At 44.3% G+C, this 71,425-nt stretch overlaps 4 protein-coding genes and 2 pseudogenes across 7 annotated transcripts; 1 reads left to right on the top strand and 5 right to left on the bottom strand.

The window, feature by feature from the left end:
- Positions 1–14,383: 14,383 nt before the first annotated feature.
- On the bottom strand, positions 14,384–22,196 carry LOC117838896 (uncharacterized). 2 transcript variants are annotated; one of them, XM_034719092.2, is made up of 12 exons: positions 21,811–22,196; positions 21,619–21,720; positions 18,831–18,911; positions 18,283–18,392; positions 18,054–18,189; positions 17,886–17,984; positions 16,816–16,900; positions 16,370–16,668; positions 16,105–16,287; positions 15,829–16,023; positions 15,345–15,662; positions 14,384–14,756 (listed from the first exon to the last, which is right to left on the bottom strand). In XM_034719092.2, the coding sequence occupies exons 1-12, from the start codon at positions 22,171–22,173 to the stop codon at positions 14,664–14,666; spliced, it is 2,064 nt and encodes a 687-aa protein (XP_034574983.1). In that variant the 5' UTR covers positions 22,174–22,196; the 3' UTR covers positions 14,384–14,663. The 2 variants fall into 2 exon arrangements, with proteins under 2 accessions (XP_034574983.1, XP_034574982.1); XM_034719091.2 differs by having other exon boundaries at positions 16,795–16,900; positions 21,811–22,194.
- A 1,667-nt stretch (positions 22,197–23,863) lies between these two features.
- On the bottom strand, positions 23,864–28,858 carry LOC140221140 (uncharacterized; annotated as a pseudogene).
- Positions 28,859–34,974: 6,116 nt separating this feature from the next.
- On the bottom strand, positions 34,975–36,937 carry LOC117839157 (ATP-dependent RNA helicase eIF4A). The gene is made up of 7 exons (XM_034719425.2): positions 36,665–36,937; positions 36,513–36,567; positions 36,218–36,358; positions 35,665–35,901; positions 35,450–35,489; positions 35,279–35,376; positions 34,975–35,200 (listed from the first exon to the last, which is right to left on the bottom strand). The coding sequence occupies exons 1-7, from the start codon at positions 36,760–36,762 to the stop codon at positions 35,183–35,185; spliced, it is 687 nt and encodes a 228-aa protein (XP_034575316.1). The 5' UTR covers positions 36,763–36,937; the 3' UTR covers positions 34,975–35,182.
- Positions 36,938–38,136: 1,199 nt separating this feature from the next.
- On the bottom strand, positions 38,137–40,634 carry LOC117839158 (probable calcium-binding protein CML8). 3 transcript variants are annotated; one of them, XM_034719429.2, is made up of 8 exons: positions 40,494–40,634; positions 39,803–39,947; positions 39,673–39,709; positions 39,541–39,568; positions 39,279–39,431; positions 39,068–39,170; positions 38,893–38,979; positions 38,137–38,468 (listed from the first exon to the last, which is right to left on the bottom strand). In XM_034719429.2, the coding sequence occupies exons 1-7, from the start codon at positions 40,494–40,496 to the stop codon at positions 38,909–38,911; spliced, it is 540 nt and encodes a 179-aa protein (XP_034575320.1). In that variant the 5' UTR covers positions 40,497–40,634; the 3' UTR covers positions 38,137–38,468; positions 38,893–38,908. The 3 variants fall into 3 exon arrangements, with proteins under 3 accessions (XP_034575320.1, XP_034575318.1, XP_034575317.1); XM_034719427.2 differs by having other exon boundaries at positions 38,137–38,372; XM_034719426.2 differs by having other exon boundaries at positions 38,226–38,979.
- A 12,144-nt stretch (positions 40,635–52,778) lies between these two features.
- LOC140221139 (uncharacterized) lies at positions 52,779–53,123 on the top strand. Its single transcript, XM_072290465.1, has one exon. The coding sequence runs from the start codon at positions 52,779–52,781 to the stop codon at positions 53,121–53,123; it is 345 nt and encodes a 114-aa protein (XP_072146566.1).
- Positions 53,124–64,992: 11,869 nt separating this feature from the next.
- On the bottom strand, positions 64,993–66,324 carry LOC117835427 (red chlorophyll catabolite reductase-like; annotated as a pseudogene).
- Between the last annotated feature and the right edge of the window lie 5,101 nt (positions 66,325–71,425).

Here is a 71,425-nt window from a genome sequence, read left to right as displayed (position 1 = left end):
ACCAGCACAAATTGTATTGTATTGATGGGTGCTTATAAAGCCTAATAGCAAAGATATTTTTAGAAAAACAAAAAAAAGGCCATAGCCTCTAGTGCTCCTGCATATCCAGCAGTGCTACCGCTCGTGTTGCGTTGTGTCGCCATCCCGTAGCTCCACGAGCCGCACTGCTCACGTCGTCCTAGGAAGCCCTCGAGTACACCCCCACGCCATCGTCGACTCTAGTTGCATGTTGTCGTTGTCCTCCTCCAGCGCTAGGATGCCAGGACGTCTAGACGTCGCTCGTGCCACCGCCCTGTGCTGTCGCTCACGTCGACCTCTGCCCCTGCAGCATGATATAATTAAAGATGTCGCAGATGATGAGCTCCTCGTAGACCACGGATGCGTGATAGCGAAGAAGGATCATGCCACCCGCATGCAAGCTTCCACCACCGGGTGAGGCTGCCTCATTGGATCCTACCGCTACCAGACGAACCACTACTGGAAAACTGAGCATTCATCCTGAAGCTCAATACCGGTTGCATTTTGGTCCGATACTAATGTGAGCATTAGTACCGAGCCTAACAGATAGATCCCTGTGAGCCCCTTTAGTACCGGTTGGGGGTTCCACCTAGTACCAGAGGTCACCCATTAGTACCGGTTGAAGCCTCCACCCGGTACTAAAGGCCCTAAGGCACATTAGTACTGGGTGGAGCCAATGGGTAACTTTAGCACCGGGTGGAGCTCCCCCCCCCCTTCCCGCTTATCCATCCGTCCGCCCCTCCCATTCTCCTCTCCTTTATCTCCTCCTCATCCGGTCATCTATCTCTCATCCTCTAGCTCTCTCCCTATCTCTCCTCTATCTCCTCCTCTGCCTCCCCTCCCCTCCTCCCTCCGCTCGCCCCTTACTGGCAATGAGGAGCAGCGGTGGCGCGCGGTGAGGCAGCGGCCGCGGCGACGGGCGGGCCGGGAGCGGCGGCAGGTGGTCGGCGAGAGCCACGGCGGGCAAGCGGGCCGGGAGCGGTAGCGGGCGAGAGGCCAAGGGTGGCGGGGGCCAGCAGCAGGGAGGGGGCCAGGGCCGGCGGGTGGATTTTAATTTTTTTTATTTTTTAATACCCCTCAACCGGTACTAAAGGCCCCTCCTTTAGTACCAAACTACCAATACCGGTTGCGAAACCGGTACTAAAGGGGGTTCCCAACCGGTACTGATGGCGCATTCCCTAGTAGTGAACACTCCGCCGTCGACGGCCACGCCAGCCGTTGATCCCGCCGGCCGCCGTTGCCACAAACCGCACGCGTTGGCCCTTATGCGGCCACGCCCGCAGGCCGCTGCTTGCCCCCCTCCCCCAGTTGCGCCGACGCCCGTGGCTGCCCTGCGGCAGGGAGAGGGGATAGAGATAAAGGGAGGTGGGGCCGGCCGCCGCTCTCATCGGCCTCAGTTCCCGCCGCCCGGCTACACCGGCCGCCGCTCCCACTGGCCACCATTGCCGTGGCAGCACGTGCTGGCCCCGTGCCTGTAAGCTAACTGCCCAGACATGCTCGCCCCCACGAATCCTATAGATATAAGGGAGAGAGAGATGTCAGATGGGAGAGCAGTAGTGAAAGAGATAAGGACAGAGTAGAGGAAAGGAGATAAATGGAGAGGCCCTCCTCAAGCGCACCCTGCCTTTATGAATTTTTTGATCTTTTTGCTTGCAAGTGTTGTATATGTGCTGGCGGGTGATATCATCATCTGTTGGTACAAATCTATCTACATATTTTTTTTCTTTTAATGTTTTAATGCAAGTAAATTATTTCAAAAGTCATTGCAACTTCTGGAAAAGAATGAATAGACAATTTTATGAATGTAAAAATTATATTCAAATATATATGATAATATTTTTGCTAAATTAGTTTACAAGCTTAAAGTTTAAATGAGTTATATGAAATGTTGTTAATGAAGTATATATTTGTGAACAATGTATAGTCTAATATTTTTAAAATATATTGAAACTTTTATGTCAAGGTTGTGGACTCACAAAATGACTCCCTACCAATTTATATAATTTCCAGACCATATTTATATATTAATAGAAATTTTTTCCACCAAAAGTTGTAATAGAATTGATAAATATATTAACAAACTCGTGAAATTTCCGATGTACTTTCATGATTTGAGCTAAATGGGAACATTTTTCCTTATTGTCATTTTTTGTAACTTTAGTCTTATTTGTGGAAAATTTAGTTTGAATATCAATTAATTTCAATAAACATGGTTGGAATCATTTAAATCTTAGAAAATTGCAAATCACTTCTAAAATTTTTGAAACTCCTGTACAACTGCATATACATAGTCTAATACATGTTTAAAATATATTGGGATGCGTACGAATACTTTGGTCGGTTAGAAATGTTTAGCCCTCCTGATCAATATAAATTGAAATGCATTCGTGCTGACGAGTGAAATAAGCACCCAACACCACAAAATGCATTTGTGGATTTTAACGGGCTGGCCACTGTATCTTTTGTGCTTGCGGGTGGCAATCACGCCCATCAACACTCAAAGATCAAGGTGCCAGCCCAAATCGTTTCTGGCGTAGTGTAACTCGGACCCTAATTAGTTGACTAATGACTAATGACATTTCCCAGTATACAAGGACATAATCTTATATCGTAGACTAATAATGTTAAATTAGATCATATTTAAATTAAGCGCTTCGTGATCTTTACGTGGATATAATTGGGTCCAAAATGGGTTTTGCTAAACCTAAACCCTACCTTATTACGACTGAAACTAACATTTTCATACATTGGGCTCATCCCAATAATTATTGGGCCTAAACAGAGTTACAAGGACAATAAATATTTGGCTCAATCCAATAAGAATTGGTTCTAAATCAAGTTATGATGACAACATATATTGGGCTAGATCCAACAAGAATTGAGCCTAAACCAAATTATGATGACAACAAATATTGGACTCGGTCCAACAAGAATTGGACCTAAATCAAGTTACGACGAAACAGTTCGTCACAATTGTCACGCCACGTCGGACTATGGTCCAATATGGCTTGATATGCAGGAGCCAGTTTATGATGTTTCCAGTGACATTCCGTAATTGTCATAATCTTAGTGACATATAGAAATAAGGAATGTTACTAATCGCGGTTTATAATGCTTGATTACTGACCAACGGTGTTCATCACACAAGCATCATAAATCACGGTTTATGATAAAAAAATATGTTTATGACGCATATCGGTTCGTCATAGATCGGAAGATCCCTTGTAGTGCGTGTAAGGTAAATGAGGTAGATAATGCATACTCTCGTTTTCCCTTATCCTCGTTGGAGCCCTGCGCAAGGGAATGCCCTATGCAAGGGCTAAGCTCCCGGTCGGGTAACTCTGTGGATAGTCGATGGGCTTTCCCTGCGCACAAGTGGATCTCCGCCTTACTTCTTCCGGATGCTCTCCGTCGTCTTCACTAGGTAGAGCTTCTGCAAATCGCCAAGGGTCTCTCCTCCCTAGAAGCACCGGTGGCCACTTCACAAACACGGTTAGAGGATCTCGGATTTACAACTCTTGGTGCGTGCAAGCACTAATAATAAGTAGGTACGCAAACCTTGCCTAACTCGAGGCTAATTCCTAAAGTAATACCCTAATAGACTTAAATTAGCACAAAGAAGACCTAACCCTTATGCTAATTGCCTTAAACTTCTCTTGATTACTATGATGGATAAAGCAATTGTGTCCCTGGAAACTAAGCCTATAATTTCTCGGAGCTATATTAGTTCAAATGATTGGCTGATAGGGTATTTATAGCCCCTACACGAAGAACTAGTCATCCATAGCTGTTACTCATAAAGGTTGATTTTACTTTTGACACAAGATGATACGGTGATTTTACTGTTGACACAGCATATGCGACAGTGAAGAATCTTCATAATCTTGCTCTCTTATTGTTGACACAAGAAGATAAGGTGATTTTACTGTTGACATGACATCATATTACTCGATGTTCCTCCAATATTCAAGAAAGATAGGAGACATAACTCATCATAGGATCATGCAGTAAAGTGTTAACACATAACAATCCCGTAACCAATCGCAGGATGATATGGTGAATGGCATAATTGTGGCGGAACCGTCCAACTTAAACTGGTTTAAATGCGCCTAACGCAGCAATTATCCGAAGCGCACTTAAAATAGTATAAGTCCGGTCGTCCGTCGAGTGTCCTTAGGACTCCTCGAAAGATCCACGTCGTGTCTCATAGCCATACATCAGGATTGTATCCGTGATGGGATAGCATCAACAAATATTACATTTTTACATACATACAAGAGTTACGAGTTAATACAAGACATAGTTTGAAGCAAACTTAATAGTGCAGTGTTAGACAGAGTTCTAGGACTTAAAACATAAACAGTTCGGGTGGAGATGAGCATTATAAAACTTCTTCTAAGAGTTTTGTGAGACTCATAACAATACCCTAGAGTTTCGGGGCGTCCTCCTCGGTGGACTCCGGCGGTGCTTCTGAAAAGATAGCCACAAGGGATAACCTTGAGTACGGTGTACTCAGCAAGTCTTACCCGACTAACCAATATAATAGTTTTTCTTGGAAGTATATGATAGCTTTTTGGTGTACTTGGCTGATACATTTTTGTCGAAAAGCTTACTACAAGTGATGCCTTAGTTTTATCTTTTATTTGAGTTAAGTTGTTACCTAACCATTCTAGATGATGAGAAAAGATTAATTTCGAACAACAAGGTATTCAGTCATACATCAATCATTAACAGAAAGATATAACATTCATGAATTTATGCTACGATGCTCAACAGTGATCAAGTGCATTCATAACCGAGAATTGCGGCGATCCGGATCATATTACATCCTGCAGGAGAGTACCCTGATCACCAGTTATATACGACTGTCCAGGTCGTACGTAACGACTTTTCGATTAGCAAATTCAATGATTGGGAATAAGACTACTCGGACCCAGGGACGCACCCCCACATGGGACCCCACGTCTGGCCCGATCACCATGTGAGTTTCAGGCTACGCCCCTGCCAATCTCCAGCACGTCAAGCGCGGGTACGAAGTATTCCCGATCAGAGAGTTTACTAACCTACTGGGCTTTACTGGTCCCATACCCAGTAAGTGATCAGATGATTATCACTTGATCAAAGGTTAAGACAACGAATCGGGCCTTAACCAAATTAATCTAGCAGACAGAACAACATCCCTAGCTTCTTTCCGCTTCTCAATTTCCAAGTCATCTTTCCATAAATAACATGTATGACTCCAGAGTTTTCCTTAAGGTTGGTAAACTAAGCATTTAAGCGACTAAGCAATTCTAGACTTGGGTTATCTACTAAAGGTTTGAACAAGTGGCAAAGATGTCCTCTAAACAAGGGATGATCATGCACAAGAATGGGTTTCAAGCAACTCCTAGAATTAGTGCATACATATAGCAAATAGCTAATTACAGGACACATGAAATATTGACTTCAAAATAATAGGTGTAATGCACCGGGGCTTGCCTTGTTCGCTTAAAAAGTTAGCACTGTCTGAAGGGTTGGCCTCGCAGGGGACCAATTCAAAGATTTCCTCAAACTCCGAAGATCCTTCTGAATATTCCGAGTAATCTCCTTCTGGTGCTTCGGGGTCTATAGCACAACATATGCAGGGGTTAGGAATGCAAATTTTTGAATATAAGACTATACAACTTTCCTTCATGATAAAGTTGCAAGCCAACAAGGACTATACAATTTATCATGATAAATTTGCAAGCCAACACACAAAAACCCGAAAAGATTAGCCCACAATTTTTATTTCCTTAATTAACCTTACTTAAGGCCTTTCTTTTATTTTTAGAAAAGGTTACAATTATTTTCTAACTTGAAAACCTAATTTCCTATGAGTTAAGAATAATTTGTGATTATGAAAATGTTATCCCATATTTTATGCATTTTATAAAGATTAAGTATTTATTTAATTACCTTAAAAGAAAGACATTAAATAAATACCCAAATTTTTATTATTTTTCTAGGGTATAAAAATTTTAATGCATAAAGAAAAATAAAACAAGCCTAACAAAATTGGTTTCACTAATTTTGGACACTCCTAGGAATTTCTTTGATTTAAATGGTGAGATTCGGTTTTAAACTAATTATTCTATAAAGGAAATCAAAATTTTCCTGAAAAACTCCCCTGGCAACCTTTCTCACGCGACCTTACTCTACCCCCTCTCTCTTACGCTGGGCCCGCGGCGCGGACCCACTCCTTCTCCTATTCAATCTACCCGCCGGCCTATCTCTCCCCGGGCGGGCCTTACTGGGCCGATTCTTCTCCTCTCTTCTTTTCTTTTCACCGGTGACGGCCCAACAGCGCACTTTTCTTTTTTTCCTCCTTCCTCCGTAGCGCCGGCCTGCTGGATCTCTGGGCCTCGGGCCTTTCTTTTCCACCGGCTAACCGCGCGTGCTCCTGGGCCTTCAAGACCGCGGCCCAACTGGCCTCCGCGTCCGGCCGGCCTATTTCCTCTCCTCCCCCTTTCCACTGACGCACGGGCCCGCGGCTCCAGCGTCTTCTTCTTCCTCCCGCCAAAACTGGCGTGACAGGGGGCGGCGCGGCTCGCCGGCCGGCGCCCTACCGGCGGCGGGACTAGGTCGGGAAAGCATCTCCGTGCCCTCACACACCCGTGCGTGGCAACAGCTCCTCGGGAGATGGCCGGAGCCACTCCCTCCACGGCGGCGGGCGGCGGCACCTACGGCCGGTCGCGGCTACACGCGACAACGGCGCAACCTACCCCAACGACTACTACTACACCGTCCTAGCATCCCAAGGACCTACCCACAACTACCCAAGAAGGAAGAGAGCAAGCGCAAGGAGGTGCTCACCGTGAGCAGGAGGTGTGGCGACGGCGGACAGAAACGGCGGCGGGTTCTGGCACGCCGGCGGGGAAGCTGGGCAACAAGTGGCTAGGGGTGTTGGTGGGGTATGTGTGGAGATGTGGACGGAGGGAATCAATGAGAGCGGCGGTGTGGTGGGGGAATTTTTACCCGGCAGTGGCGGCTTGGACAGAGAAGCGGCGGCGGTGAAAAAAAAGTGGAGGTAAAACGGGCGGCGCGGGAGTGGTAGATATACAAATGTTTTACTGCACGCATGGGCGACACCGTGGTCTACTCGTAGGCTTGCGTGGTGAGGAGGTGGCGTAGCTGCCACGCTGGCGGGCGACCGAAGACGGCGGCGGCGACACGTTGAGCGTGACTCTGTCATCCTCCCCCCCCCCCCCCCCCCTTCTTCTGACGCCCGAAAATTCAGAGCTCCACCACGGTTGATTTTGAATCCGACGGTTCACAAGTCGCTTAAACAAAGTTGTAGATAAACTTGAATCCTTCAACTTTTATTTTAGCTCTGACCCGAGATAAACATCCCAATATAGTCAAATTTGGAATTCTTTCTTGCATTCGTTGAACTTCTCTGAAACTCGACATTCAGTTCGTCAGTCTTGAACAGAGTCACTTACCCGACTTTAGAAATGGTTTTAGTGATCTAAATCCCTTCCTCTCTGTCCAACTACTTCCCAATTGTGTTCTACAACCTTCAAAGTTTCCATTTTGCCCATAAACACTTGCACCTTTTGTTCTACATTTTTCTGAAATCGGCTCCAAACTTGGCCATTTAGTGCTGTTTCAGACTTAGTCAAATTCAGTGATGCAGTTTATAGTGACAAGAAGCTGACTTTAGGCCTTCATTTGAAATAGTTCCCTCTACTATTCCTGATCAACAACACTTGAAGATTCTTGTCCAAATTCCACACTTCAATATGGTGTAGTTGTTTCGATCCACTTATTTGAAAAATTCAACAGAAATCAATTTTGAAAATGGACTCTGCTGCTGTTTTTCTGAACTCCCTATTGTCGGACGGTGAACAGTAACTATGAGTTTCCATTTTCTTTCTTTGATTCTTTTGAGGTATTTCGGATCAAATCTTGTCCCAATTCTTGATCTCTAAGTTCTAATCACCCTTACACCTTCATTCCATATTTTTGCCGAATTTTTCTGAATTTCAAATTCAAAATTCAAATTTCGGTCAAATTTGGCCCGAATTTGATTTTTAGCCCATTTCTTCTTCTTTTCTTCACGAATTGCTTCCATTTCTTCAGAGTCACTTTGATGACTAAAATGGCAGGTATTACAATAATGATACGGTAATATGCCACTGTGAAGAATCTTCAATGTTTTGCTTTGTTTCTTCGTGTGTCTTTGTCCTGACTTCTCTTTTAAGATATCTTAGGTCTTGTTCTTGACCGTTATTTGATCACCAAAGTCTATTACCTTGCATCCATAAAACTAAATCCTTGTATACGGGGAAATGTCATTAGTCTCATAGGTTAGTGCTGCCATATAATCACCAAAATGATTGGTCGCCTGTCCTAGGTCCATTTTTCTTAAGATCATTGATCATCAAAACTCAATTGAGGGCTTAGATGCTCTTTCATTAGGCTCAACATAGCATTTTAATTTCATGACTCATCAAGAGTTGATATTCGAGTCTTCTTTCTTTCTTTTCACTACTAGAGAACTCGGTATTAGTACCGGTTCGTAGACTGCATATCTCCTGAAAATGCATCCGGGATTAATCCGTCGAGATAAAAGGGGGCTCTTTTATCACGGGTCCCTCAACCGGGATATAAAACCCTCCTTTAGTCCCGATTTGTAAAACCAACCGGGACTAATGGGGCTACCACTCCAGGCGGTGGACAGACCCCTTTAGTCCTGGTTGGTGTTACAAACCGGGACTAAAGGTCTCGCCTATAATTTCGTGCATATCTCACGTACCCCTTTAGTTAATCTTTAGTAGTTGAGAACTTTTTTATAATGAAATCAATCAAACTAGTATTTAAACGAATCAAATAATTATTTAAATAAATCAAACAAGTATTTATACAAATACTATACAATTCTTAGTGTAATATATATATATACAAATCTAATTAGCGTACATATATATACAAACTCAATCAAACTATATATATATATATATACACACACACACACACACGATGATCTTCCCGTCGAGGTGCTGGGAGCGTCTAATTTTCGTCCATCGTAATGAAAGTCTCCTTTTGGATTTACCACCTCGTCCACCAGAAATCCAATGAGACCTTCAAATATTGCCGCTACTTTTTCCTTCTTCAAGAGTCCCAATTGAATATTCCACATCTGTAATTTGGATACATATATGTGAATTTTACACGAACAATTGTAGAAAATAAATAACTATTAATAGTTTTATTTTACATACTTTAAATTTGTGCTCCGTGGCCTTGCTGGTCTTGGGTCCCAATAAATTGTGCATGTGCTCACAGACATAGTAGCCACTGTTGTGGGGAAAAACAATTAAGTTATTAAATATTCATGCTATAGAATGTACAAAATGTGCACACTTCATACGTACCGGGAAGTCTGTTCTCCATGTAAGTTTTTCTTTAAATTGACCTGATCTGTCTGCCCTCATGAATTCTCTCCATGCTCTGCGGATTAAAATAATGAATGATATAGTGTTAGGTGAAAATTTAGGAAACAAAATTTTGTATAGAGATAGAGGTCCAGAATTATTACATGTCTAGCGTGTGTTGAACGTCTTGGTACTCCTTCGGATCTCTCCTTAACGAATCGAAGATAGTGACGTGACTTCGATCAATGTTAATAATAATGAGGATCCAATGGGAGCTGTGTAAGTAAATGTTCATATATATTAGAGGTAACTAACATTAATCAGGTAAGGAAAAAGAAAACGAATATAGACGGTATACACACACTTACTTGAAGTTGTATGGAAGTAGTATGTGATCCTTTAATTTTTGTCTGTCTAAAGAATTATATACTGCCAGCAACATTTTGTCTGGAAAATCTCGTATCTGGGCTTGGTTCATTATGGATGGATCCATGAAGCCAATATGGAGGTACGCTTCATGTCGGCACGTTCGAATTAGCATCCTACATAAAATGGAAGACGAAGTTAATTAGTACGGCGATGCATGCACAAAAAAATGATATGAGCTAATATTTACATGTACATATAAACGGACACTTACAGAGTCTAGGCGCTCATCAGAGAGACATCTAGGAGACCATGATGGTACACTTCGTATATATCCTTGAATCGTAGCCATAGGACTGCCTCGCCTTCGCCGTGAAAATCTATCGGTTTTATCTTAAGGCCCAACATCTCCCTCTCGTCGGCAGACAACTTCATGTACCATTGATGGAATTCATACATCTTTGTTGATAGCTTCTTTAGACAGGGATAACCATAGGCTTGCCTAGCTCAAAGGTCCATTTCGGTTCACTTTGGCGGTGCAGCTGGCAGCTCAACTTTTTTCCTTTTTTTCTTCTCATCAACCTTTACTAATGCCCCTTCATAATTCGATAGTAGTGGTTGAATCTTCTTGGCTTGTTCTTGCGTCTTGATGAATTTATATAATTCTCTTCGATCTACTGGCAGTGGCTCCATCTCCCTTGCTTTTCTTAATTCCCTTTGTTCCCTCAGCCACTCACTAGCTTGCACTTGGATTTTGGTCCAGTGTTCCTCATGAGTCATTGCCTCCCAGCATTCCTCAGGAGTCACCTCAGGCTCCTTTGTTTTCTTCTTACACTGTCTTGTCTTGGGAGGCAGTAGTTGCGACTTCTTAAATGGTGCTCTTAGTCCCGACGAAGGTGATCGTTGAGGGGTGTTGTTGTCGTCGTCGTCGCTACAACCACCAGGATGTGGTGGAGATGGAGACCTTGATCGTGGAGCAGGATGGAGATGATGGTCTGGATGTTTGAGGAGATGGTCACTGCTGTGGATTTGCGGAGAGTGGTCTTGAGCCCTGAGGAGGTGCCTCCACGCCGGGAATGATGATGTAGCATTTGCGCCATAGAATGACCCTGTGAACCACTTCTCCTAGTCTTGTTGACCCGTCGCCTGCTGGGAAGTCGAGCTCTAGACCTTCAAATTGGCTATCAGGGATTCTCTCTATGCCAACACTGGCATAGCCAGGTGGAAGCTCCATGCCATGGCATGTATGATTTGGCAAGATTGGCAATGCACTCCCGTACGCCACCTGGATATATAAAAGAAATGAAGTTCTTAAACTTCAAATTGCCAAAGCACTCCCGAGGCTCCGGTGCATAAATATTATGTTTATATACGTACCTTAATGCTGAGGTTGCCGATCGGTACATGCAGCTCACATGTGGTGCGTTGCGTGATGGCATCCACAGGGAATAGTTGCTCTTCCACGGGTAATCCTGGCGTATGTGGCTCAGGGAGCCCTAAGGACGCACAGCTGCTCCCGAGGTGTTGAGAAGAGCTGCGAACTGCGTCGGCCATTCGTCTACTGCCTTCGGTAGACAAGTTGAGAAACATGTCTACCTGGCTACCCTCTTCATTGGTGTACGCTATGGGAAGGTTGGAACTACTATCACCAGCAATAATCCGCTCAATTAGATACCTTTTGGCCTCGTCGTCTGCCATCGATCTCAACTACTTTGTACATGAAATCATATATAGAACAACCATGAAAAAAAATTCATTTCAACAAATTTTTTTGAAATATACAAAATGTAATATACAAAATGTACTATGCAAAATGTAATATAAAAAATGTAACATACAAAATGTAATATACAAAATGTAATATACAAAATGTACTATGCAAAATGTAATATAAAAAATGTAACATACAAAATGTAATATACAAATTGTACTAAATTTCAACTAAATTTGTAAATATGTGTACCAAAGTTCAATTAATTTCTAAGCATTAATTAGCAATATACAACTATATTCCACAAACAATTAGAAGTAATCTACTAAATTTCTAAAATTGATTCGGGCCGGGGGGACGGCCGGACTTGGAGGTGGGCGCGTCGGTGATGAGGACGCGCGGCGACGATAGGGGAGGCGGCCGGCCGGCTGGTGACGGGGACGGCGGTCGCGGTGACGGGGACAACTACGACAACGGGGAGGAGGTGGCGCCGGTGCGCGATGAGGGGCTCGCACGGAGGTCGCGGCGATGGGGATGGACGCACCGGCAGCGGCGACGAGGACGGAGGAGGAGGCCGGCGATGATTGCGGGCGAAGATGATGGCGGCGGTGACGGAGACGGAGGAGGCCGACGAATAGGATGGGCCGCTGGTGGCGACGGGGAGCGGCGACGACGGAGGCAGGCGACGAGCGGGATGAGGACGATGAGTGAAAATTTCGCTAAGTGTTGGGCGGGGGGAGTGTAGAAGACGCTGTAACTTTTATACAGGACCCCCCCTTTTTATCCTGATTTGTAACTGCAACCGGGATTAAAGGACATTTAACCCCGGTTCCTAATACAAACCGAGATAAAAGAGGGGGCCTTTCATCTCGATTTATGATCACCCGCGATAAAAGCCCCCCCTTTATCTCGGTTTATGATCAACCGGGATAAATGGGTACTTACAAGCGGGAATCGAAAAGTCTCTTTTATCCCGGTTCTACTTTACAACCGGGATAAATGGGGACCTTCTCCTGTTTTTCATCTGGTTTTTGGAAATTTATTCGATTTATGTTTTCACTGGATTTCGGGATGCAAAAAATAATAAATTTACACATTTCAGACATGCAAAAATATATTAAATTAGCAAGTTTGTTTACAATAAGTTTTAACTCGTCATAAATTCTATACTATTTCTTTTTGCTTATATATGGAAATTTATTCGATTTATATTTTCACTGGATTTCAGGAAGCGAAAAAAAAGAAATTTACATATTTCAGATATGCAAAAATATATTAATTAGCAAGTTTGTTTACAATAAGTTTTAACTAGTCATAAATTCTATACTATTTCTTTTTGCTTCTATTTGGAAATTTATTCGATTTATGTTTTCCCTGGATTTCAGCAAGCGAAAAATAAGAAATTTACATATTTCAAACATGCAAAAATATATTAAATTAGCAAGTTTGTTTACAATAAGTTTTAACTAGTCATAAATTCTATACTATTTATTTTTGCTTCTATTTGGAAATTTATTCTCGCCGGTTGGAACTTGTAGGCATCGGATCTCGCCGAGTTTTGCTGGATTTCATGAAGCAAAAATTAAAATAAAACTATCCATCACATTGTTAAAATTTTAGATAGAAATACACAAATTAAAATTTCAGAAGCAAACAACATGATACACTATGACAAACTCAAATATTGCTGAAAGTTTACATAGAAATACACAAATTTAAACTTGAGAGCAACAACAACGTGATACACTACGACAAACCATTCACTAAGTACTATCTAGAAGGACTTCAAGCATCCTTGAGAAGCGAAGACGAAGGTTCCACTGATGCAGCCTCATCATGTGGTTTATTTATACCTCCCGCAATGGTAGTACTTATAAGTGGACCTCCTCCCGGTTGGTAACTCCTCCCGGTTGGTGGCTCCAACCGGGGGTAAAGGGTGGCGCCGTCGGTGCCCAGAAATTAGCTGTTTTAACCGAGACTAAAGGGTGGCCTGTAGTACTGGTTGCAAAAAAGGAACCGAGAGTAAAGGTGCGCCCCATTCCAGCCTACCGTGGCGCACCCCCTTTTCTCCCGGACCGAAATTAAACCGAGACTAAAGGGAGTGGTATCTAAAGTCAGTTCTCTAGTAGTGTTTTCTTAAATGTGGGGAATCTTAGGCGGCTAGCTAGTTGAATGTCCAGTAATGTTTCCGTTTACATGCTCTATATTATTGGTATATCAGCATTTAATTAATAGATTGTTGACATCTACATGAGCACGTACCATAAAGTGGGGTTAGACCTTTTCCTATGGCATCTCTCAGATTATGGCAGTATTTGCAGTGCCACATAAATAATTCTCCCTAACTAAAATCCTGGATGCAGCTATATATATGTGACGCTCCATTGACACATACAGTACATGCTTAATTACATAGCCTCAGCCCTCAGTTCGATATGGATCCTGTCGACTACATGACTGAATTTAGTTCTTAAATTTCCGGGTACGTTGATCGTCCATTATTGCAAGGAAAATGTGTACCCCAGGTTGCAGTAGTCCCAAGCGTCGCAATAAAAAGATATGCATCGGTGTCGCTGGTTTTATTCTGCGAGGTAGACGTGCGCACCGTCCTTTGTATACTACGCCATCGTTCTCCACGTCGACGATGGTGTTTTTCAACATACAAATATAAGTGGCGCTTTCCTGACTTCGGTTAAGAATTGTAATATGACTAGTTTTTGGCTTTTTGCTAGTACTGAAGGCAGACAAGACGAGGGGGTCGACGATACATCAAACAGTCAATCGTCGCAACATTTCATCGTGGCAAGTCGCTGGTTTACAACTGAGACCGCGAATAAATAAATTAGCTAAAAATCATTATGATATCACACGACGACACAATGAAGCAATATACGTCACAAGTCCCAACTTATAATTGTGTCACCGTCACAAAATTCAAAAAATTCAAGAACGTAACCATTATTCCTTGGTGACTTGCTTGAAAACTGTTATTTGGGTTCCTCTTTTGCTATGCTTTGGTGTTACATGGACGAAGTGACAAGCAGAATATACAGGAGAAGGGAACGTAGCCTAGTTCTATCAGAACCTCCTGTACAAAGACAAGAAAGGTATTGACAAAGAATTCTGTTTTAAAGCAAGCAAAACGTATGTGGCATTTTGTACAATAAACACTATTGAAATATATGTTGGATAACTGTCTCTGCATTTCCATTGTACTGCATGAGGAGTTGGATGGCATCAGCCCTCGGCAAGGCAAGGAATTCCTAAAAAACAATATGAAGAATCATGGATCATATGCAAAATATTGAGATGATAAATTCATGACTAAATTGTTGTTACTATAGTCATTAATGAAACTTTCCAATAACTTTCCACTCCAAGTTTTGAAGGAATTGAAATGAAAATCCCAGTTTGCCTCTTAGGGAAACTTTTAAAGACACCACGGCAGATGAGAAACACTGAGCTAGAAGCTGATTTTTTTTTCTTCAATCCTGACCTTATGATAAAACCTGAGTAGTGGCTAAAAAGAAATTCTTCATACATATGAAACAGTTTGCCAGACTATACTGCAAACCCCATGAGTTCGAGATGCAGGAAATGGCACAAATGGAGGAACACTGTAATAAGTTTTTTTTTTCTAATCTAGTGTTTATAGCAACACAGAAAATCTCGTTAAGACGGTGTGTTTGCTATTTTCCCTTCAAGAGGGGGCATGGAAAGCTACACTAGTGGAGGTGAGGCAACCCCACAAACGAAAGAAAATCCTTGTCACATAGCAGAAAACTAAGGCTAGGCATGAAAATCAAACTTGCATCCTCACCATGCTACACAAGAGAACCAACATTACTTACCATAACCTTCAGTATAGCACTTTCATCGCAGGCAACTTCTGATGAGACCTGAGGGCTACTACCTTCATCTGGCACCTTGCCACTTGAACATGTTGTGATTTGAGATGATCCATTGCCACATTCATCAGTATGGTCCTTGGGCATACTGCAACTTCCCACTGGTGGATCAACCTCTTTCAGAGAATCAATCTTCAAAAAATGCTCAAAACGGTCCTTGCACATCTGAAGCTTAAACCATTCAGTGTGTGTATGGATTGCTGCTCTGACTATCTTCATTAGCTGGGGTTCTTCAATACCAAGCCTCCTGCTCATTGCAACCTGCAAAAGAAATCATGTCCTGATACCATCCAACTTTACTCTAAACAAACTCAAGCCTCATCTTCTCTAACTTATATTGAAGAAACAAAAATCTATAAAAATTTATTTTAATGTTAATTCTAGTCTATCACAGAAGTAACATGTAATATACAAACACTGGACAAACCTGGAGAGAACTTGCAAGAACCGGCAAAGATACTGCATTCAGTACATCTCCATTGGGTTTAATCAGTGTTACCAAAGTTTCCTTCAAGGGCTTCAGCAAAGCTTGGTTGGTGGCAGCAAGAGGTCCCAGATGAGTGGATGCTACCTTGAGAGCAGCAACATGTTCACCAGCAGCTACTAGCTTAAGAAATTCAACCTGAAATGGACAAAAAAATTGAGTACGTAAGAGTTCCTATCAGAGCCCCAGACAACTGCCGATTCTCATATAGGGCCTCACCTGTTTCAACTGAAACAGAAGAACAGGGTTTTGTTGAAAGAAATCAGGATCTATGCTGCTTATTTCCTCGACAACTTTGGAAGCCATTCCTTTTCGTGTGAGGTCCTGCATCTCCAGGACAACTTCATATTTCTGATCTTCCATGTTTTTAGTATCAGATGTATTAGAATTTGCCACCAAGTCCTATAGAAGGGTGTATAATCATCAATAATTTTCTATTAATAATCTAGTTTTCAGGCAGGGAAAAATGAATTATAAAGTTCACCTGTTGTTCTACCACAGTATCTTCGTCCATGTCAAGGGCAGGAGACAAGCTATCATGCTTATTTACATCCAATAAAGCTTCACAAGCATAATCTAGATCATCTACCCGTCCTCTCCATCTCTTTCGTCTTCGCTGCCCAGATGTACTACTTCTAACCCTACGTAACCTCCTGGACCAAGAATCATCACGGGTGATATCACTGGTGCTACAATCTCCATTCTGATTGTTAGTCATTTCACATTCAAGCTGTGTTTCATTATTAACATAATTGTTTTGACTACATTTCAAGTCAGCAGTTCCTACAAAAGTTAAAAACAATTTTCATTAGTGCTACAAAGAAGCAGAAAGCTAATTCTAACAGAAAATTGTTAAATTGTAGCAATCAAGATTTTCATGTAGGCTATAGTATATGCCCAGCAATTTACCAGGAAGAACATGGGAACCACCTTCAACTATGCCCCTGTATATGCAATACTCGTGTACAAGTTTATCCAGAAGTGTCACGTCCAGCTTCATTCGGCACAACTCGTTCTGCCATGTTCACAGAGAAACTTACATTAATGGGCATTAAGCCAAGGAAGCAACAATGGAACACTAGTAAAACATAAATTTAAACAAACAGAAGGTTCATACTGTATCAAATAACAAGCTAACAAATGATAATCATATTGAGAGACATACAATTTTTTTGTTTAATCAATGGTGAAGGTGTAATCTACAATCTGTCCATCAAATTAACTGTTGGTTACTTGCTGTACCTTACTACCTTTATTCAATGAAACACAGAGGAAGCATGTAATGTAATACTTTAGCCCCTCAACCGTAGGTTTCGGAGATACATAACCTTTAGATGTAAATTTCTCTTTATACTCACGAGAAGTCTAAAATTGACAAGACAACTTCAAACAGAAGAAAGGGACTCCGACCTATTCATTCTGCTGAAACACTGTTAAATCAGCATCTTAGCCCTCCCCAATTTCATAATGACCATCTTACATCAATCTAGCAGGCATGCATACATGCAGGTGTACCACAGAGTGGTCGCAAAGGGCATAAAGTGCAGTGTGCTACAATTACAAAGGCATGTGTGTAACAGAAAGAACCAACTTGAGGAAAACAAGAAGTAGAACTCATAAAGTCAATACAAATGCTAGACAATTCTCAGAAAGGTATGATTTGCATAGGTACGCAAACCTCCTCTTAAGACCACTGAAGAGCAAAAGATTTCATACTGCCGCAGTCTTCATGGATAGGAATTAAGTTCTAGAAGGGAAAATATGGATTCACGGCATAGGAAGTTTCAAGAATTATGAAAACAGATTAAATAAATATGTATGTCCTATCATTTATAACGATGCTTAAAAATTAATAACCCATTAACAAGATCAACAGTGTTGCTTAAGTTACATGAGAGCTAAATGTTGCAAGTATAATAGAAATTAAGACAAATGGCAACAAAAATTGCATTTTCATAAATGAATAATTTCATATTTACATTTTGAAATAGTAATACAACCTGAAATGCTTGATATAAATCCCCTTTTGCAAACTTCAAGCTATCAACAGCACCCTGTCTTGTCAACTCCACAGCATGCGCTAGGGCTTGAACGTCAACCTAATATCCAAATATCAAAAGCTGGTGCAAAGAGCATAGTGTACTTAATAATTAATGAGAAGCGCTTGCCTCATCAAATGGCGGTGCTTCTAGTGAGCATTCCTGAGGAACCACAGGTGGATCACGATCCTCAAAGAGCAGTCGCTCAGTAAGATCAGATAAAGGTGATGAAATTCCTTGGTGTGTGCAATATACCTTGTGAATGCTATTCAAGTGTTCCAAGATTGTCAGAGTAGCATAAGAAGGTAGGCTAACCAATCATGTTTGTAAAGACAGGAGAATGTACTGTACAAGGTACCTTATTAAGTATCTTAAGGTCATCGACAAAATAGGATCATAAGCTTGTAACTGAGCCCTTAGTATGGATGACAGCAAACCAGCAAGTTCAAACCTCCTCTTTATAGACCACTGTAGAGCAAAAGATTTCAGAAGGAAGAAATGATTCATATGAGAAACTGAAAGAACTTCCCTACAACGTGACAAGAACTGACACCCTCTCAAAAGTTGAGAAACAGATGCTCCAAGAAGCAATAAGCATAATAAGAAGCAAAAAGCCATAGTATTTCAATAGCAAGGAATTCATGTCCTAGTGCCAAGAAATATACTATCAATTAACAGAATGACAATCAAAGCTACTCAAATGCTGAAGAAGTCATGTAGTTAAGATTCCTATATTACCACGAAATATTACAAGCTTTCAGCTTAACTCTAGTAATTGGTGTAAATTAATACACTACTGTAGTAATGCTATTAAACATAAAAGCTAAAAATAACTAATATATCAATCCATGCCAATATTCTCAGCTAAAACACCAGCATAATATGGACATAACAGGCCCTGCATACCTCATTGACAACTGGGGAGAATTGATCATCTTTGTCATATATCAAGACAAGCATTATATGCTTGAACTCCTCATAAGCTTCCTTCAGAGCATATCAACATATCAATATTCAGTACACAAGATTCAAACAAGCACAAAGAAACTTCAAGGAAAATGCTAGAATAAATGCATTCAGGTATCCTAAGTTTTCCTCTGAATAGATAGGAACTGAAACAATCAGATTTAGCTGTTTGTTAGGTGCTGCATGCAGCTCCTTTGGTATTTATGCTCAATTTATGGCTGTCCAATACATTTGAAATTTGTTCTCCCAAGGTTTGAACAGGAAATAACAGGGCAGTAGAGAAATCCCTAGCAGTATATCCATTTATTGGGAATTAAATTGAAGGAAAAATAGCTCTTTCCACTTATTGTTCCAGTATCTCAGTTACTAATTTCCCGTAAAAGCATAGTTGCTCTCAATAACGAGCGCAAGCTGGAGTGACCTAGTTATCTTACATGGAAGAGTGTTCAGTAGCAGATAGATACATCTCAACTGTCCTTAAATTACAGCCTTACAGGGTCAGTTTAATGAAGATCCACTAGCAATATGAATACCTAATATTTTAGAGAAAATTCCCTATTTGACATTGATAAAATGAGCAGTTCCTTTCTTGGCCCTAGGAATTTTGAACTTCCCTATCTGACACCAGATTTACCTTTCATCCTCTTTTTGACACTTCTGTCAAGTCTGTTATCTATTTCCATTAAGTTCTCCTGTGGGCTTATCAGATTTTGAGGGATTGGACCAAATTACCCTCAAGTTGGGCAACAGATCCAGCGCACGCATTCTTTGGCCCCTCTAGCTCTCTGTATCCGATCCCGCCTCTCCACAAACCAAGCCAAGCTCCGGCAGCACGCATGGGCACTTCGGCTGTTGCAGGCAGCGCGGTCACTTTTTTAAATTCTCCCTTCTGATTGTATTTCAATGTAGTGCAGGTATAGGCAATTCCGATTACCAGTCTGCTTGCCCAGAGGCTAGATATACGACCATGAAAGTTCAAAGTTCAGATATTCTCATTTGTAATTTTATATTGTAAAAACGTCCAGTCATGTTCTTTAATTTGTATCTAGAGAATTCATAGTTATTCTAATATGAATTTCAGTAATTCATGTGATTCATGCCTTTCCCATCTTGTCATACTCTCATGTATGTGTGAACCTTTTATGCATCTGTTAGCCTTATGTATGCATGTCTCATCTTCTCTACAATACAGTATTTCACTGTATTCTCTCAAATGATGCTAGCTGTAAAAAAATTGGTCATGTACCATATGAGGGGCTAAATCATCTTTTCAGATGTCAAAAGAGCAACTCCAATAGAGTTGCTATATGACTCTCCAAGCAAAAATTTGGCAAGTCCGTAAGAAAATCGTGGTCCAACAGAGTTGCTATCTGGCTCTCCATCCCATCCGACTTGCCAAACTTCCCCTCACACTTGCCAAACTTGGCAAGCCAACTTGCCTTGCCAAAGTGTGGGTCCCACGCGTAGTAGTTGCCAGAATGGAAAGTGCAAAATGGAGAGGCTATTGTAGTACAAAGTAGAGAGGCTGTTGGAGCGGATGGAGAGTGCGGATTTTTAGAGTGGGAAATGGATAGTCTGTTGGAATAAACAACTCAATATAGAGAGGAATCTTTTTGCCAACTTGGATAGAGTCAAATAGAGAGCCAAAATAGATAGTCTGTTGGAGATGCTAGCACTCAAAATAGACAGAAGTGTCGAATAGGGAATGAAAGATAAACCCAGTGTCAAATGGGGAAGTTCGAAATTTCCAGGGCCAAGGAGGGAACCACTCATTTTATGGGTGTCAAATAGGGAATTTTCTCAATATTTTACCAGTATAATTGTATTCTTAAAAGGGCATGTTAACTTTCTATAGTCACCCTTTGTACCAAATAAACCAAATGAAAACGCAAAAAAGTAATTGTGTGGGTTTAAATCTTTAAGCCTAAAGAAAGAGCAAGTAAGTGGAACCTGGGATTCCATGGCTGTAACCCATTAAAAAACTAACCTTTCATGATGTAGTTATCTAGATGAAAAAACTAAACAAAAACGTATGGCAGTAAAAGAAGAGCGCTATTCAAAAACAGTGTCACTGAATTATCTCCAGCTTTCCATAAACAGTCAATCATTTTTGTAAACAAATCCCTTATATGTTTCTGTAACTTGTTTGGTATGGTTTAACTGTGATCAGACCCAATGATCAATTGCAGTAGGGCCAAAACAAGCCCTCTTCAAAATTGGATTTTAGTGAAGATTAAACATGTTCGGGCCAATTTAACCACTGCTACTCTACCAGTAGCAAGCACTGTTCTAAATAGAAGCTGCTAACATAAGGGGATAGCCCAACCCAAGTCAGATACAGGTTATCCTAGTCAGATTCTGACTCCCAACATTATCTCATGTCCTTTTTTTTGTAGAACCGGACACCCAAAACTGCATGCCGTTTGAAACAATGGTGAAACAAGGAATCATGATTATCCCCCAATCTATTATCACTATATATATACCCACAATTGCAGGTTCAAACCATTCAGGTCAAACAACAGCAAGCCTGACAATTCCCACAAATTTTCAACACTACTCATGATTCAGTAGCATATGCATGCAGAGCTTTTTTACTCAATTTTACACTTTTTCAGCATGCCATTGGTCACCGGGGAAGATTAAGTATATAGCCCCAACATCAATTTGACGCCCAAACACCAGCCTCCGCTGACAGGAGGAGAGTAGCAGCAGCAGCAGCACTCACCGGGTAGGCGTCGAGCGCACAGGGCGCGAGGGCCGTGCGGAGGCAATCGAGTGCGGCGTCCCTGTCCGCCTCCGTGCCCCTCCTCACCAGCTCGACGAATCTCTGCATCGCCCACACAAACTCAATCATGTCTGAAGTCCCAACCACAAGCTTGCAGAGGTAGATGCAGACCAAGGAGGGAAGGGCACGTACTTGCTTGTGGAGGTGGAATAGGAGGCGATGGTCAGCGAGCGCGGCGGGGGCGTGGACGCGGAGGAGCGCGAGGGCTGCATCGACGTCGCCCGCCTCGAGTGCGCGGCGGGCGCGGAGGATGAGGAGGCGTGAGCGGTAGGTAGAGGATGACGAGGAGGAAGAGGAGGGGGCGGAGGAGGTGGCGGTAGTGGTGGAGGAGGAGGGGGAGGACGGCGGCGAGGGGCAGGCGGCGTCGGCGGGGGCAGCGGGAGGAGGGACGACGAGGCGGTCGGATCTGGCGAAGTCGAGGACGAGGGCATCCAGCGCGTCCCAATTCACTGGCGGCAGAGAATTCAGCGGGGGCAGGGCCGGCGGCGAGTCCATCGCCGCCGTGGCGTGAAGAAGGCGGTGGCCGCCGGATGGGGGGGGGGGGGGGGGGGGGGGGGGGGACCGGTTGTCCGGTTGGGTACCGGTGGTCGCTGAGACGATGAAGTCGGTGGAGGGCGGCGTGCGTACGTGTAACGAACTCAGGTGAGGTGTGATAAGTTTATACGCATCTACCAGTAGTTGGAATAGAACGGTCCTCAAACTTGCTGTCATTCCCATCCCCAAACTATCAAAATGCGCAAACCGATCCCCAAACTATCAAAACGCGCAAACCGATCCCCAAACTATCAAAACGTGCAAACTCCTCCCTAAGCACTATTCGGATCTCATTAGCCACCAAAACGAGTCTGCACCCGTGATTCAGTGAGGACGTGGCAGGTTGACGTGGCCGAGGGCGGGGAGGATCAACAAAACGCCGGCGCGTGTTGTTGACTCAATCCCTAGCGCCTAAAATTCTCTATCCACTTCATGTCGCCGTCGCCGCCACCGCCGCAAGCGCTTCGAGAGGCTCTAGATTGTCGTCGTCGGGTCGTCGTGGTCGTCCCATGGCTTTGAGCTTATCGGATACACATAATAGGCGACTAGGCCGCATCTGCCATTGCTTATCTGCATAGAGTGCGAGCGATAGAAGATTCTTGAGTTGGAGGTTAAGAAAGAAGGCACTGGAAATCGTGGTTGCATCTTTTACAAGGGTCCTGCTCATAAAGTTATTTTGGGTTTTAAACCAGTTCAATTTGGTTATGATTTGCTTGAAAGCGGTTTGAACTCAGTGCTCTGTTGTGGTTGCAGAGTGATGGCAGTGAATGCCCATTCTGGTATTGGGAAGAAGAGTATGTTGACGTGCTCAACAAAATTGCAGAGAAGAGACACGAGCAGAGTAATGTTGAGGGAGTGCCTGTGAAGGAAAAGAAGCTGTTTAAGAAGATAGAGGAAGAAGAATTGGTGGCTGCCATTAGAGCTAGTATGCATTGGAAAAGAATTTGTAGGCCTTTTGAAGTGTTTTTTGTTTGTATTTGTCTGTGGGTTATTGCTGGCTGGATATGTTACTATGAATTGGTTAAACTGAATAAAATGTATTGTTCTTCCAGAATGTAATGGTGATTTATGAAATGAAATGACAGTTACATCTCTTTGCTTTACTGTATTGCCTTACAGAACAAAAGATCCATAGTAGAAATCATACTGAGACTTTTTTGATAAAGATCCATAACTGGCACAATCTATCCATCCAGGAGGTAGTAGCCATGATCACAAAAACATGTTGTTCATCACATAAAAGTCATCTTGGCATCACAGTAAATTCACCTAGACATCTCTCAAAAGTTCTAATTTCATCACACAAAAGTCATAACATGTTCAGTTCTTATGCTGCACCTCTCCCTTTTTGCTGGTTGTTCTGCTCTTCTTTTGCTCTGGACCCTTGCTGCTCGATGCCTTCCTCTTCTGCACTTGTCCCTTGTTTCTAGGTTCCTTCCTCTTCCTTGATGATGCTGCCCTTCCTACTTTGGTGCTTGTTGTCAAGGTGGCAGGTCTTACAACTGGTTGGTTGGACATGATGAATCCACTATCTGGCAATGGCCCATAAATCTGAGATTGCATTGTAGATTGGGTTTCCTACAAAATGAAGTGTTAGTCAGTCACATAGTGCTTTGGTTGTATTCAGTTTTTGAAGTGCTAGAAAAGGTACCTAAGAAAGCATCTCACTCAGCATGGTGGATGTGGCTTGTGTCATTGAAGGCAATGCATCATCATTTGTGAATTCCTGGTTCACTGGCTCATTGTTAGGCTCATCATTGGTGGCCTCATTTGTTTGGACTGCAGCTACAGCAACAGCAACTTGTTCAGCCTCAAGTTGTAACCGAACTTGTGTTTGTGCAACTAATTTTCTAGCTTCAGCTGAACTGAATCCCATCTTCTTAAGTTTGCAACCACCAATGTTGTGGCCAGCTTCTTTGCAGTGACTGTAGTGCATTACAACTCCATACTTAGTTAATTTGGATCCATTTGTTCCTTGAATTTCTTGTGGCTACTTCTTCCTAGATTTTGGTGGCCTGCCTAGTTTCTTCTCATACTTTGGTGGGAGAACTTTTGGTCCTGTAATCCTTTCCCATATGCTTTTATCCTTGCAAGGCCATATGTTGTATCCATATGCTTTTTTGAATGTCTCCACTGAATAGCAACTTGGAAGCACACTCTCAGGCTTAATTCTCTCATGCCTCAATCAAGCAATTGCATGGCAGCATGGCACACCTATCAGTTGTTACCTTCTGCGATCACAAGTCTTGGCATTGATGTCCACTATGTACTGGTAATCCCTAATTTGCACCTAGAACACACCTTGATCAAAAGGCAAAGCATAGCACAATTTTGCATACTCTGCATTCTTAGCCACCTTCTTCCTGATTTTTTGGCAGAAGCTTCCTTCCATCTGGGTTGCCAATTCTTGTTGCTTGTTGTAATGCCTTGTCATTAGCTGAGTCTTGATCCTCTCAAACATGCTAAGGATTGGAAGCTCTCTTGCCTCTAGAATGTATTTGTTGAACACTTCACAGTTGTTGTTCAGCAATATGTCACACTCGGGGAACTCTGAGAAAAAAGCTCTCACCCAAGTGTTGGGAACCATTTTCTCTAACCAGTTGTATGCATCTGCATTCAAAGCCTTCATCTTCTCCATATTTTTGTTCCATTGCTCCACTGATGATGATCTTGCATAAGCCCACAACTGATCTTTGAGAATCTCACCTTTGAACTTTTCTTGGAAATTGGAATACATGTGCCTGACACAGAACCTGTGTTCTAATTCAGGAAAAATCTGTTGAACTGCTGGGATAAGACTCTGAAACAGTAAAATGTGGCATTAGTCAAAGATGCAAGGTAAACAAATTAGTCAACAATTGGTAGAATTAATCAAAGGTGGCTACATACCTTTTGCTTGTCAGTCATGATGGTCCAGGGGTAGGTGTTATCAATCCCAAGGTCATCTTTCAGAGTTTGTAAAAACCACTTCCAAGAAGCCAAGGACTCAACCTCAACAGCAACAATTGCAATAGGAAAATGCAGTCATTTGGGTCCATTCCTACTGCTGTCAAAAGTTGTCCTCCAAACTTTGTTTTGATGTGACACCCATCAAGGCAGATGATTGGCCTGCATCCAGCCCTGAAACCCCTTTTGCAAGCATCTATTGACATATAACATGTACTGAACCTACTATCAGCAAGGTTGAGGTAAAATGTGCTCCTAGGATTGCTTCTCATCTCCTGTTCATAGTCCCATAAAGAGTTGTATTGCTACTCCTCATCTACATTAATAGATGATATGATGAGCCTTCTTGCTCTGGCAAGCTTGCTCCTTGACAGTGTTAAGTTCCAATATTTCTGAACAATCCTCCCAATGCTGGTTCTACCCATCTTGTCATTTGCTCTAAAGGCATCAATGTACTTATCTGCTAACCACCTTGATATGCATCTCTTCAATACCCACTCCTTTTTTGCAGTTATGAACACCATAGAATGTCTTCACAACAACTGAGTTAACCCTACTGTCCATTGAAGCATATATGTTCCATAGACACCCCTTTGCACAGTGACCTCTAAGCCTCTTTGAGTCATTCCTGGGGAGCTTGATTTTTACTCTGTTCCTTGCAGAATACTCTATAATTGATTGCCTCAACTTCTTAACTTAAGGGAACACCTATCCAACAAAGAATGATGGACTGGTCACGTTCTCTTCCCTCCAAGATCTAAACTTGCCCCTCCCTTCTCCTTCCTTATTTGAATCTGGGAGTTCTAGTGTCTCATCATCAGTGTCATCTTCATCAGCAACAACTGTTGGGCGACTTGTCTGAAAGGTCTTCAACATGCTTCCTCTAGCCTTCTTGTTGTCTTTGGCAACACTGACATCCATATCAACATTATCCTCAAACAAATCATCACCTTCTATCTCATAATCACTGTCCACATACATATCTTCTCCAGCACTACTTCTCTCACTGACAACTTCTGAATTACCTTCAGAACTAGGACCTTGCTCAACTCTCCCTTTCTTCAAATCAGTATAGAATATAGCAGATTTTCACCTGGTTTGCTATTGACATACTCAAACTTCCTTAGGCTTAACACCTTAGGCAAATCAGCCACTGGATTGGCAACTACATCATCCCAATTATCATGTGCAAATTTGTCATCATGATCAACATAGACTACCAAAGTACTAAACTTTTCAACAATTTTGGCCATAACATTAGTGTTATGATCTGAAGTGATAATTCTTAGGTCATCAGCAAGAGTCTTCCCTCATAACAACCAACAAAACTTGATGTTTGGATTAGGCATGGCATATCCTAACTGCTGCATAAAATCATCAAACCATAAAGGCGACCATGTATCACAATCAATCAAATCAAACCAATCAATTTTCTCATCCATATATGACCTCAAATGGCCTAATCCAACAAAAAAACCACCATGGTGAACTTCAAGACTAAATTCCTCTCTACCAGTACCTGCATTACGCGCGCATACAACAATAAGATGAAAACCCAAAACCCAAAGTTTGACCCCTAATCCACAATCTTTCATCACAATTTCATTTGTTCGAAGTCAAGAAACACACACGACTGTGATTGACATACCCATTATCCTATCAAAGCAACGACAGTGGAAATGATCAACTCACCATATTGAGGCATCGGTTCCCCTTTGCGTCACAATCCCGCTACCATCCTTCCACGTTGAGCTGGTGGAAACCTCCACCTTCGCTTCCTTCCTCCTGCTCTCCCTTTATCCTTCCGCCTCTTCTGCCGATTCTCCCTCGATCGCCACCTCCACGCGCAACCTTGTTGTCCTCGTCGCCCCCACCGCCTCCCTCGATTCTTTCTTTGATGGGGGGATAACTGAGAGAGAAACAAAACGGAGGGTCTTTTGTGCAAAATATCAACGCCCTTAACTCTCTCGAGCCACGTAGGGGATACAGTGACAGTTCCACGTCAGCTAATCACCCACGTTGGCACCCGTTTGGTGGCTAATGAGACTTGAACAGTGTTTAGGGAGGAGTTTGCGTGTTTTGATAGTTTGGGGACCGGGATGACAGACCCCAACAAGTTTGAGGACTAGTGGTGGACTTAACTTAATAGAAAATAACAAAAAAATGAGCAGCTTGTTTTTTTTTTGGGGGGGGGGGTTCAGCGAAATATGACAATTTCCTCTAAGGAAAAGGCCCAATGGTTTTTGTAGTTTGACATACCAACCTTTTTTAGTGCCTGTAACATAATTTGCATTGAAAAATCCAAATTTATTAATTTAAAGAAGGTGTTATAATACAAGTGCAAATTTTCCCTTCTTCGGTGATCAATAAACATCATCCAATTGTCATTCAACGGTCCAAATAACATAATCACTGCTGGGGAAAGTGCCTTCAGTACTGGGTCCAAACCCTCCTTTAGTACCGGTTGTGCAACCGGTATTGCTAACTCAGTAGTAAAGGGGGGGTCCTTTAGTACCAGTTCCTTTAGTACCGAATAGGAAGACCAACTGGTACTTAATTCGCTGCCATGGCGCGCATGGCCGAGGCTAATTTAGTATCGGTTGGTCTCCCCAGGGTGCTTTGGGATGTGATCCTCCCCTCGAAGTTGAGCTGCGGTGAGATTTGTATCTTCGGCAAATAGAAGCAGGTTCTTATCAAACTTCAAAAGCACCTGGAGCAACGCAATCGATTGGTTGGATTGGGTTCCAAGCTGTGGAATACTTGACCCACTTTTCTTTTTCTTCTGAAAAGTCTTTGTTATTGTGCGATCGTAGTTAGATAGCAGTGGTTTCTTTAGCTTCTTCTTTTTCTCCAACTCCATGCCTCTAATGAAAGCCCGAATTTAACCTTATCAAGTAGTGGATCATTCTTCATGGGAGGCTTTGGTGCGAAGTGAGCTTTAACCTCAGCATCCACTACTGCGTCAATTTCCGTATCAGTCTTCTCGTAAGCTTTCTTGGGCTCTGGTTGCTTCTCCGTTGGCTTCTTTTGATTCTTCTTTGTAGGCGGAACTGAGGGTGTCTTTCATCGTGTAGCCTTGCTCATAACAGGGGGAAGTGGACTCATGCTAGGATCCCTGTCAGCTAGTGGACTCATGCTAGGATCCCTGTTAGCTAGTGAAGAGGGTGCCCTGGCAGATGGTAGGTGATCATGCCCTTGAGCCCTGAAGAGATGATCCAAAGGTCAGGGGATTTGGTTGTGGAATCCTTATGTAGCGCTTGGGCCATAGAATCCAACCATGGATAGCTTCTCCTAGATTCTTTTCCCCGTCACCTCCAGGTACCTTTAGTTCGAGGTCATCCCAACCATCGACCTCTCGGTCCACCCCAACTTTAGCGAAACCGCGAGCTGGAATCTCCACGCCATGAATTGTTTGACCTTGTGTCAGTTGTTCAGCCACACCATATGCCACCACGATGAGCTTGTTTTTCACAGGAATAACAAGCTCACAAGGGACCCTCCCAATGATGTCGTCCATGGGGTGGTGTTGGTTGTCCTCAACCATGTCAGAAGATCCTCTAGCTGGGGCTTCCATGGAAGCGGCGCTGCTTTGATGCTAAAAGGGGCTTACGTTGACATTAGCCCCTGATGATGCAGCTGCTTGTTCATTGGCTTGTTTCCTAGGAGCTAGAGCCACACGTTGGTCTTTTGCTTCCTCCATTCTTGCCTCTGTCAAAGCTAGTTGTTCTTGCAACTCTCGCAGCTGTCGTGCGTATTAGGCCTTACTTCTTTGGCGACTTATGTAGGAATCAATGTGCTCACGAAAGGCAAACTTCCATGGAATTACTCCTTTGCCTAGGCAACGTCCAGGGTGTTCTGGATTACCTAGTGCCATAGTCAGCTCGTCCTTCTCTTGATCAGGCATGAAAGATCCTTCGGCCGTAGTCTTTATTAACTCAACAAGCCTCATAGCCGTTTCTCTTAATTCTTGACTGAACACAAATGATCCATTTTCAGGATTGAGCGTGCCGTCATGAACATACTACCAATGCTTTGCTCACTCCGTCCATTCGAGAGTCGCTAGTACTATTCCTTAGCAATTATGTCATCTTCCATCCTCTGCCATTTGATGATCCCTTTCTTGTAACCTAGTGACCTAAGATGATGAAAGTATTTCTTCTGACGAGCATTGTCTGTGTTGGTTTAGTTGCCTTAGTGCTCTTTTGCGACTGCTTGAACTGCACTAATGAATCCTAGTGATCTATTAACTTTGGGTGCTTCGTGAAATATGGTGCAAGGCCCTTCTTTATGTAGTCTTTGTTCAGGTTCTTCTTGTACGTTTGAAAAGCAATTGCACCCTTCCGAAAGCCCCAATCTTTCACTTTTTCTTCATTTACACCTTTGAACGTGAAGTTTTCTTTTATTTGCTCCCATTTCATTTCCTTCTCTCACTCAGGGACCATGCTTGTGGAGACCACATTCTCATCGATTTCAGAGCTTTTCCAATTTTGAAAGCTTATTGGGATGTTATCCCTAAGAAGAAACCCAATTCGATTCACCAATTTGGTATTAGCATTGTCTGGAGCAGTTGGTTCATCCTCTTCATTAAGTTCCGTGATGATGCTATAACCCTCTAACCTCTTCTTCGGGCCTCGTTTCCGTTTAGACCTACTCGATCCAAATGGCTGAAAAATGAAAGAACTATTAATTCCCAATAATCTTGATACATAGAGAATTCAAATCATGTAATAATTATTATACCTCGCCTTGTTGCCCATCATTGCCTCCCTCGGCAATTGGTTGCTCCTCATTGCCATTATCAGACATGTTGAGGTAGATGTCAGTTTGGCTGTGATCGACCTCTTTGTTTGACGGATCGTTCGTGCGACCTTGAGCAATCAAGTCCATTAGGTATTCCTCGTCCAATCGAGCCTGTCCTCTGATCGTACCATTGTAATTAATATAATATAAAAAGAATTATTCTAAGAATGACTATAGCTTATACAATTTTCAAACAGTAAATGACTACAATAATATTTACAATTATATAAAAGAATGAAACACTTATACAATTTGTTACAATAAATAACTACAATAATATTTACAGTGAATTGCTAGTAAATGATAAAAAAAAGAATTAAACACTTATACAATTTGTTACAATAAATGACTACAACAATTATTATTTACTGTGAATTGCTAGTAAATGACAAAAAAAGAATGACTAAATAAACCTTATACATTTTGCAACAACACTTGACTAAGGAATCAATAATTGACTACAAAAGTATCAAAGTAATTTTCTGGGTTTGCAATTTACAATTAATAGGATTTCTAGCTAATTCAAGAATTTTTCTATAGTTTCTAGCTAATTCAACATTTTTTCTAAATTTTCTAGCTAATTCAACATTTCTAGAAATAAAAAATAAAAAATAATGATATCAGCCGGCCGCGGGCTTACGTCATCGGAGCAGACAGAGCCCGCTGTTGGTCGGTTACGCTTCGTGGAGGACGGGTCGGGGGCGGCACCGGCGGTGTCGGGGCGGCGGAGTGGGGGAGGCGCCAACGGCCAAGTCGGGGCGGCGCCAGTGTTGGGGATGTCGGCCGGTGGCGTGTCGACGGGAAGGAGGGCGGCGTGGAGTGGAGGAGGTGGCACCAGTACGGTGGAGGAGGTGGCGCCAGTACGGTGGAGGAGGGGTGGCGGAGTGGGGGAGGAGGCGGCGCCGACATGATGGAGGAGGCCGGGGCGGCGGCGCTACAGGAGGGGCGGCGGTGGTCGAGGAGGGGGTGGCGCCGGTCGAGGAGGGGCGGCGCCGGCATGGAGGATGGGCAGCACCGGCGTGGAGGTTGGGCGCCGACGACGGGAAGCGATGGAGGCGCGTGCGATGGGGGCGACGGCGGCGACGGGGGCTCGCGGCTTCGGAGAAGGCACCGGGGGCGTGACACGACAGCGGCGCGCGGCGTGGAGGAGGGGTGGCGGACGACTATCGCGGCTAAGTGTTGGGGGGGAGTGGATGGGGTTTTTCCCCTTTAGTACCGGGCCTCACCCCCCTACTAATGCCCTTTAGTACCTGGTGGTGGTTACCACCAGTACTAAAGGCCACCCCCGGGTCTAACTACCACCCGGTACTAAAGTAGTTGTAGCCCACTGAAATAGTTCCGCTCAAGATAAATGTTTTATTTTCTTTCTTTTAAAATTAATATTATATTTATTTATTGTGTAGTAAATCAAATAGCGTTCATAAAATTGCAAAAAAAAAGTTTGTTATCTTGATGTTGATTAGATCTACCCAATAAAAATATTAGATGCAGTTAAATATCAAATATATTAAAATTAGTAATATTAAGTTACTAATAGGTTACGAATGGTCATAGTACTTATGTTAACTTAAAAATTAGAAAAAATAAATATTTTGAACATGCAAAAATCTATAAAAATAGTAGCTGTAGTGTTATTAACATGTTTACCATGACTTAGTCATGTACTTATTTAATTGTATCTAAATTTATTGTTTAATATTTAATGGTGCTAAAACAATCAAAATAATTAATATTTTAACCATGCAAAAATTAGTTCTTGTTTAATAACTCCATAGAACGTTATTACATTACTTTGTCACTTGATCACAAAACACAGCATAATGGTTCTAATACATTACACATCATCATCTAATGGAACGTTAATAACCTTTCTCTTGACGAACGTCCTTTAGTTGTGATCGCGGCGTAAATATGGAGCGTCCTCTTTGGCTAGCAGGAAGCTTGGGTCAACCTCGACTGAAAATGGAGGAAGATCATCGAACTTATCATAATCTTCTGAAATGTCAGTTTTGTCCTGAACTCCAATGATTTTTCTTTTCCTTGGAAGAACTATGTGGCGCTTTGGTTGGTCATCTGACTTATTAGCACTCTTTTATTTTGGTTTCACATAGAAAACTTGAGTCACATCATTGGCTAGGAGGAATGGTTTGTCTCTATATCCAATCTTGTTGAGGTCCACTATTGTCATCCCATAGTTGTCTATCATTCACCTCCTCCTGTAAGTTTTACCCATTGGCACCGAAACAGAGGGATTTTCAAAGGTCCATAGTCGAGTTCCCATATCTCCTCAATGGCACCACAGTATCTGTCTTGTTTTCCATTGTTGTCTATTACATCTATACGTACACCACTATTTTGGTTTGTGCTCTTTTGGTGTTGGGCTATCGTGTAAAATGTGTACCTATTTATCTCGTATCCTTGGAATGTCGATGCTGAGATAGATGGACCCCTAGCCAACCATGCTAGTTGCTCTTCAATCGTGTCATCACCCATCAGTCGTCACCGCAACCAAGAGGCGGAAGCGTCAATGTGATGATGTGTAATCTAGGCCTCAATCTTCCCCTGGTTTGAGGACCATACAATGGTCTTGTGCTACTCCAAGTATGGAGCCACAAGGGATTATTGTTGCAGGGTCGTGAAGTGTGCTTTACGAAATGTACTCCCATCTATGTCCATCCGAGCTTTCCTCCCTAGTGTGCCCTTTTCCTTGAGTTTCCCCTCATGGTGTGATATAGGGACTCCAATCGAACTTAGGTCGTCAATAAAGTCAACACAAAACTCATTGACCTCCTTTGTTCCATATCCTTTTGTGATACTTCCTTATGGATGGGTACGATTACGAACATACTTCTTCAGAACTGCCGTAAACCTCTCAAAAGGGAACATATTGTGTAAAAAAATAGGACCGAAAATAAAAATCTCTTCAACAAGGTAGACTAGAAGGTGGGTCATGATATTAAAGAAGGAAGATGGAAAGACCATCTCAAAGCTAACAAGGCATTGCACCACATCATTCTGCAGCTTTAGTAGATTGTTTGGATGGATTGTCTTCTGAGAAATTATGTTGAGAAATGCACATAGCTTCACGTTATCAATTAGATGTAATGGTGTTTGTGTACTAAAATATGAAGTGATTGCACCTACATAAGTGTATTACAAATATTTTCTTCTTTTATTGACAAAATGCTACAAAATATTGCAATAATATTTAAATAAATGTAAGGGACAGTCATGTAGTAATATTTTTGCTAGTGGTAATTGAGTCAGTTCTGTTTCTGGTTTTGGACGAGCGATCTAGATTACACATGATCTAAATGGATACAATAACATAATATTTACGAATGGAAATACTAAATCTAATGCCAGTGATATCCATATTATAGAAATTTAACGAGATAGCCAGAAAAAAGAAAGGCAACACTGCAGTCAACTAACACACACACAAGCTATACCTGTCGTTGTTCAAAGCTTTGGTTTAACTAACATCCTATCACACCCTTCAAGAACAAATACATGTCAACAATACACAATATTATTCCAGTCCTTTTGACAATGAACATGGATAGACATACAAACTGGTTCATGCAATTTTTATGCTTCAGGTAAAATCAATATATTTTGCAACATTTTAAAATGTGACAAAACTAACTGATTTGTACAAGGCTTTTCATCATAAAAGTTGATCAGGTACCAGCAGCTTCAATATGTTGCCGCAATTCTACCATACTAACATTGTTGATGCACATGCACATTTCTGGTATAATGACCACTATGGGAAACAACGGAACTCAGCTTAACAATTACTCGTGTTGCCATGCTGGAAGTGCAATTTGTTCAAGACTCTAGACAGCAACCAAAGCTTTTTAGAATATTTGCTCGACTCTCCAAATAATCCATTATCAAGGAACTCCTTTGATCGCAGGTGCACTTACAACCCAATATTTGTTTTCACCTCCATGGTTCTAAAAGAAAAGGCAATAGGCTGATAAACCTTATCGGAGCTTTGACTTAGAAATATTAAAATATTGTGCAATGCGTCGTTTATAAGATAAACAGCTGACCCATGAAGCACTCTCATACTTCCAGAAGAGCTCACAAATATTTACTTAACAAAGATACAGACTGATTACAAAAGGTCAAAGTAGCACTTTTTAATTCTTCTCCTATTTTTGCACTCTGAGTTTCTATTGCTTTAGTTCAAAACATGGACTTAGTGTCTGTGTGTGTTTTATTCTAAAACCCCTCTTCTTAATGCAATGATACACAACTCTCCTGCGTATTTAAGAAAAACAAACATGGACTTGACATGTCAAGTTAAATGTTGTGTTTTTCCGTTGACTTTAGGGTTCTTATTTTAAATAATTTCCTAATGGAGAATAATGCACAATGAGCATTTCAGATGACACTAGATAATAGGAGCACAGGCAATCCCATTTGTATAGCAAAGCTGTTAGCATAATTGCATTGTTATTCTTTCTCTAGGTGCAAGATATTGGCAGTAGAGATTGTGCAGTACACAAAAGGTGGACATTTCTTTATATTTGTATGGCAAGATGTTGCTGACCTCATGTGAACCTCACTATCACTTTCTGTATTTTTCAAATATAACTAGCATGTAATTTCTTTATTCCTTTTTTGCATAACTTTTTCATGCAATTGTTTTTAATGCAAAGTGGAAGTTGGGTACTGCACAGAGCCCAGAGTAATACTAGACAACTAGTCAAAACACTAGTTTACCAGTTTGTCATACAACCTACTCTAATTTGAAATTGAAGTGTAAGCTAGAGCATTCCATAGTAACATCACTTTGGCAACTGGCTGTCTCATTGCAACTCTGCTGTTGATCTGTTCAAAACTATAAATCAAGAATAATGGATTTATGTCAGTGAAAATATTTTCTATTGCCCACAAAAAGGATCCCATGCTTGTCTTTGTCTGAAAATTCTTGCGCTCTTAGCACTTAAACTTGTATGCATCAACATAGAAATGATGCGCGGAGTAAACTAATCATGTCACTGGATGTTCAACCACGACTACAATTCTTTCATTTCTCAGGAAAAAAAGAAGCAGTAAAGATTATTCTAATTCCTCAGGGATCTAATCTTAGGAACAAGCTGTATCATGAAAATGAATTAAAAAAAAATCTAATTAACAGAAGTAAAACCCCAAGTAGTTAGTGTGGAAATAAAATAGTAACATCTGAAAAGTTATAGAGTTGAGACTGTCATAATATCTCTGAAACCTGCAAAGGAAATATTTTAAGTTTAGACCACAAGAGAATATTAGATGAAACTAAAATGGATAATGGTGTATATCTTACATGTATTGGCATCTCAGCAATGAGCAGACCACTGGTTTCTTCTAAAGCCTTGAGTGTAGCCACCTCACCACCAACAACCATGTTAATTACAATTCCATCTGCACCATCAAAGCCCATCAGCTACATTGAGGAGAATAAGAGATGGATCAATTCAATACTATCTTAATATACCTGCTGCCAAGCATGTTGACATGCGTCTTAAGTAAGCTTCCTGCAAAACTCAAATTTAATATTCAGGTCAGGCAAGACATTAGAAAGGTATAACTAGAAGAGCCAACAAAACTGTGTAATAGTGAATGCCAGAAAAAAAAAAGGAAAAGAACAAACACAGTTTCATAGTTTGTGAACAAAATGTACTAGAAACAACAAATATGGGTAAAGCTGACCTTCTTTGTGGGAAGCTCATAGTTCATCAGCACACGAGCCATAAGGGGTGCCTCTGCCATCGCTGCTAGTGGCAAGCAAGCATCTGTCGCAACTATAATGCTTAGTTTTGTGCCAATACTTTCAGGCTTAGAACTTTCAGTAATATCAGTAGCTTTAGTAGTCTGATTCCACTGAATTGTTTCTTGACGAAACTTCTCAAGAATCGATGCACGCTCTGCTTCAGCCTGATCACTATACTGTTCATAAAAAGATCCATTAGTAATATGCTGATTTTGATGTGAAGCGAAGCATCTTATTAGCAAGGATCATAGACCTATCAGAATTTGAGTGACAATTTCCATGCTAGAGGTGAAAGAGAAGCAAGAAAACTTGGGACATTTGAGCACATAACAATATTTATGATGGCAAACGTCATATATTTTTGGAGCAAATATGCTAGATGCAGGCATATTTACTTCGAAGCCACCACGACTTTTTGGAGGAAATGGAACAACAAATGGAAATACATCGAGCAAGTTACAACTAAGTTGGGGACTGGTGGTTGTGAATTACCAGCGGTGACATTGACACAAAGGGGAGGTTGGCGACCGCAGCACAGACAGCATCGAGCTCATCCCGGGAGGAAACACATATCGCAATCGGCAGCCCGCCACGGCGATCAGCAACAACCCCCAGGAGCTCCAAGAGTGTCCTCTGCACTCAAACACAACCATAAATCATCAAGAATCGAGACAAATCAGCCAGCGGTATCGCAAAACTGGGCACAACCAGTCAATAAGCATCCGAGAAAATGGAATCCAAGTGCAGGGCCGGGAAGCGGAGGGGGCAGGGAGAAAGAGGCACGCACCATCTTGAACTGGATGCGGTCGACGGCGAGGTAGTAGTGGCGCCCGGGGCCGGGGCTGGGGACGATGAGGATCCCAAGAAGGTCAGTTACATATATATAAAACGGGGGAGCGCTCGAGTGAATCGAGGAAGCGACGGGTGCTGGTCCCTCACCTGGGATGGGATGATGCCGACGCAGGGGAGGTCGGGGAGGGCAGAGCGTCGGGAAAATCTGCGCCGGAGCCAGCGGCAGCGGCGGCCGGAGACCTCATCGCGGTTCGCCGGAGGGGAACCGAAGCAGGGGATGTCCTCAAAAAAAAGAAGCAGCAGGGAAAGTGGAATATTCCCCAACGAGACAAATGCTCTCTCTGAGGTCTTCTTCTTCTTCTTCTTCTTCTTCTTCTTCTTTTTTTTTGTTTTGTGAGATCTCTCTGAGGTCTTCTGAACCTGTTACGAGGAACAAAGTTCGGGCCCGACGCTATTTGGAGCCCATGGGCCGAATACTTTGAAGCAAAACGACTTGATTCTATTTCCTCTCTCGAAAATCAACGTTTTGTTATGCTACCATTAAATTGATTTTGTTTGGTGAGAAATTATATGTTGATAGATTATTTGTTTTTCTATTGAGTTCATCTATGTCTATAGTTTACAATGCTGTGCCAAATAGTTGATTTAAAAATTTGCAAAACATATTTTATTTATTGCATTAATTCTAAACACATCGGCTATCTAGGTCAGCTCTTGTTACGAGGTGGCATAGCTACTTATTATCTGTGCCTATGAGCTGTATATTGGAGTTTGAATTTTAACATATTTATAAAATTATTAAGTTTTCATATGAACTCAATGAACACATTTTTTATATAAAAATATTATGTTCCAACATGATATATAATTTTTTAATTGAATTATTTTTTGTCTAAATTACTTAGATAATCAAAGTTTTAGACAATAAGAGTAAAAAGAAATAGAACTCTCAGTTGTATTAGCAACAAGTGTTAGTGGGGTGGTAGTAACAAGGGATCACATGTGGATGGAGTTTGTGGATTTTTGTGTGAAAAATACATGACTTGTCATGTGCGACCGTATGAAAACCTCGACGGTGGTCTCTGGGTCTACGGAGGTTTTCTTTGGTATTTATTTTGTTATTTTTTGTTCCAAGGATCCACCATGCCGGCTCACATATGCCTGCTCTTTATGTGAGCGGGACGCGAATAATTAGCACCACATCCGTTGTATACGGTGCCACCTGCCGCGACCCACTTGAGAAAAACGCAACCCAATCCGACCCAGTCAATACGTTGGGTGAGCTGGAGCTGATATTTATGACCCCATCTAAAACACGATCTAGACACATGGTCCAAAAAAATTAGCGTAAAATCTGACCAAACCCGAAGCTAACACAAAAAATATAAGTTTAGCCTGACCCAACCCGAACACGACCCGACCGTGTCGGGTGTAGGCAAAAAAAAAAAATGTAACCCGATGGTTGGCTTGGGCCGGGCACGGGTAAAAAATACAAAATGATCAGGTACTAGTATTACATAGGCCATCTGTTCTGCAATAGTCATCATCAACTCCGCCAACAACAAAAGTTAAGTGGCCCAAGATCGGCTTCGAGTGCCATGGGCCGTTTGGCCCAGTAGTTTTCCCCTGCATTTTCGTTGTTTTTATTCGTGCTTTATTTGCTCGTTATAGAATCGATATTTGAGCCTTCTTCACTAGTCAACACATATGGCTTAATACATATATATACATAAATACTCCTATAAGACAAGGTACATGCACCGTATATATACGTGCAACTACACTACGCTATGGTCACATAAGTATGTCTTGCAGCTTCCATCTAGGTACCGTGTTCACTGAGGAAAGGTAGGAACTGCACAGGATTTATACCGAAGAAACGTTTCAGATCCAAATTCTCTGTTTCTCTGTGAAATAGAATCACTTCCATGGTACCTAGCTGATTCGGTTTCTAAAATAGACATAAATATACATTATTTTTCTTTTAAAAAAATATAAAAATAGATAGGCTTCACAAAAATACTAGATTTTTTTAATTTTAAATTATTGCACTTAAAAAGACAAAGTTTACTTACCACATACTACACATAGTAGAGCATAATCACGTGAAACCAGCTAGTACAAAAAAACTAGAATCGCTAGAAACGTTTCTATCTAGAATCACTAGCTGTGGTGACCGTTTGGCAAGCAATAGACTAATTCTAGCAGGAATCTGGAACGATGCTCTTAGCCAAACGAACCCTAAATTTCTACTCCCTTCGTTCCAAATTGTAAGTGTATAATAATATCTATAAATCTAGAAAAGTTAAAACGATATACAATTTGGAACGGAGGGAGTAATGTGCTGCAACCGTATGCACTGGGCAATTGCTCACCAATCCAATGATGGGATTAAAACCCAGACACGAGGTTCGTCCGCTTCATCATCTTCATGAACTCCTCCAGGTCGATCTCGCCGTCACCTGCACTCGTGACGATCCGTAGTGCAAACATGCATTTCAGTCCATCACCGACCAGGCAAAGGCAAGCATGGGCAGGCTGGAGACTCACCGTTCTCGTCGGCGGCCTCTATCATCTCCCTGACCTCGTCGATGGTGAAGTGCTCGCCGGTCTCGATGGCCAGCCGCTGGATGTCGATGTCGGAGATCTTGCCCTGCGGCAGCAGCAGAAGACGACGCATATCATCATCGATTGATCGAAGGATCATTCGCATCTCTATCGGAAGAGAACAAGTGTCAGCCATGGAGCTGCGAGGGCGTACGTTGCGGTCCTGGTCGATGATGCGGAAGGCCTTGAAGAGCTCGTCCCGGGCGTCCCGCTCGCCCATCTTGTCCGTCATCATGTGCACGAACTCGTCGAAGTCGATGGTGCCGCTGCCGTCCTTGTCCACCTCCGCGATCATCTGGTTGATTTGCTGCCATCACCACCGCGTCCCATGTTCGTCAGTTAACAACTCCCCCGCTCTAGAACCTGTCCTGATTTCTGAAGAAGAACAGAGGGAATAATGTTCAGACTGGAAGTACCTCCGGTGTCATCTCGAATCCCAGGGCTCTGCAAAGACAACAGCATGCTCATCAAGCCATCACATGCAGATGATAACAAGGTCCCCGGCAACTAGAGCTAGATGATTCAAAATTCAGCACATATGCACGTACCTCATCGCAACGTTGAGCTCCCTCGCATCGATGGTGCCTGGATGCAGGTGATAGTCAGACAAAAATTAAGCCACACCGCCATGGGCGAGCCCAGCAACAAGTGATCTTATAAATACGTACTACAGTATACCTGAGCCGTCGATGTCGAAGAGGTCGAACGCCTCTTTGATCTCCTTCCTCTTCTGCGCCGTCAGCTTCTTGCGGCGGACTTTGTCTTTCCGGTAGCCGGAGGAGTTGGAAGCAGGAGGCTCATCGGCTGCTTTGTACGTGCTCGCCTGCACCCCGAAAGTTCGGATTTCATCGAGCCTTTTCATGAGAAAAACAAACCGGTTCTTCGAAATATATACAGTAATAACGTCCCCAACCAAGCGCAAGAACCGCAGCGTGTCTCGTACTCTACCTCTGTTTCTAGTATATTTACAAAAATAATTTTTAGACCCTTTAAGAATAAACTATTTTTAACCATGCGAAATTATTTGGAAGAACTCCAGTATCATGTCCTATCCATGTCCAGAATAACTGGCCTTTGCCACGATTAGGATTCCACCATGAAGTCCCAGTATGCTAGCTGAGCTTCAGGGAGCTCGAGACGAGCCAAGTGGCAAAAGGCAACCAAAGAATTCGCAGCATCCAACAACTCTTAAATTGAGGAATTTAACCAAAGAACAATTCAATCGTTTACATGGAACAACCAACCAAAAGATTGATCCGACAATCGATCGGATACAAATAATCATAAGCTGAACTAGAGCAGAACAGAGTTTAAGAGTTGAGTAAACACAGGGGATACTTCGTCAGGCCGTAAGCAGAGAGTCGCGTACCATCTCGGGGGACGATCGGCTGGCGTTGATCCTTCAGGGCGCGCGATGAAGCTGGCCGCGGTATTTCTGCTGCTCCTGCCCTCTGAATTTTTGGGTCTCTTGTGGCTGAAGCTCTCTTGGTGCAGTGGGGTTTTCCTGAAGCAAGTGGAGGAGAAAGGCGAATGGAAGAATGCGCTTCCGCCTTTTGACACTGACGACTGAAACAGCGACGTAATGGTGGAGAAGGGACAGGAGAGACAGCGACGCGAAAGGGTGCGCTGTGGGCTATTATGCTGCAAGGAAGCGCACCGAAGCACGTCACTGATCACCAAGTCCTAGCAGGATCATGTACCATCTGGCCAAAGAGAAATAGCTCTGGACCCTTACCGTGCAATTTGGACACTAAGGTCGTATTCTGTGCGCTATTATGCAAAAGTATGAAGACTATGAGTTGTTCTTCATAGGAATATTCCCCCACAAGACATAAATAAGTGACATTGCCAACAACGCTGTCCACTCGACCATATAATTCTCATCGTAACACTTACACAAAAACTACAAAAATAATCTCCTGGTATCATCTTCATATGCCATACAAAGAATTCATAGAGATATCGCCAGCGAAATATTAAGAACAGTAGATTTACATTTTATTCACCAAGTAGGATAGGATCAATAGCTTATTTTTTTTGTTACTTTCACATGGTATTTATATTTTATAGATAGACTGGTTAAGCTGTTTTAACATGTAAATACTGCATTTACATTTTATTGAATAGTTAAGCTATTTTAACTTTGACAGTATCGTATTTACGAGTATCTGAACGGATTATGCCAAAATAATTCTAGGAACTTCTCTCTCAAATAAAAACATTAATGATGGTGCAACTCTTAATCTTAAAGATATTAAAAATACATGAAATTAGTGACCGATCAACCAAAAGTTATGTCATGTGATCAGAAAAACGGCATTTTTTTTTGGAGCAGAGGAAGCAGAACAGAGTACAGGATGCAAAGCCGAGGGCACCACGAACGCGACACTCTGCTCTTGTTTTCTTGCTGAAGAAAACGTTGGCGCTGTCTTTCTATTAAACTCGCTTGCTTGGTTGCAGCTTTGACAAGGAACGTGACGATACCGCCAAGGATTTGGATAGGAAGAGTGCAGAAGACCCATGAATTTACGGATGTACCCTTTAGTGGATTAAAAAATAAATTAGTAAAGATACAAGTCCCACCTTTTTAATAATGGACCCACCTAGTTGGTACCTTCCGGTAGTTTTGTCTTGGTACCTCTTATTTTTCAACCATGGGATTCCCTCTATGAACGGCTTTCATTTTCTTTTTTCAAACCCCTATACAATTTCTCATTAAATAAACCAAAGTATGTTGACCATCTACAGATTTCATCCAAATTTGACTATAGCAAAAGTCTCGCAAAATCTTACAAGAAAGGATGCATTGTTTATAAGGCCCAGTTCCAAGCTGGGCTTTGTTTTAGGCCCAACTAGTCAATGTTAAGTTGGAGTACTACTTTCCCTTGAAACTTTGGATATCAAGGAAGGGGTTTAAAGCATTCATTATCCACCCGTCGTTTAGTAACGTTGATTTGACCACTATTTTTTAATACCAAAATGATAACAATTTCCTTTGTCTAGGCCCAGTCCCATGCTGGCCTTTGTTTTAGGCCCAATCCAAGCCTTCGATCCACATTTACTTGTACCAGCATTTTACACAAAAATTGGCGCCCAAGTAACTGCCATCATCTCTCAGAAACGATCGATTTACTTGTACCAGCATTTTACACAAAAATTGGCGCCCAAGTAACTGCCATCATCTCTCAGAAACGATCGATTTACTTGTACCAGCATTTTACACAAAAATTGGCGCCCAAGTAACTGCCAAAAGACTGTTACAAATTTTCAATCCACAGCACTCAGCGAGCTGAGCACAGAAGCCAGGCCAACCCACCACGTGCTGCTTGGTTTCGGGAGCAGCAGCCTTGGCCGCGACGAAACCTTGCAACGCCAGGGCCTCTTGGCGTGCACGCAGGCTGTCCGTTCAGCACAAACGAAATCAGAGCCGTCCGTTCCAACGGTAGGGTACCCTGCTGTGCTCATCACTATTTATATGTAGCTCCTAACTCGGCTCCCTCCTCCATTATTGTTTATTTTCTAGTTTAGTCCTCAATACACCAAAGCAAAGGCTCTGTCATGTTTATGCTTTAGCCCTCTCGTGCCCTCTTCCGCTCTTTGAATTCTCCGTGGTTGCATTCTTGCTCTGCCATGTTTTTCTTCAAGCTCCTTTTCTGAACGTCCTAGCTGATGATCCAGGACATAAATGTTTGGTTTTCCTTTGATTTACCTTGTATTTGGTTGAATTTTGCAAGGAAGCAAGCTAGCTGAGAGCTGTGTTTTGAAGCAGGTTTGGTGAACTTCTATGTACTTTTTTCCTTCGCGAACTTATCTTCAGTTTTTTTCATGCGCCCATGAATCAGTACTTGCTCCTTATAAATTTCTGCAATACCGTATTATTTTTTTCATGAAGTTTCCATGCGCCGATGATGAACGAAAAATACTAGGTTGAATAATGATGGGCTGATCCGGTGCCTGTGTGGTGCCACACCATATATCGTCCACTTGATTACCTATGTTCCTCTCGACTGAGGCATGATGAAAACTCAACCTCTCTTTGATTTTTTATCAACATTTTCTGATCTTTTTGAACTACTTTTTTGTTAATGCAAATGAGAACTGATTGGTTTCTCTCTGGCTTGCCTAAATTCGATTCTTTTCTTTTTATTTGTTATCTATGTTTATACGAACACTTTATGTTGCAAAAGTTCTACCAAATTCTATTTATATGTGCTTTTATCGGCATTTTAATTACCTTTTTAATTTAACTAAACTAACCAGTTAAGAATTTGAGTGGGTTTCCTTTATTTTTCTGATAATTTTTAACTCAAACTTGTTTTGCAGCATTTCAGAGGAAGTGCTCATGCAGAAGGAAGCAGATCATGTCAATGAGATGCATACTTCATTCACCATTTCAAGTATGGTAAAACTTTATGTTTTATATGTGCGCAGAATTAGAAGTGATCACTGCACATGTGTAAAATGTTGTCTTCTAGTAACTCTTCTCCTTTTTACAATGTCGTGCCATTTTTTACATGCAAATCTGTTTACCAGATAAGTGCTGATCGATTATGGATATTATTATGCAAACTTCACTAATGCCACAGTATGAGTCGCTTGATATGATTCTGCCCTTCTTCTTAATGAAATGCCACACAGCTCTCCTGCATTGTTTGAGGAAAAGATATGATTCCTCCTTGTCAAGTTTCACATGCCTATTATGTTCTGTTGTTGCATGTGCGCCCATATGTTTTAGATAATTGAGAAATTAGGGTATATTTGACATTGTTCCAACTCTAAGATTTAGGTATGGATCTATATTTATATTTTGTCCAAACCATAAACAAAATTGTTTCTTGGAGCTACAAAATACCCAGCTCTAAGAAACCTTAGATCTGGATCCCAACCAAATACTCCATTGGGCAAGTTCAATAAGCTTGGTTATAAGTCGAGACTAGCATTATAGACAATCATACAACAATTGGACTCTTAACACATTCCAACATTTCCATCCCCTCCCTATGCTGCTGCCATCATCCTGATCAAGCTCGGCACCCTGCTTCTCACAGGCCACTATCCCCCTCCCATGTCACCACCGTTACGGGCATGGCACCCTAGCATGATGATCCGTGCTAAAGCCACCTTCTTTCAAGCTTGCCACTCAGCCCCCATGGATGCCACCTTCTTAGGCTTGACACACCGCAGTACCGCACCACCCTTTTTGGGATGGAATCATCCTACTTTGGTTGTTTTGTTGGTTGGATAGAATCATTCCCGTTTTTTGTTTGTTTGGTAGAAGGGATCATATGGAGGATTGGGATGGACAACGTTTGTTTGAACGTCAGCCATGTGTTGTGGGCAATGACTCTCAACCAACAAGCTTCTCTTATTCCCTGTGTAAACACCGATCGAGCTAAGCCTCCACCAGCCTTGCTCCATCGTTCCCATGGCCTTGTCCTGCCGCTCGCCCAACTGTCCTATGGCCTTGCTCCCCCCCCCCACTTGGCCCGCCGGCCCACCGCTCTTTTGCACGGACACACACCCACTACAAGGTTTTGTGCCTAATGCCACGGTTTTGTGTAGCAACAGTTGATTTTCGTTGCAATACATAGTGGTTATTGCAACGTTAGTCGATTTGGTTGCGATAGGGTGACATGTTGCCACCAATTGTGTGGTGTTGCGATATAAATTTTGTTGGTTGCAATAAGGTGGATATATCGCAACGAATATATTTGCGTTGTAATTATAGCGACATTATTGCAACACTAGATGTAATGGTTGCAAATAGATGTCCATGTCGCAACGAATATATAGCGTTGCTATTAGTACTATTGTGTGTTGCAAAAGAGTCTATGTTATAGCGATGCAAAATGAGTTGTTGCGAATAGAGTCTTAGATATAGCAACGCAAAACTATATTGTTGCAAATGAGTCTTCGATATTGCAACGAGTATTAGATATAGCAACAAACACCAACATCGTTGCTATACATAGGGTGGTATTACAAAAAATTTCTAGGTGTGGCAATAGATGAGTTTCTAGGTGGGCCTCACCCAAGTTGGACTCAACACATATGTAATTTGGCCCATGCGGCAAGCCTTTCTTTCGCGAGGGATCGGACCTAAACCTGATCGATCCAGCCCCTGGCCCTCACGCAGTGTTGCCACCTCTTCTTATTCGCGCGACGTTCGCCTCCTCCATCACAAATGTCGAGCGTGCGCCGCGCCTGCCGTCTCTCCCATCCTGCGCCCTTTCACCCTGGTTGTTTGCAGGAGCGCGAGGAGCCACTTCGCATGAGAACATTTAGCACGATCGATCAGCCTATGGTACTTCCTTTCAATATGTTTTGTTTCCTAATGCGTTACAAGAAATCAGCCTAAGATATCATCGATCATGTGCACGAAACTTGAGTTCTTTCAATATATTTTGTTTCCTAATACGTTATAAATATTGGTTATTTTAAATCCTGAATGAGCACCCTTTTCCCATGGTTTAGGAATTGTGAATTTGGTGTTCTAAGTCATGCTGTATCTGGGACTTTTCCAATGGCACATGATGAACATAGTTGGATGCTATTGCCTCAGTCAGATGAAGCGTGGCAACTCAGATTTGACAAATTCATTGGGAATACCTTTGAAGGCACCTATCCAGGAGAGACTGCACCCTGTCCATGTACGGTGTCGTCGCATGGCGTACAAAAGGAAAGTTGAGGTTCAACAACATTTGCTTGAAATAGGGTTTGATAAGGATTTCACAAAACAGAAATGTCGTGCTGCTAAAGCAATGTTTGTGGATGGTGATTGGGATTTGAGTGAAGGACCAGCTGCTGATCATGATGATTGCGGCTCCGCCAATAATCTGCTTTCCTCGCTAATTAGTGATGCTATGTATGGAGAAATTGCAGGTGGTAATATTGAGGAGCCAAATGAGTCATCAAAGAAAATTTTCAAATTACTGGAAGAAGCGTGGAAAGATTTGTACCTAGGTTGCAAGGAGACCACCAAAGTATCCTTCATTGTTAGGCTATTTTAGATTAAGTGCATGTTCGGTGCTACCAACAATGCAATGGAGCAAATACTTCACCTATTCTATCTTTTTCTACCCAAAGGACATTGTGTCCCAGATAACCTGGATAAAGTTCGAAAGGTGGTTTGAGACCTTGGCTTAGACTACCAAAAGATTCATGCTTGTGTCAATGACTGTGTGTTATTCCATGGAGAGTACGAAAAGATGGACACCTGTCCAACATGTGGGGAGAGTAGGTGGAAGAATTTAGATTCAGAGGGGCTTGTTGGTGAGTGTGGTGCCACTAGTGGAGTAAAGAAGAAGCTATTTCCTCGTAAAATACTAAATTATTTTCCACTTATTCCTCGACTACAAAGGTTATATGTGAACGAGACCACATCAAAGTATATGCGTTGGCACAAAGAAGAATTGGTTCAAGATGGGAAAGTAAGGCACCCAACTAAGTCAAAGGCATGGAAGCACGTAGATGAGAAGTATAAGGATGAATTTGCCTTGGATCCATGTAATGTCAGGCTAGGACTTGCATTAGATGGCTTCAATCTGTTCGGGATGTTGAATGTGAATTACACTACATGGCCGGTGATCCTAATTTGATATAACCTGCCTCCTTGGTTGTGCTTGAAACAATCTTATTGGATGATGTCAATGCTAATTCCTGGGCCTAAATCTTCAGGAATTAACGTTGATGTATATTTGCAGCATCTGATTGAGGGATATGGGTACCCTATTGGTCCCCACCGATTAGGATACTAGCCGGTCTTGACAAGTGAGCCCGCCTGACCAGAACATACATGCCAAGGACGTGAAGATACTTGGAGCACAAGTCAAGAAGACCGGGCAATTCAAATCAGTCTGGATATTGCGGGATGTTTGTTGTAATCCGACTCATATTGATTTCCATGTAACAACCAACTAGATTAGATTCAAACCAACTTGTAACCCTAGGTTGTCAGCTTATGTAAGGCGGCCAAGGGCGCCTCCTTAGGGCAACTCAACTATTCCATGCACCAGCGCAAAACAATACAAACCAACATACAGGATGTAGGGTATTACTCTCAGGAGGTCCGAACCTGTCTAAAACCCTTGTGTCCCTTGTGTTCTCGCAATTACCTTCGAGTTCTTAGTTTCGCGATCGCCCTCACTTACAAATCAACCACTTAGGTAACCCCCTGGTGGACTGCCGGGCTACTAAATCTGACAGTTGGCGCGCCAGGTGGGGGGTTTGCGAGATCCTCTTAGCGACCTTGATGGCATCCCATCCCGGCATTGTTTTTCCCGAGAGCATGAAGAACTTCCTCGGCAACCTAATACAGATTCGCTTCGGGACCATGCCGTCGGATTCCGATCCCACCGCTTTTCTCGTCGACTCGGCATTCGGTGCTAGCTCGGCTTCCGTCGAATCTACCTCGATGGGACAAGTTCTCCACCCAAGGATCATCACACCGCTTGCCCAGCAAGGACACGAACTCTCTCTCTCCCCGAGAGGGTTCCAGATCTACTCGTTGTCACCCGCCTACCCATGCCCTCCGACCTGATCGTGGGGCTAGATTGCATCAGCAGCACCATTGCTAAGTGTATAGATCTATTTGAGACGGTGCTAGGCTCAACAAGGTCGGCGCAGGGTCCATCCCGCATCCCCTTCGATTTGCGGAACTCGGCCACCGAGTACTCCGCTAAGCTTGACCAGGTTTTCCAGATCCAATTTGGTGACCCGCCCGAACCCGCTCAGTTTCATGACTATGGCGAATTCTAGGTGCCTTGCATCGGCCTGACACCAAATCCCTATGGAAGCGACGATGAGAGCAACTCCTTCACACCCAATCGCGAAACTTTCATGGTCTCTGCTGATGAGCCACCCCGTGATGGTGAAACAGAATCTCAAGAAGAAGGCTGTAACGCCAAGAATCAGAATCGCGCAGCACGACGCCAACAGGAGCAAGCCAACGCCCAGCTGTAACCTGTTACTAACGCAGATGCAACAGGTCATCAGTGCCAACAGCCGCGCAACAACCACGATAATGCCGAACAAGGCGGTGCTCAGGACAGATGCAAATGCCCTGTACACGCCCGCAATCTACTAGCTGACCTCGAGCAGGCCAGCCACACCGTCTTCACTACACCCCGAGCCAACCTGGGGGCTGCCTTTGCTGACCTTGAAAATCTTCTAGATTCGGACCAAATCCGACAGATCTAGGTGCGACTCCAAGTCGCCAACGCCCAAATCGAGGAGTAGATCAATAACCGACCTGCACATTCTCGGTCCACAACTACCCAGCACTCTCAGGGCCGATCCAGGCATAGCAGATCTGACCACCGATGAGGCGACCGCGCGGGAGGTCGAATGGAGCCAATCCGTGAAGAAATGGTGGATCCGAATGCCAACCCACCCGCCAACAACGATGCCAACCCTCCGGTCAACGGCAACGTCAACAACGGCCATTAGCACGACGATGACAACAACCGCCGCCGCGACGGGAGAGGCGATGATGAGGACCGTGGCCAACCTGGATGGCAACGTGATCTCCATGATGAGTTGCGTGACCTCCATCAGCACCGTGATATCCGCCCCGATGTCAACAACCGCCACCACGCGCGTGAAGAAGCCAAGCTCCGCCGCCGTGCCAAGTATGATCGCGACTATGGCGCTCCTGTGCACAACCACAACACTGAGCTCGAGGACCGCCGTCGCTAAGAAGATGAAATGTACCACCACGCTGAATACAACTACATGTCCGATGCCCCTGAAGATGCCTACAACCCACCCCGCCACGACTACCGCGGATGCCCCAGGGCTCCGCCCGTCCAGTACTACCTCGACAACGACGATGATGACATGGAGATCGATGGCTTTGCCACATTCACTCCACACCTCAGGGCTGTTAACTGGCCGGCCACATTCAAGCCAGCCATCAATGAAAAGTATGATGGTCACTCCGACCCCACCATCTGGCTCAAGACATACAACATTGCAGTGAAAGCTGCCAATGGCACCTACAACCAGATGGCTGCCTACTTCTCAGTGGTGATGGGTCCCGCTCCGCTCCTGTGGTTGGAGAATCTCTCCTGGAACAGCATCGACAGTTTGGATTAGTTCGCTAGAGCTTTCACCCAAAACTACTAGGCTACCTATAACAGGCCCGGCAACACGGAGAAACTCGGCCAAGTCTGCCTGAGGATAGGTAAAACCATCCGGGAGTACACCAACCGCTTTTTTGAGAACCACAACAAGCTGGCCAGTGTTGAAGACCGCGACATCATTATGTACTTCCGTTCTGGCCTGATGAACCGCACAATGTTTTGCAAGATGTACAAGGCTGCCCCCATGATGGTCGGGCACATGATGGAAGTTGTCAACAAGCAAGCAGACATCGAAGAGGCGGTGAAAGTTCAGTTCCAGAACGTCAAGCATCGTCCGGTTGACGACTACGACCAGCCGATCCATAACGAACCCCAGGCATGTTCGGAGTCCCGACTTTGAAAAAGGGCCCAAGAGGTTCTCGCTGCTGAGGTCGATCCTGTTAGACCGACCACCTTCAATTGGGAAGAATTCGACAAAACCCTTAGCGCTCCATGCCCCTTCCACAAGGACGCACGTCACACTCTTCGGGATTGCACAGTCCTGAAGAAAGAGCTCAGCGCCCTGGTGGAATACAAGCGGTCCCGCCGCACCGACTACTGCCGAGATGACAACAGGTGTGACTACTGACGCCGCAATGACCGCAACGACCGCGACGATCGCCACCACGACGGCCACTACAATGATGACCGCAACGACTGCGACAACCGCAGGCATGATGAACACGATGACCAGAATCGAGAGGAGCGCCGCGACCAGCCACATCAAAACATCCAACGGCCCGGTGCCGACAAGAATTGAGATTTCCAGCGACCGGAGCACCATGTCAACAACATCGTAGGCGAACACAATGCTTTTTGCAGCAACCGCTAGCAGAAGCTATGTCAGAGCAATCTATAACCTTCTCCAGGCAAGATCACTGGGTCCACATCCCAGATCCCGGGTCCTACCCGTTGTTGGTTTGCTCAACCATAGATCGGACGCTACTTCCCAAGGTGCTGATTGATGGTGGTAGCGGCCTTAACATCATCTTCATCGAGACCTTGAAGCGCATGGACTTTGATTTCGAGCGACTCCAGCCCTATGAAGAGCCCTTCTACGTCATTGTCCCCAGCAAAGGGTTCTACCCGATTGGTCGAGTTGTTTTGCCAGTCACCTTTGGCACACAAGCCAACTACCGCATGGAGCACCTCACATTTGTGGTAGCGAACTTCAATACTTCCTACCACACTATCCTTGGTAGGCCTATGCTGGTGAGGTTCATGGCAATCCCGCACGACACCTACCTCGTCCTCAAGATGCCGACCCCAAACAGAGTCCTCTCCGTCTATGGTGATGTAGAGATGTCATATAGATGTGACACTGAGGCAGTTCAGCTCGCAGAAGCACTGGAGTTATTAGCTAAGGCCACAGCCATGGTAGCCGAGGCCCAGAAAATGAGGAACGACCAGCTAAAAATCCCTGAGACAGAACCAACGCCCACGGCGCTGCAACCCGACCCAAGGGTCAAGAAGATCTGCCTCGTCCTAGAAGACCCGACCAAGACGGCCCTCATAGGGGCTGACCTCTCAGAGAAATAGGAACTCGCGCTCACCAGTTTCCTCCGGGAAAACTTGAACATATTCACATGGAAGCCATCTGATATGCCCGGTGTCCCCAGGTAGCTGACTGAGCACTCCTTGGACTTAAGCAAGACTGCACGACCGGTCAAGCAAAAACTTCGTCGCTTCACCCAAGATCGCAAGGAGGCCATTAGGGTAGAATTAAATAAGCTCCTAGCCACCGGATTCATCCGTGAATGTAAGCACCCGACTGGTTAGCAAACCTGATCCTTATAAGAAAGAAAACTAGTGAATGGAGAATGTGCATTGATTACACCACCTAAACAAGCACTACCCTAAGGACCCCTTGCCTCTTCCACGCATCGACCAAGTCATCGACTCTACGGTAGGGAGCATCCTGCTCTGCTTCCTCAACTGCTACTCGAGCTATCATCAGATTGCCCTTAATGTTGTCAACCAAGACAAGACGGTGTTCATAACACCCTTTGGCATCTACTGCTACAACACCATGACCTTTGGGCTGAAAAATGCTAGCGCCACCTACCAGAAGGCAATCCAAGGTTGCCTCACGACACAGCTGCACAAGAATGTTGAGGCCTACATCGATGATGTGGTTGTCAAGACAAAGGATGAGGAAAGCTTCATAGCCGACCTCGCGGAGACCTTCAATAGCCCTCGGGGTTACTACTAGAAACTCAACCCCGGCAAGTGTGCCTTCAGTGTCCCGTCTGGAAAGCTCCTGGGCTTCTTGGTCAGCTAGCGAGGCATTGAGGCCAACCTAGTCAAGGTGGATGCAATTCAAAACATGGCGAAACCATCTAACAAGAAGGACATCATGAAGCTTACTGGCATGATGGCGGCCCTTAGTCGCTTCACTAGCAAACTTGGAGAAAAAGGTCTGCCATTATTCAAGCTCCTCAAAAGGATGGACAAATTCGAGTGGGATGACGAGATCAGCAAGGCACTCGAAGAGCTCAAGGCTTTCCTCACCACCCCTCCCATCATGACGGCCCCGGCTGACCAAGAAACTCTGTACCTCTACATCTCTGCAACTACGCATGTTGTCAGCACCATGCTAGTTGTGGAGCGCCAAGAGCCCGGCCATGCTCATGTGGTGCAACACGCGGTGTATTACGTAAGCGAAGTCCTTAGTGACTCCAAGACCCGCTACACGCAGGTTCATAAATTGCTCTACACATTTCTGATCTCCTCAAGAAAGCTACGCCACTACTTTCAGGCGCACAAGATTCAGGTGGTGTCATCATACCCCATCGGCAAAATCCTCCACAACAGAGACATCAACGGTTGAGTTGTCAAGTGGTCTATGGAGCTCAGCGAGTTTGACCTTGATTTCTGCCCGCGTCATGCAATCAAGTCGCAGATCCTGGCCGACTTCGTGACCGAGTGGACGGAGATCCGGAAGCCACCTTCCCTGGAGAGGCCAGAACACTAGACGATGTATTTTGACGGTGCCCTTAACCTTGAAAGAGCCGGCGCGGGAGTCCTATTCATATCCCCCAAAGGTGAGCAACTCAAGTATGTGCTCCAGACCACTATAAGGCCACCAACAATGGCGCTGAGTACGAAGCCCTCATCCATGGCTTACGCATTGCTATTTCTCTAGGAATCAAACGCATCCTTGCTTATGGTGACTCCAAGGTGTCATCAAGAAAATTAATAAAAACTGGGATTGCACCAAGGAATCCATGGACGCTTAGTACGCGGAAATCCACAAGCTTGAGGCCCACTTTGATGGTCTTGAGTTCCATCATGTCCCCAGGGACCACAACATCGCCGCCGATATCTTGTCTAAGCTTGGCTCCAAACGTGTGCAAGTTCCAGTCGGCGTATTCGTACAAGATCTTCGAAAACCATCCATCAAAATCCTGGACCCAGACTAGGTCAACGTCGCTGGCGCTTAGGCTCCGTCCGACCCAAAACCCACTGACATCATGATGATTGAGGCAGAAGAAGACTGGCGCGCCCTGTTTATAGCCTAGATCACCGACCAGATGGTGCTAGAAGATAAGACAGGGCATGAAAAATTAGCTCCGCGCACTGCAAACTACGTCGTCATCGGCAAGGAGCTCTACAAGAAAGCTGCATCTACAGGGATCCTGATGAAGTGCATTCTACGTAGCGAGGGCATTGAACTCCTACATGAAATTCACTTGGGAACGTGCGGCAACCACACCGCCTCGGGGACTTTGGTCGGCAAAGCTTTCCGTTCAGGTTTCTATTGGCCAACAGTGGTAGCCAATGCAAAGGACCTCGTCCAAAGGTGCAAGGGGTGTCAATTCTTCTCCAAGCAGCAGCACCTTCCGGCTCAGGCCATGCGCATCATCCCACCATCCTAGCCTTTCGCATGCTGGAGGCTGATCATGGTCGGACCCTTCAAAACCGTTGCGGGCGGCTACACGCATATCTTTGTGGCAGTCGATAAATTCACCAAGTGGATCGAGGTCAAGGCTGTCACTAGCATTGAGTCAACTAAAGCCACTCAGTTTGTGGAGGAAATTATGCACCACTTTAGAGTGCCTAACAGGATCATTACCGACCTTGGCGCGCAATTCACAGGCTCCGAGTTCTAGGATTTCTGCCAAGACAACCTCATCGACGTGTACTACTCCTCAGTAGCGCACCCACGCTACAACGGTCAGGTCGAACATGCAAACAGGATGGTCCTCCAATCCCTCAAGTCGCGTATCTTTGACGATGCCTCCAAATACGCTACCAAGTGGCTACGCGAGCCGCCCCATGTCATCTGGGGCCTACGAACATAGAAGAATCGGGCTACCAGCTACACCCCTTTCTTCATGGTATACGGCTCAGAAGCTGTCCTGCCATCAGACGTGGCCTTTGGAACCCCACGCATCCAGTACTATGAGGAAGGCAAGGTAGAAAAAAGTCGGCGGGTCCACATCGACAACCTTGAAGAGCATCGTGCGACAACCCTCATTCAGCATGCACGCCATGAGCAGCAGATACGACACTACCACAATCAGAATGTCAAGGAACGCTCCTTCAATGTTGGTGACTTGGTGCTTCGTCGGGTCCAGTCCACCAAGGACATGCACAAGTTGGCTGCCCCCTGGGAGGGCTCCTTCATCATCAAAGAAGTCATCCGACCAGGCACCTACCGACTCCAATGGGCAGACAACTTCAGCGTCCCCAATCCGTGGAAAATCGAGCATCTACGACGCTTCTACTCCTAGATCTATAAAGCTATGTACCCGGTTTCCCCTTTATATTGAATAAATAAGACCTCCGTGGTTCTTTTTGCATACCTACTGCGTTATTGATCTCTTTGCTGAGCTATCCCTGACGCTCGGGGGTTGTCCAACCTGTTTAACAGCCCGCTCACTCACAAGCTCGGGGGCTTCCCCCTGGCGCCGACCTCTGGGTTCTGCATTTTTCTCCTCCCCCTCTCAAGGCTATACGACTAACTCACGTGGTCAGTGTCCTAGCTCGTGAAACCTAAACAACCTTGCGTTCACCCCTCCTACAAGCTTGAGATTCAGTCTCAGCAGGACGCTGGTCAGGCAAGGCTAGGTGCTTAGCGGCTACAGGCCTCGACTACACGTTGTCATGTCTATACACCAAAGGAGGGATGTAGCTTATTTTCATCATATATGACTAAGAATATTGCATTAAAACATTTCATGACATATTTTAACACATATTAAAGTTTTTTTTCTACAGGTCTAAATCATTTACAATGGTCTCTACCGCATCATGATATTGCTCAGCTAGCTCAAGAATCCACTCCACGTTGAAGTCGGCCGTGACTCCTATCGCAACGCGCTCCAATTCCAGCTTGGGGAAGTGCGATGCCACCAAAATGTAGGCATTCTTGACAATTCTACGGCAGTATCCTTTAGCAGCATCTTGAGCCAACCTGATGCGGCCTTGAGGCGGTCCAGCAGCGGTGTTGGTATGGTCGGGTTGGCGTCCGGATGGACCATGTCCATCACATAGCCGGCAGCCTTCCGTAGCTCCACCAACTCTACCTCCAGCCCTGATATTACATGTTGGTCATTCTGCATATTACTTACACTAGCTTCTAAGGAGCGCTCGGTTTCCTTGCGCACGTTGGCCTTACAGGCCAGCTTCTGCGACGCTGCATACTCACATTGACCACCGTGTCATGCTCTTGCTGGAGGCGTGCATTGGAGTCCTCGCACTCCTTGAGGTACCGATGGAATCTAGCCCCCTTCATCGCAGCATCTGCATACCCAAAATAGGCTCACATCAGCATCAATGTTGCAAAGAAAGAATTGAATAAGACAGGATAGCACAGTCTACCTTTCACGAGCACAGCCAGCACACCCTTCTCCAGGTTCTGCTACAGAAGTCGGTCATTGGCATCCGCCCTAGCCTTCTCGAGCTCGGCCTCCAAGCGCTCTGCCCTTATGCGATAATGCTTGGCCCTCCGAGTACCTTTTCCCCTCTTCTGCGCATGGGTAGCCAAATTCTGTTTGCACCACAACGATCAGGGTCCTGTAAGGAAATTTGAATTCAAATGACAAACGACTGGTGTACTTACATGGATCAGCTCGCCAGCGTCCAAGGAGAGCTTCCGCAAATTATACAGGTCTTCCTTAGCCCGCGCCATGTCCTCCGTCAAATCCTTGTTGGAGAAGGCCTTGGGATCAGATTCTTCATGAATCACACCAAGGTCAATTTCCTCGGTGGTCATCTCCAGCGGCAGGTCATCCCTAGGCAGCTCATCTTGCTGAGGGTCGGCTCTGGCCTCCTCAACAACCTTATTTTTGACCTCGGGGTTGACCACGGCATCATTCGCAGCCTTGGAGCCGACCTCATCCTGTTGCGATGGTGGACTCGACGCAACTTCTCCAGTGCGACCATCCTCAACAACTATAACATCTGTGGGCGGCGGCTGCTCTTCGGTATGACCACTGGTTGCCTCCGTCCGGGTCGAGCGGTTGGTTAGCTGTACACCACTGTCATCGGTGGCACGGAGGTCCTGCATTGCCGGCAACGCAAGCAATTCACACAAGATCAGCTGGCAACTACAAATACAACTGTCACACCCTGAAATTTTTGAATTTCAGGATGTGGTTAAAAGGAATAACTAAACAATGATTTTCTCATAATTTTGAAATTTTTCCCAACATTTATTTTTCTTCACAGGAAATTTAGTATAAGAAATATAATTGTTTGTTTTTCGAAATTAAATAATGTTGTTCTATGTCTACGCATTCATGCCGATGCATCTTGGTGTTTCATGAGTACAAAAGTTTCAAAAATGCATTTAGACGATGTCCAGACCCTTCTGAGAATTTTTCAACTTTTTCTAGAATTTATTATCCTTTTCCTAGAGCTAAATCCAGTTTTTGGTAGGCTCTAGAATCCTTTTCATGAGCTCTAAGTATTTTATTTGGACTCCTCATGTCCCAATCAATCTCTAGGAATTTTTCTAGAATTTTTTGAATTTTTAGAGTATTTTTCGTGAGTTAAATGATTTATCTAGAATTTGTTGGATTTATTTTTACACGCGAAATTATTTCCGAAAGTAATCTTTTCTTCTCTAACGAGCCAAGCCTGTGGGCCCGACCTGCTCCAATCGGCCTAGCTGATGGCCCAGCAGGCCGCCGGCCTCCCTTTGTTCCGCCAGCCCAGCCCACCACCTCTCCCTCTCTCTTCCCCTCACCGCTAGGCGGGCCCCACTCGTCAGGCCCTTCTCCTACCTCCTGCCACCACCCGCTCATTTTCCTGCTCCACCGCGCCACCTGTTCTGCCGCGCTCACTCACCTCCGAGCGCCGTCCTCCTCCTCTGCTTCCTCTCCCCACCGAAACGGCCGCCTCCACCAACGGCTGCCATTAATGCACCGCCCGCCTTTTCCCCTCCCCCTGTGCCATCTCCGCTCCCTCCCTCGCCCTATAAAGTACACCCCCGCCTCCACCCGGCGCCCCTCCACTCTTTTTCACCGTCAAACTCCCACCGGAGCCGCCAATCCCCACCAGCGCCACCGCTTCAGTCCGCCTCCGCCGCCCGCACCAGCGCCGCCACTTCCATCCACCGCTGCTACCCGCACCAGCGCCGCCGCTTCCGTCCACCACCGCCGCTTTCGTCCGCCAGCGCCGCCGGTGAGCCCTCCCTCGATCTCCCCTCGCTCTCCTTCGCCACCTGTGCCAGCTGCTCGGAGCCCCACCGCGTCGAAGCACCAGTGAATCTCGCCGCCAGAGTCCCCTGGCGTGAGGAAGAAGGTCGCCTTCTTACGTTTTAGCCCTTGGGAAATCTTGTCAATCTTTGTCCTTTTTCTTGTGTCTTGCAACTACAGAAAAACCCTCAATCTCTTCGGTTTCTTTCAATCTGATCCATACCATGATCCTTTTATAGATCTAACCCTGAGGTTTCACCTTTTTGTCAGCTTTGTTCTCTGAGTCTAAGGTATATTCCTTGCTAGCCCCTGTAGTCTATGATTAATCGCGAATAGGTCCTCAGAACCTTGTTTGATCCATAGTTTACACGTTTTAGCTCCGTTTCTATCCATTCAAGTTTCGTTAGATTCATAACAACATAAAATACACGTTAGTAGTGATGTTGTGCATCATTGCATGCCGTTAAAATAAATTTAATATTAATTTGATTAAAGCCTATTTCAATGTCTTTTCTTAATAAGAATTTAAGTAGGGTTTACATCGATTTTTCATAATCAACATTAATTTGACTAATTCTTGTTCAATTAGTTTTCTAAATAAAATTTCGTTAGGTTCTATAACGGTTTTCATAAACTAAGATTTAATTGATTAATTTCTATTTATAACTAGCTTTTCTAAATAAAAGATATCTAGTGTTATACATCGGTTTTCATAAATAAAGTTAAGATGCTTAATAATATTATAAGTGCCTTTTCCACATTAACATGTTTAGTTGAACCCGAAATACAAAGTTCAATTAGATGTCTTATACATGCTCTGAGTTTCTAAAGTTAATTGTTAAATTGGCATAACTCGTACTTGAATATTTACAAATAAAATATTATTAAGTTTACCGAAATATAACTTGCTTAATTCCAAATAGGGTATTTCTCTAAAATAACCTATGTGCATGTTTTATTTAATTAAAATGGATCAATCATATAGTCTTTTTATTTCTTTTATAAATTAAACCTCTCGATAGTTCCGTTCTAAGCGTTTCTTGCGTTCGCGTGACCTTAGATTCGAGCCCTATCCTTTAGTACGCTCTTTTAAAGCTTTTCTTTTGTTTTGGTGTATTATTCTTAGTTGTACTTGTTTGTTTATGCCAATTTTTGCTTCGAGTAGAAGGATCGCTGTTCGAAAGCTTTGAAGATTAAGAGTTTCAAGAAAGCAAGATTTGAAGAACAGTTAGAGTAACTTTTTTGTTGGAGAAAGGCAAGTATCCCTAACCATCCTTCTACATATGCTTTTTTTCATAATATCATGATAATGTTAATTGGAACATGGAGAACCACCCGGGAAAACAGTACAACCTCAAGAACTATCATGGCTCTGGTCTTGGCTAATTAATTAGAGACTCTAGTCTAGGATAACCTTACCGAAAGGGCAAGAGGGGCAGCGGTTGATGGGGTATAACCCGACCCTCAGACTGATCTGCTCTATGGTAGCTTCGCAATCTTAAGAGAGGTTTATGCACACTACCGCTCCGGAAACCTTAGCGGCTTACCACTTACTAGGGAATATTTGTAAAGATCTCGTAGCGTCCCAATGCAATCACACCTCGGAAGTGTGGTATGGTGCCTAGCTAGCACCGCATGGTTGGGTCTAAAGTTCTTTTGAACTTTTACGCGACTTGTGGGTAAAGATGTGCAACCTCTGCAGAGTGTAAAACCGATCGATCAGCCGTGCTCACGGTTAAGAGCAGCCTGAACCCTCACGTGATTAATTAAACTTGAAGATGGACTTAAATCGTTATTCTAGTTATTTCTTGTGGCCTTGTTGAGTACCAACCATAAGTGTACTCACCCTTGCTTACTGCTGCTCAGAAGATGAAGATGTGTGAAGTTGTTGTGAAGATGATGCTGAGTTCTAGGCATACGCAGCCCCCAGTCGTTTGCCTGTGAAGTTTGGAGCCTCCGTTTCCAAGGCTTAAGCTTTGTATCTCTGATAGTCTTGTAAGTCTTTGTTTTTCTTTACGTGATACTATTGCTGTTATTCACTAATGATGTCATTGTATGTATGAAACTAGATCCTGACATACGTATAGGTAGCACTTGATTTTGTTTTAAAATCGGGTGTGACAGAAGTGGTATCAGAGCTGTATCGTCTGTAGGACGTAAGCTTAGATAGCAATGATCGCTTTCTAAGGTATGTTTTACTATAAAAATAATTCCTACCTTATCCTTGATCTCTCTGATGACTATTCTCACTCCCTGTACATTTTATCTACACCTTGATTGCTTATTTCTGATCAACCTTGACTCTTGGTCCTTTAGCCCCACCTTGTTTTGCTATTGCTAAACCCTCAATCTTTGTCTATTTATTTTCCTCTATCCTTGATCACTATTTGATCTTGATCATACATCTCCTTTGGTGAATGATTTTTCGTGTACCAAGCATCTCACCTCCTTTTTGATTTGTTGGTGAAAATGCTTACACCTTACTCCTTGATATTTTTGTTATTTCCTACTTATCCTTTTATACATATCTCCTACTTTATTTTATCTTCAGAATATCCATCTTCCCCATTGTACCTCTCCTTGTTTTTCAAATACCTTGGAATCTTTCCCTTGATTTTTGATTCCAAAGTGTCTCTTTTATTTAAAAATATTTAGAAGATCCGTGCCACCAGAAGTCAAGTCTTAGCGACTGAAGAAGCAACCCCAAGCTTAGGAGTACCCCTTGCAGCCCTACTTACAACGATTAGCATCGTTCCTTGACTGTGTGGACTGGTGAAATTCTGTGTTTGCATGATGATTCTTGTATTTATGAATTTGTCTAATTTGTTTCTTTATAATGATTATTGGTGTATTGTGGGATTTCTATCTACAATGACCTCAGTTGGCTAGCTGGGTTCTTCTTTTGTATGTCCCACATCCTTGTTATCTTTCTTTCTATCTCCCAATTCTGATGGACATCAAGAAAGAAAGTGAAGGCAACACCAATGTCGACAAGCAGATGCTATCGCCACCACCATCGTCAAAGTAGAAGCAAGTTGAAGAAAAGAAGGCCCCACTCTAGTTTCTTCGCCACCTTGCTGCTTTCTATCCTTCCATCTACCTCACTCTGATGATGACCCAAGAAAAGATGAAGATATCACAAAGTACTCTACTTTATTCTTCAATTTTATTTATTCTCTTTATCACCCAACCAGATGGCGAGTCCCAATGGAAATCATGAAGATAGAGCCAATGAAGGTGTTCAAAACAAAATTTGTTTTGAACAAAATATATTCTTTTACCTCCTAGTAAATCTCATCTAATTAAGCAACACTCACACCAATGAAAAAAACGCATGGAGAAGCACGTAGAGCCAATCAAATGATCAATTGATGTTATTTCTCTAGTTCCAATGCACGCACATTTATTTAGAATCCAAAAAACTAAACATGCAACACAATTTCCAAATACAATTAGTATTAGTTATTAGGGGCAACATAGACATTTCTTACTACTACTATTATGTCTGAAATTTTCTAAAAGGACACTCTTTGCGGGACGGAGAGAGTAAATGTTATAACTAGGTCCCATTTGGATGTCATAGGATTATAAGAATCTAGATAGTGGCTATAGATAAAAAATCTATATTATAGATTATAAATAGTTGGGCTCCTAGATTATAAGGTGTCTGATGGTTGGTTATGTCTATAATTTCAAAATTGTATAGTTTAGGGAGATAGTAGGATTATAAGTTATTTTAAGATTTGGATGGTTAGATACTATAGTCTACACAAGAATTTGGGTTGTTTGGATCTCATATTGATTTTTATATGGTTCCTAATTTGTATGAGATCCAAACAAGACTTTATAATAACTAATAAAGTATTAAATGATGTTATATTAGCATATTTAATGTAAATTAATGCTGAGTATGATAAAGTTAATATAGTTCATTTATGTAGAATGAGTAATATTAATTTTAGCACCAAATACAGTAATGGTACTTTTCATTGAAAGCTTTGCTAGTAGGGGTAATATAATTGGCACCGCACTTGAAGCTAGCGATGGAAGGTGTAGGAGGGAGGGAACGAACACCGACGAGAAAAGAAATTGCAATTCATATGCCATAAAAAAGAGTGGCATGTGATGGGAAGAAGCATACACCCAACTATGTCCGGTGCAGATTGGGCAAGTAATATGAGACATCAGCGAAGGAAGATTATATTATAGGTATCTTACAATTGTTGGAGGTCAGCTATTGACTATAGATGGTGTTAGGGAGAATTCAGAATTAGGTGATAAAGGAAATAGATGAACGTCCTTGTCCTTAATTAAATGGCATTTAGGAGACAATCTAATTAGTTTAAATAAATATCCTATATTTTTAAATAAATAACATTTAATACAAGCCAATTAATTTATTTAAAATTATTTACTAGTATTTAGCTTGCTGTCAAGTCTCAACGTTATTTGCTTGAGAAAGGAGGAAATATAATACTAAGACGTGGGCCAATATCATATTTGTATATTATGGTTAGATCTTGGCAGATGGTTATACATTGGTTAATCTACAGCTAGGATAGGAGCCAGACTACAACAAGACTAACTAGAGATGCCCTAATGTTTTAGGGGCTGTTTAAATACTATGGGTTAAATTTTAGATACTAATGAAGAGTATTAAATATAAACTAATTACAAAATTAATTGCACAGATGGAGGCTAATTTGCGAGACGAATCTATTAAGCCTAATTAGTCCATGATTTGACAATGTGGTGCTACAGCAACCGTTTGCTAATAATGAATTAATTAGGCTTAATAGATTCGTCTCGTGCATTAGCACACGGTTCTGCAATTAGTTTTATAATTAGCTCATGTTTAATCCTTGTAATTAGCATCAAACATGCCACGTGGCAAAGAGTTAAATTTTTAGCCCGATGATCCAACCACGAGCATCTCTGCCGTGCCGGTTCAAGCGCATTGATCATTGTACCACAGAGAAAATGAGAAAGAAGTGTCTTTGTCCCTGACCGTACGGAGAGGTGGGCCATGGGCCGGAGCTTTGGCGTCTGCGCCGATCGCAGCGGTGTGGTGGGAGTCCCCGTCCAGCAGATGATCCCAGCCCTCTGTTCGGGCAGCGCGCCCGTGACTGGACGGTTCGCGTGGTGCGCGTCCATCGCACGCGGACCCGGAAAAGGATCACGGCCGGTGGACAGATGGACGTGCTGGATGATCGACACGGCGAGGCTAGGCGTGATCTCAGACGTTCGTCCCACGGCGTCCGGGCTATTTAAGGACCAGCCGAGCGGCGCCTCCAAATCCCACTCGTTGGAAGTTGGAACCTTACCCGGTTTATCTCCTAGTAGCGATTAGATTACCTTTTACCACGGTTCTTGACTTGATTTCTTAACTTCTTTCCTAATAGATCGATTCAGTTGCTGTTGCATGTGTGTGGCGACTAGATTCCATATTTCGTGATTATCGGATGTGGGCCCTGCCAGGTGAATTTTGTGATGAGTTCGATCTGAAAGGCTTGTTCCGTGCCTCCACCTCCAGATCGATCTTTAAATTCGTCTCCTTGTTTTCTTCTGTTTTCACCTCTTTTATTCTTTGTTTGATCTTTGTCACATACATCCTCTCTGTCGATTCCTCAAAAGAAAATAAAAGATCTCTTTTTTTCAGCTGAGTGTATATAGGTTGTTTTATTCCTAAAAGCTCCTTTCTTGGTCCGTGCCAATGATGATTTACAATCAAGGTGAATTCTTTGTGTGAGTAGTGATGTTCTTGAGGCGTTCAACTGAGGCACGCGCGAATCTTTATTTCTTTTACTTCGTGGCCAATAATGCGTCAAAATCTTGGTTTTTTAGTTTGATGTGAGCTCGTTCTTTTCTGTCCTAGAGAGCTCTGTATGTGAGCTCGTTCTTTTTTAATTCTTCGCTCCTTTTAGTTTGATCTCCCTCATGGGGCCGGTATGCCAATGATGATGCTGAATTCTGTATGAGTTTATGAATATGCTGGTGTACAGCCATGGTGATATGCACTTGAGGCGTTCATCTGAGGCACGAGCCTACGCCTGAATCTGCCTGATAATTCCTTTTGTCGTATTTCCAAGTTTTGCTTTGTATAGAAATCTTGTCTTTTTATTAAAAAATTGCATCAGAATCCTTGTCTGTCTGCATTTTTGTGGAGTTGCAGTGTCGATTCGAAAATCATTTGCTTGGTCTTTGGTTTTTTCGAGCCTGTTCGCATGTTAATTTGTTCGAGTTCTGATCCTTAAATTTGGGGATTCGACAATCAGTTGCTTGTCTTCGGATTTTTCCGTTGTTGCATCGGCAGCTGATTTCCTAGCACCATCCGTTCTGATAATTCACTGTGTTGTGTTTTTCCTGCTTCACATTTGTGTCTGTGATTTTCTGTGATTTTCTTTTTTTATCTGTTCGCTTCAGCTTATTCAGCCAGCTTATCAGGCACTAAACAGTGTTTTCCTCTCACAACAAATCAGCCGTTTCAGCTTTTCAGCCGAACAGCCCGAAACGTAGATCAGGGATGCCGCACTGCTTGTACAGAAAGTGAAAGCGAGAACACCGAACCATACTCTTTTCATCTGTTGAATTAATTACATACATTCCGCGAGAGAGCTTTAGGCACCGCTGATCTGCATTAAGTTAGGATTGTACCATGCTACTGACGGCATTATTTTGGCTGATAGTACTTCTGATATCCAGGCAAAGTAGTACAATTGTGATAGACCAATTGTGTTCCTACAATAAGTGACAGTGCAAGGACATGTTCTAGAGCTTCATCATATAATCATTGGATGTCTTATCATCAATGCATCTCCTTTCCTTTCCTTTCCACACTTTCTGAACTGTAATGGTTGGGGATGCCCGTGATGATTTACGCTAATGGTGAATTCTGGATGAATATGCACAGGCATGGTGATATGCACTTCCAAAGCGTTCATCTGAGGCACGCAATTTCGTTTAACTTAATTTCTCTTTTACCTGAAACCTTTGCGTTTGATCGCCAGTCTGCAGTCATGTTTCCTCCATTAGTTTGGTTTCTTAACTCTGATATCTAGGGCTTGATTTTTTTATTCCGCCTGCACATGATAAATTTGCATGTGCACCTGAAAATCTATTTTATTGATTTGGCAATGCGTAATGGTCTGAATTATTCTATTTGTACTAGAACAGCAAGTTATCCATTCTTTTGATTGATGCTTGAATTCATGACTCGCAACATGGTTTTCTGAAAAATACAAGCAACGCAAAGTTGTGCAGTTGATAAAGATATTATTGTTGAGAAAATGGGTCGGATACAAAAATTGAGCAGTCAAACAATGTCAGTGTTCATGTTCGTCAAATGAATACACAATTCAATACTGGCAACCCAAATTGGATATCTGCTCAATCTGGCTGCAATTTTCTCATGACTTGTGTAAGATGAATTTGTCGGGGAAATAAATTTTAATGCAAAGTCCAAACGTTACTGAATCCTGTCAGATTGTGATAGCTGCCCTGACCAATCAAGCCCAGTGCATCATGGCCTTTGGAACCGGCTGCTTGACTGTTGTATCAAAGAGAACAATACTGCACGAAAAAGAAAAGAATACTACCTTTTTCTAAATCATCTTTGCAGGTACATAACATAACACCAAATTTTGCAAAAAGAAAAGAGCACCAACGCCTGAAGAGAAGTCTGAAAGGGCTGTGTTTGACATCTGACCAACCCAGTCATCTCAGAGAAAGAAGGGAAGCAAAGCAAGGAGAGAAAGCGCAAGGAAAGTAACGGTCCCGGCAAAGCTTTGCACCTAGCCATGAAACTACCACCAGCTTTCAGGAGTTGCTTTCTCCTACGCTCGGCTTTCACAAGGAATTTCAGTTGTAACATGGGACAGGTTGGGCATGAAAACTTGAAGATACTAGATGTGCACATCCTAATATCTTATCACATACTGTGCACCAATACGGATGATGATGGTATTACATGGAGCTCACAATTGCCATGGTTAATATCTAGCTCCATTTGTTCAAACATCCTCGATTAATATTTCTACATGCTATGGCTCTTGTACCCGAAAGGCCTTCCTGATTTCAGATGTGACGACTAGATACATTAAGATCAAACATCGTCGACTGACTTTGATCTTACAATTTGATCCCTCTTGCGAAGGAGTCCCTAGCTGTATCATCGGCAGCAATCAAGCCAAATTTGAAGAACCTCCATAGCAACCCTCGCTAATCATCCCTTCGCAATCTATTCCAAGGTGCCCTCTCCTCCTTGTCCAGAGTCAATGCTGACCATTACTGCTGTTGGTGAACTGGCTCTGCTCACCAAGAATGATGGTAATCGGTACGGACGAGCTTGCGTTAGTTCTTCAATCTTTGCACGCTGCTCGTCCATCCAAGTGTTTTCATAGTACTTCTGCAATAAGTCTGGGTGCAACACGAGATCTTTCCGTGGGGGTAGGTCAAGAACCACCACAATCGAAGTTGAGCTGCCCTGTATCATCTCCAAATCTCCAATAGTGGTCCATCTGTCGCGCCATTTAGGAAAATGAGAATCGATGTGACGTCAATGGAACCATCTGGGACTTTGCAGTGAAGCGAGGACTGCAGCATGTAATCGATCTGTAGACAAGTACAACACACAGCAGCTCCATTAGCCATTTCATTGTACATTTTACATGAGTGACAGAGCATGAAAAGTAATTCAAGTTTTTTATTGCCAAAAGACTGTTATTACGATGCCATTCCCATTGTTAGTTTCAGCTACTGTAATCGAACGTTTCAGACTGATCTATCACTCTATCAGCTCAAGAATTATAGCATATTTGACTGTGATACTCAGATTAAACTGCACTCATAGTTTCATTTATTTTTTTTGACGGGTCACCGGGGGGACGAAGAGTCCCACCTGAATTATATTACCACATATGCCGGCAAGCCGGCGATGGTACAACAATTGCGCGGTTACAGTGGCTTCAAGAGCTAGGATGGAAGTAGAAGGGGACGGAATAGATACAACACTAGAGTACAACAGAGGAACGGGAGGAACACAACTCGCAGACAATTCAAAGACAAAACATGTCACAACCGAAAGACAACCATTGATCACCGATCTGCGCCTCCACCAAACAACGTACTTGCCGGTTACATTGTGACCGTTGCACCTTGCCCCACCCCTCGTAGCTACGCCGTCCTGCTGCTGCCCTCCATCTGAGTGACCGCGCAGCAGGAAGGGGACTTAGAGCGGCGAAAGGACGCGCAAGCCAAAGCTTACCGGAAAACGACGACCTCCCTTGGAGCTGACGGCACCACCTCCAGCACATCCGAGCTCCACGTACCACCATTCAACGCCGCTCAAGGGGAGGAATCCTTGAGGGGGAATTGCAGCAGCGGTGGATACACCACCCGGCATTTGATCTTCTGACACCATCAACAAGGAGAGCATCGACGAAATAGAGGCCCCAGGAGAGGACGCTCACCGAATCACGCCGGCGGCAAACAGCCAGTGGCAGCCTCGCCAACGAACAGTAAGGAGGAAGGCATAAGAACACCAAGCAAAACGAACCAGCTTTGCGGTATGGCGGACGACAGTAGTTCGGGATGGGCGATCTCGTCATCACCTCCAAGGAGGACCACGACGCCTGAGGGCGTCGTCGGTGACGGCACCGGCCGAAGCCGGGCTAGGATTTCTCCTGACCGAACCATCCCAACCGGCGTCGCTCCAACCAGCACAAGCGCGGCCATACCAACATGTGGGTGAGAACGCCTCGAAACAACACCTCCATGGAGGAGACGGCACCTGTAGGTGTCGCTGTTGTCAGCAACGGCATAATGCCTGGCTAGGATTTCTCCCGGCGAGTTCCCGACCCGTCGGCCTAGCGCAGGCACTGAGAATGGTGGGGAGCCTTCGCCGCCCTTGAAGAGAAGCTGGGGGAGCACGACTTGAAAGAGCGGCAGGAGGCCGACCCCTCGCGCCGTCGGCACCTCTAGAGCGGCGCGGAGGCCGTGGGGGCTCTTGGCCAAGTGCTGGTTGCCTAGCCACGTCTCCATCAGCCGGGAGAGCTCGTGTCCCGCCGCAGCCAGTCGAGCTCGACCCCGCCGCCGCTGGCCTTGCGAGCTCGAGCCCTGCCACCGCCGGCCCGGGGCACGGGCACGACCAGCCCCACGCCGAAACCAAGCGCCGTAGATGCACCGAGTCCGGGTGCGATGCTCGGGCATGGCTGCTCTCGCACCCGAACGGGGAACAGGAGACCCACCACCGCCGGCAGTCACATCTCCGTCCCGTCGCCGGCACCCCAGATCCGGTAGAGTAGGGACCGGATCTGGCCCAGGAGGCCCCGGATCCGCTACCTTGGCCGGCCGCCATTGCCATGGGCGCTACTGGAGCTCCAAGCCCAACACAGTGAGAAAGAGAACTTGGGGGAAGGGGGAGAGGAGAGGTGGTGCGAGGGGACCGGCTTCGGCGCCGTCGCGGGCCGCCGCCGCCGCCGCTCGACAGGCTGCAGCGGCGGCGGCCGGAGGGGGCCGCCGGCGGGGGCTTCTGTGGGGCGGTGGAGTCGCCCCTCCCGTCGCCCAGAGAGGCGACACGGAGGGACCTTTTCGATATAAACTCTAACAGTCATAGTTTCATTTATGACACACGATAGGATGGATTATTGCCAGTAGCATGAATTCAGTTCCTTCTTTAGTTATCAAGAATTCAGCAGTTTCACAACGATAATATAAGCAAATTAAGTTGACAGCAGTTATTCTAAAATCCGCATGATGCTTTGATAGAGTTGGATTACCAACCTTTGCTTCTAAAACCATGACAGTTCACCATGACCGCTCGCTCAACCATTACCCAAGGAAAAACACGATTGTTTCCCAAAAAACAAAGCAGCACAGCAAGCAACTGCACGCCAAGCTTCTGCTCTCCCTCCCCACTTCTCAATCCAAGGAAACAGTAGCACAAACACCAGCTTTTCTCCCTCTTTCTCCTCCACCGAGAAGCTGGTGAAGTTATTTTTGTAGCACAGGCTAGTCCACGTAGCGTCCGTGATTGCGCTGCAGGGTCGCAGAAGGAGCAGCCCAAGCTGCACGCTTCTTGGGCCCAGGGCCCACGTAATGAGTGTTGGATATTCGTGCATATCACCAGCATCAATATGCTTGTTTCCTTCCCATGCCAGAGGGGGCCCAAGGCAGAGGGGATATGCACTAGAGGCGATGGCCGGGGGCCCATGCCAGAGGTGGCCCAAGGCCGAGAGCAATATGTGCAGCGAGGAGGCTTCCAGGCTCAGAAGTCCCAACCGTGCAGCGCCGCATCATGCAGGCACTGAGCAAGAGGCACGAGATGCGAACGTGAATAGTCTTTCGTCTATTTGCCACCCAAATCGAGGAGACAAGGTGGCCCTGTTGGTCTGCGTACGTCACAATCACAACGGTAACATCCTAAAAATTTAAAACAGAATGAGGATTTTTAAAAAAAATTCAAACAAACTATAAAAGCCCGTTTTCTACTTTAATACTCAAAATCATTTTAAACATTTATGTACAAACACATAATTACTCGCTCCGTCGCTCCGATAGTATCTCGCTCCCCCACTCCCACCCTGCACCCTGCTCCTGCTCCCCCACTCCCACTACCGGCGATCACTCCGGCCTCGGCGTCCACAGCCGCCCGCCTGCCGCCACTCCGACGTCGGTGGCCACCAGCCAGCCTCCTCCCCCCTCCCTCTCCTCCCTTCCCAACCCACGCCCCTCCTAGATGACCTTGCGCCGCCACCCACCGCCGCTTCCCTCCCCCGCCACCTCCCGTTCTCCCCCACCCGCGCCGGTGACCATTATGAAACCGACAGCCTCCCCTACCCTATCTCCTTCCCTCTCCTCCCTCTCCCACCCCCCTCTCCATGGCCGGCCAAACCCTAGATCTAGGTTCGACCGCCTCTGCTCCCTGCGTCGCCACATCCTCTGTCGCCGGCGAGTTGGGCCGGGCATAGGGTTGAAGCTCTGTCGCCCAGGGGCCGCTCGTCCCAGCAGCCGGGGGTTTCTCTACGCCCGGCTCCTCCGCCTCTGCCCTTGGCGCCGGTGGGCTGTGGCGGGTGCTGGGGCCGGGTGCAGCTGCGTGGGGACCATCCGTCCCGGTGGCTAGGGGGGCCGCCACCTCTCCCGATGCCGGCGCTGCCACCCCTGACGCTGGTGGGTTGCGAGTGTTGCCGGAGCCGGGTTCGTCCAAGCCGGGCCTGTCCATTCCGTCGGCCGGCGACCTCTGGGCTTTTGACGCGTTCGGTTCCTCCGCCTCCACCTCCTTCGCCCACTCCGCGCCTGCCTCCCCACCTCATCGGCCGGCCGCTCGCACTTGCCCACCTTCAGCGAGGTGCTACGCGGCTCGGGGGTGCCGGTCCTGGAGCTTAAACCGGAATTGTTACTAGTAGACATGATCTACAACATAGGATAAAATTGCAAAGTTTTAGCACTAACTTATGTACCAATCTTCTATTAACCAGATTAATAAAAGACACAACCACTATATCAACATTGTCTTCTCTCTACCGACATATAGTGGTTCAAGATCCATATTCACTAAGAACCTAGTGAGCTTTGGCTTCACTACTAGAAACTTAGTGACATAGGTGAACAACAATTTGTTAACCATATCTGTGTATGACTCTTGTTTGTTGGGTGGCATCCAATGCCCCGGCTCCCAACTCCATGCCATAAAGCCTAAAACCATTTTGATAGCTTTGCTGAGTAAACCAACACTATGCTTGTGGATGTCCGACATCCACCCTATTCATAATGATAGATGATGGTACTTTGCTTTAGCAAACTTACCACACAATGATCAAAATTTTATAGGTGCAGCTATTGGTAAAAGGCATCAAAAACTCAACTTTTCTAAGGGAAGCTATTCTATCATGATAAAAACATCCACCACATGTAAAGCATGAACAAAATAGTAAGACAGAAAAGTAAACATCACAGGCATATAATCATATTATATTGTGAATAGTATCACCTTTGGAATCATAGTGGTCTCCATCTCCATGGTTCCACCGTGATCTCCATCGCTATTCCTCCTGTCTTGTGGTGATCACCATAGCCATGATGCTTGGAAGGCCTCCAGGAACATATGCAAAGCTACTGCATCTAATAGCTAATGAATAAATTACATGAGGGATCAAGCATCACAAATTGACACGCAGGTCATTATATAATAATGGGACAACCTCAACCTGGTTGTGTTAACTTGCAGCAACGCAGGCTGCTAAATATTACACAGATCATCACGTGACAGTGAGGCCATACCATTCACAAACAAGATGAAGAAGGCATGCGGAAGTTTGGGAAACTGGGGTTCATGCTCCGGGGCTTGCCTTCAAGCGAGGAGGAAGGGAAAGGGTCCTCGGCTGGGGTGGCTTCGGCTTCTGGAAGCGGGAGCTCGGCTACAGCTTCGTCTTCTGGCGCCAGGTACAGCTCGTAGACACCGTCGGCGAGATGCAACTCTACACGAATGCAAATGCAGGGGATTAGCACTTAGACGATTATTTCAACAGCAACACTTGCGAGTTTTAGCCCAGAAACTTTGTAGCAAGGCTACGGAAAAAGTGGGGAAGTTCACTTGAGTTGGAGGAGAGCAAGGTAAAAAGGTCGGATGGAAAGAAACTTATGATCTGACCCTTAGACTAGAGGAATAGATGTGCTGGGGGTCCTCAGACTTAACGCAGAGAAGTCCCCGATCTTTACACATATACCCTCGGGTCAAGGAAAAGGATACAGCCGAGCCCTCGGGCGAGGCGGAGAAAGGGTCGGTGAAACAGACAGGGTCGGGCGAGATGGAGAAAGGGGTCGGTTGAACGGATAGGGTTGGGCGAGACAGAAAAGGGGTCGGGCGGACAGACAGGGTCGGACGAGGTGGAAAAAGGGGTCGGGCGGACAGACAGGGTCGAACGAGGCGGAAAAGGGGTCGGGCGGACAGACAGGGTCGGACGAGGCGGAAAAGGGTCGGCAGCTTACCTTTGTCTTACAGGTGAAGCTTGGGGTCGGGAAGGAGCAGACTTGGATGAAAGGATGGAAGCACTAGGACTTGGGCAGCGGCGATGTCCAGCGGTGCTCCGGCGGCGGCGATGCTCCTTGTGGACCACAAGCAAGCTCTTGCGCAACGCGGAGGAGCAAGCGGCTGGGTGGATTGGAAAGGGCGGGCGTGGAGCGGAGAGGAGAGTTCCGCAGGAACTTAGGCGGTAGCGCTTGAGCATGAACAGAGAAACGTCGGCAAGGCAGCAATGGCGAAGGGGCTCCGGTGGGACTTTGGCATTCCCTTTTATAGCTGCGCGGAAGGGCAAGAGCTGGAGCAGCACGAAAACCGGGAAGAAGTGATGGAGTGTGCTACCACGGCGGCGATTGAGCAGCGGGGCGGTGGAGCAGGACTTTGGGGATGACACCGTCGGTCATTGGGCACCAGAGACAGGGCGGCGCAGGCGTGGTTTTGTCGGTGGTTGAGATTTGGCAGAGGCGGGCGTCATCGTGCGGCGGATCTGATGGATGTGACAGGGGAAACGGCGCTGGGA

The sequence above is a fragment of the Setaria viridis genome, chromosome 9, assembly GCF_005286985.2.
Source record: "Setaria viridis chromosome 9, Setaria_viridis_v4.0, whole genome shotgun sequence".
Lineage (NCBI taxonomy): Eukaryota > Viridiplantae > Streptophyta > Magnoliopsida > Poales > Poaceae > Setaria > Setaria viridis.
This window is presented reverse-complemented; position numbering and strand designations above follow the sequence as displayed.

Coding starts and splice junctions, on each gene's coding strand:
- LOC117838896 (XM_034719091.2), bottom strand. CDS start 22,173: ATGGACTCGCCGCCGGCCCTGCCCCCGCTGAATTCTCTGCCGCCAGTG. Junction 18,190..18,282: donor ACCTTAAGATACTTAATAAG/GTACCTTGTACA, acceptor ACACTTGAATAG/CATTCACAAGGTATATTGCA. Junction 17,985..18,053: donor AAGCACCGCCATTTGATGAG/GCAAGCGCTTCT, acceptor TTTGGATATTAG/GTTGACGTTCAAGCCCTAGC.
- LOC117839157 (XM_034719425.2), bottom strand. CDS start 36,762: ATGAGGTCTCCGGCCGCCGCTGCCGCTGGCTCCGGCGCAGATTTTCCC. Junction 35,490..35,664: donor ATGAGCTTCCCACAAAGAAG/GTCAGCTTTACC, acceptor TGAGTTTTGCAG/GAAGCTTACTTAAGACGCAT. Junction 35,377..35,449: donor GTCAACATGCTTGGCAGCAG/GTATATTAAGAT, acceptor TTGATGGTGCAG/ATGGAATTGTAATTAACATG.
- LOC117839158 (XM_034719429.2), bottom strand. Junction 39,432..39,540: donor GATTCGAGATGACACCGGAG/GTACTTCCAGTC, acceptor TGGTGATGGCAG/CAAATCAACCAGATGATCGC. Junction 39,171..39,278: donor TCATCGACCAGGACCGCAAC/GTACGCCCTCGC, acceptor CTGCTGCCGCAG/GGCAAGATCTCCGACATCGA.
- LOC140221139 (XM_072290465.1), top strand. CDS start 52,779: ATGGTGCTAGAAGATAAGACAGGGCATGAAAAATTAGCTCCGCGCACT.